This window comes from Galeopterus variegatus, unplaced genomic scaffold, assembly GCF_000696425.1.
Source record: "Galeopterus variegatus unplaced genomic scaffold, G_variegatus-3.0.2 Scaffold4342, whole genome shotgun sequence".
Taxonomy (NCBI): Eukaryota; Metazoa; Chordata; class Mammalia; order Dermoptera; family Cynocephalidae; genus Galeopterus; species Galeopterus variegatus.
In genome coordinates, this window is record NW_007730453.1 from 21,262 (window position 1) to 80,085 (window position 58,824).

At 35.6% G+C, this 58,824-nt stretch overlaps 1 protein-coding gene across 3 annotated transcripts; it reads right to left on the minus strand.

Annotated features, from left to right (window-relative positions):
• Positions 1 to 15,633: 15,633 nt before the first annotated feature.
• Positions 15,634 to 51,259, minus strand: MYBL1 (v-myb avian myeloblastosis viral oncogene homolog-like 1). Of its 3 annotated transcripts, XM_008587341.1 has the most exons (16): positions 50,859 to 51,259; positions 40,987 to 41,092; positions 40,585 to 40,656; positions 38,388 to 38,480; positions 36,431 to 36,651; positions 34,599 to 34,773; positions 32,253 to 32,327; positions 31,394 to 31,498; positions 27,919 to 28,152; positions 26,242 to 26,610; positions 24,076 to 24,218; positions 23,491 to 23,605; positions 20,335 to 20,451; positions 20,143 to 20,247; positions 19,521 to 19,700; positions 15,634 to 18,267 (listed from the first exon to the last, which is right to left on the minus strand). In XM_008587341.1, exons 1-16 carry the CDS (start codon positions 50,876 to 50,878, stop codon positions 18,139 to 18,141), a joined length of 2,259 nt encoding a protein of 752 aa, XP_008585563.1. In that variant the 5' UTR covers positions 50,879 to 51,259; the 3' UTR covers positions 15,634 to 18,138. The 3 variants fall into 3 exon arrangements, with proteins under 3 accessions (XP_008585563.1, XP_008585565.1, XP_008585564.1); XM_008587343.1 differs by lacking the exon at positions 19,521 to 19,700 and having other exon boundaries at positions 27,919 to 28,149; XM_008587342.1 differs by lacking the exon at positions 19,521 to 19,700.
• Positions 51,260 to 58,824: the final 7,565 nt, after the last annotated feature.

Sequence of the window (58,824 nt, forward strand, 5' to 3'; positions counted from 1 at the left end):
TGGGATGGAGTAAAAGTCAGAGATCTTTCTAAAACCCTCCGTCAAAAAGGTATAGAGATGGCATTTCTTAACCAAGAACCCCAGGAGTAGTTTCCAAACTTTTATATTTCATGGACCTGTAAGATTTCAAAGATATTGGGAGTTTAGAGAAGTGATAAGTTTGGGGTCTGGCATATTTTGCCAAGTAAGAAATATTTTTTGTTTCAAAAAGAAAGATTATTATTTAAACACCCCCAAAACAGGAAGAACATGTTCTCAGAATAAGTGACCATTCATTAAATTTTGTTTTACTTAAAAACTCATTAAGCCCACCCACTTTCCTCAAATAAGAGCATATCCTCATCCAAAATAGAATTGTCTTTCATATAGACAATGAGATTAGAAAAACATTTGTTTATATTCAGCTATAAATAAGAAGATACTGCCATTTGCCACAACATGGGTGGACCTGGAGGACATTATGCTGAGTGAAATATGCCAGACACAGAAGGACAAATAATGCATGATCTCACTTATATGTGGAATCTTTAAAAAAAAGTCAAATATACAGAGAGAGAATAACACAGTTAGTTGTTACCAGGGAAGAGGAAGGGAGAGAGGGAGAGAGGTAGGTCAAATGATACAAAATAGGAGATATGTAGGATGAACAAGTCTAGAGATCTAATGTACAACATGAGGACAAGTTGTATTGTGTTGGGGATTTATGTTAGGTAGATTTTAGCTGCTCTTGTCACAAAAAAAAATTAACTATGTGAGATGATGGATATGTTAATTGGTTCTCTATAGTAACCATTTTATTATTTATATGTATCCCATTACATCAGGTTGTAAATCTCAAAAACACACAATAAAATTTATTCTTTTTGTTTTTTGAGATGACCGGCAAGGGCATCTTAACCCTTGACTTGGTGTTGTCAGCACCACACTCTTCCAGGTGAGCCATAGGCCATCCCTATACAGGATCCGAACCCGCAGCCTTGGCACTCCCAGCACTGCACTCTCCCAAGTGAGCCATGGGGCCAGCCCTGAATAGCCCTTTAAACTAGGTTCTCCAGAATTGCTGATATTTTAGCTACATTTGTCTTATCCTCTTATCCTCTCCCTCTGTACGTCTACACACATACACACATACACACACACACACATTATTTTCCTTGAACTATCTAAGAGAGTTGCTCCTTTATTCCTGAATAGTTCAGTGAGTGTTTCCTAGGAACAAAGATAATTGCACTATGATTTTTAAGTGAATATCAAAATCATGAAATTTAACATTGATATAATACCATTATCTAATCTATGGAATCTATTCAAGTGCTGCTAATTGTATGGACATGAACATGTTTCTCCAAAATTCATATGTTGAATCCCAAACTACGAGCATGGCTGTATTTGGAGATGGGGCCTCTANCACTCTCCCAAGTGAGCCATGGGGCCAGCCCTGAATAGCCCTTTAAACTAGGTTCTCCAGAATTGCTGATATTTTAGCTACATTTGTCTTATCCTCTTATCCTCTCCCTCTGTACGTCTACACACATACACACATACACACACACACATTATTTTCTTTGAACTATCTAAGAGAGTTGCTCCTTTATTCCTGAATAGTTCAGTGAGTGTTTCCTAGGAACAAAGATAATTGCACTATGATTTTTAAGTGAATATCAAAATCATGAAATTTAACATTGATATAATACCATTATCTAATCTATGGAATCTATTCAAGTGCTGCTAATTGTATGGACATGAACATGTTTCTCCAAAATTCATATGTTGAATCCCAAACTACGAGCATGGCTGTATTTGGAGATGGGGCCTCTAGAAAAGTACAGTCATGCACTGCAGAATGATGTTTCAGTCAAAGACAGACCACACATACAGCAGTGATCCCACAGATAATGATGGAGCTGAAAATTTTCTATCATCTAATGATGTTGCAGCTATTTAAAAGTAAAAAAAAAATTTTTAATGTTTAAATAGAAAAAATCTTGTAGAATAAGAATAAAAAGAAAATATTTTTGTACAGATATGTGTTTGTGTTTTAAGCTGCATTACAAAAGAAGCAAAAAGTTTTTTAAAATTTAAAAGTTTTTAAAGCAAAAAAGTTACAGTAAGCTAAGGTTAATTTATTATTAAGGAAGGAAAGAAAAAAACTTTTAAAAAAAATTTAGTGTAGCCCAAGTGTACAGTGCTGATAAAAGTGTACAGTAACATGCCACACATGTTTGTAGCCTAATGGCAAAAGGCAGTACCATATAGCCTAGGTGTGTAGTAGGCTATACCATCTAGGTTTGTGTAAGTACACTCTGACATTTACACAACAATAAAATCACCTAATGACACATTTCTCAGAATATATCCGTGTTGTTAAGCAACACATGATTATAATTAAGGTCAAATGAGGTAATAATGGTGGGGCCTTGATCCAATGGGACTAGCATCCTTATGAGAAGAGAGACATCAGAGAGCTCTCTCCCCTCTATACACACTCACAGAAGAAAGGTCACGTGAGCACACAGCAAGAAGGCAGCTATTTACAAGCCAGGGAGAGAGCCCTCACCAAAAAACAAATTTGCCAGCACCTTGATCTTGGACTTCCCAGCCTCCAGAACTGTGAGAAATAAATAAATGTTTAAGCCACCCAGTCCATAGTATTTTGTTATGGCGGCCCAAGCAGTCTAATACACTAATGGTCCCAATAATGTTCTTTATAAAATTTTTTTTCTGGCCCAGCATACAATCTTCCTCAAACTCTTAAAGCATTCTGTCTGTATCCCTTCCTTGGTCCACAGGAGGAACTGCTATGTGTTTTTGGAAAATTTTTCACATTTGTATATGTCCGTCTCCCTGGGGAATCTTTAAGCAATGCAAACCTTTGCTTTTGGCTCGCACTTCTGTGATTGTTACATGTGGTCCACACAGGATCTTACACACAGGAAGTACCCAGTGAATATTTGTTAATTGATTGGGAATAAGTTTTAACCACTAGCTGCATTACAGCTTGCAGCCAGTGGTCACTAAATGAACCATTCCTGGGTGGCCTGTCTCACCTGCTGCCAAGACAAACTTTCCTGTTCTTCAGTTGGAATAATACATACTCACATCATATTCACACACATGCTCTAGCTTTTAAAAATAATTCTTTCATCACACTCAGAGACATATTAAGCTTCCAGATTCCTTTAGGATAAAAGTTCTACTTCTTACCAAGATTTTAAAGGCCCTTTAGAGTATGGATCCAATGTGCATTTTCACCATAGCAATTCTTTAAACCAAAGTGGACCACTTATCTTTCCCTAAGTATGTCTTTAATTTTCCATTCTCCAGGCTTTATTCTCTTCTCCCTGCCTAAAATGCAATTTCTCCACCTTCACTGATCAAAATTACCTCTAACATTGGAGCCCAATATTGGAGTAGGGCAAAAATTCAATTGTTCTTCCATAAATGCATGTATACATTTATTCCACAAATATTTATTGAGCACCTACTATATGCCAGGCACTGTGCTACATGTTTGAACTACAGTAGTAAGTGAGACAGATATGGTTTCTTGTCCTCTTAATCATCCTTGTCTCTGCCAATTGAATAGCCTGTTCTGCAAATTTGAGGCAGTGACTTGTTTTCAAAGCCTTTTTCCAATATTTACAGTGACTTGTTTTCCTGATGCAGTAGTGGATCATTTAGCCAATGAAAATGCCTCACCTTCGTAGACAAGTCCATAGTTGATAGGCACATACACATTTATTGTCTCATTTCATCCTAACTCAGAGGTTCGTAACAAAGATATGTGTGTTCCCATTTTATAAAAGGGGAGACAAATTCAGAGAGGTTGAGTTAACCAACTTAGGCTGGTATCAGATCTAGGATGAGGATCCTGGCCTTCTTTCTTCCATTTTTACTATCTCCTTTATATACGTACAAAACTAGATGTGGAAGTGGGATAAGTGATATTTAGCTCTACTTTATAGAAGAAAAAATTTATTTAAGCACAGTGGATGTCAAGGATTTGCTGCAAAATAAATGCATCCTAGTGGTATTTGGAAATAAATTCTATCTTACTTTTTTCACCAAGATGCTATAAGTTAGATATCAATTCCTTGAGAGAAAATAAACTATTTGCCAGAATTCATTTGTTGTTGGCAACTTGGCCTTGTTGTACAAACACTTAAAACTTGAAAACTATTATGATTTGTAAGCCAGTAAAATTTTTAAATGCATATAATTCTGTTTTCCAGTTTCATTTTACATTATTGAAGCAACTTAGCATTTCAGAAAATTTAGGAAAAAAAGAAGAAAAATCACAAATTTACAAATTATAACATACTTCTCTTAGCTTGAAAGTATTTCCTTTCAGTCTTTCATCAGATACAAAGTTTTCCATTATTGCAAAAATAAAAGCCATATCCTGCCTTTATTTTTTTTTTCACATGATATCCTATTTGTAGTTTTCTGTGTTTCTACAGACTGAAAATAGAATAGGCCTTGGAATCAGAAGACCCAAATTCAAAACCCCCATCTGTACAACTTGCCACCTATCTGCAAAGGGAGATAACAGATTTTAGGGGGCCCAAAGCTTTTACAGTTTGCTGGGGGCCTTCTTTAAGAATACAGAATTAGGAGCAGAATCAACTCTTTCTTTGGAATGAAAAAGGAAATCACAACATTTCTGGAGGTGTAGAGATTTCTATCTTTTCTTCTGAAATCTCTTTAGGTGATTTACCAGAAATGCTTATGCAGAAATGTTTTCTGATTACAATCTGCTTCCCCTCCTACATCACACACCATGTGACTCCCTGTGCTCACAGGGACCCATGCAAGTGGGGGACCTGGCTTTTAAGCTTCATTCCCTTTACTATAGATCTACCTCTGCCAGTATGATCTTGGGCAGCTTGAGTAACTTCTCTGCTCTTCAGTTTGCTTGTCTATAAAATAGAATCAGTACATCCACCTGTGGAGGTTACTGTGCAGGCAAATGAAACCGTGCAGAAACCAGTGCTGGAAAGCATAGGTCTTCAGTTTGCTTGTCTATAAAATAGAATCAGTACATCTACCTGTGGAGGTTACTGTGCAGGCAAATGAAACCGTGCAGAAACCAGTGCTGGAAAGCATAGAGCGTCCCTCAGGCCAGTTCTTCTTCTAAGGCCAGTGATCGGGAGGCGGAGGCTACTTAGGGAACACCCTGCAGTGTTCTGGCTGCTTATGGAGACCGGTTCCTTTCCATTATGTTATTGTCATTTTTCACCAATCTATGCCTTACTCTCTTGTGTCAATTTAATGGATTTTCAGACTAGTAGATTTTGCTCGTTTTCACAAATCCTTTTCTAGCGACTTATGGCTAACATAGGAATTAGGTAAAGCACACTTTATGTGGGTCCTCCTCTTGATTATTTCTTCCAAAAACAAAGCCTAATAAAATCTGATGTGTGTGTGTGTGTGCATTGAAGCAACTAGAAAAGAGGTTAAAGGACTCAAGAGATCCAACGGCTCTGGCCTGTAAGCAGACGGGCCATTCACAACATCATAGTTTCTAATTCAGAGCAGTCTCCGATGAATTTCCTGCCCAAGCTGTCTGCTCGTGGAACAAAAGCCTGGAGACGTATGTGTTTCACACCCCACTAGCTGGGCATACTGCTTGGGGCTGGCCTCTCTGGTGGCCTGCAGTCATCAGAGGGACTTGCTGCCCTCAGTGACTTGGCTTTTACAAATCACTACAGGGAAATCCAGCCTAGGCAACACATAAACACTTTCCTTCATACCAAGAGAGCACGACCACATTCTTTTATCTTAAGTAACCCACAAAGGTTTCTATTAACTACTTCCTGTTACTGTTTCCTCACCAAGAGAGGAACCTTTTCCTGCAATGACTTCCAAAATGCTATGAAAACCTTGAAAGTAACCACTGAAAGTTGCCCTAAGTTTATCCCACAGTTTACAACACAGATCTCTCCAAGGGCCATGTGCATGTGGCTTTTACCTGATATCCCACCTGCTCTGAAACATAACAAACACCCTTAGAAAACAGGCAAGGGGTGTCAAGTTGTCTCATTCCATCTGAAACAACCTCTTTTACTCCTGCCTTTGTGAAAGAAATGCTTCTGCAATCACAATTACTTCAGCCTCAGCCCAGAGTTATTCTACGTAATAATGGGGGAGAACCGTGAGGTGGGCCAGAGAGAGGAACCTGAAACAGAGTCTCGGCACATCTCATAAGCAGATCTGGGGCTACAGGACAAGAAAATAGGCCAATATACAATCTTGGAGTACTGGAGAGAGGAAGCAAGTTACCAATTAACTAATTTTAAAGAATGGGTGGTGAGAAGTAGCTATTACTTCCCAAGATTTCTCTGTTTAAATCTTTAGTTTTCTCTTTCCTATGTAAAAAAGAGTATATGTTTAAAATACGTGGAGATAGTTGGATACATATAAGCAAATTTCCTTAAATACTAAAAGCAAATGTCTAGAGCAAGGCATTATAACATCACAGTCAAGGGTTCGGATCCCCGTACAGGCCAGCCACCAAAGAAAAAAAGTAAATGTCTAGTAATTGTGAATTCTGTAAGAGATAGAATTAACTTCAAATTTTTAATTAAATTTTCAAAAGTAGAAAAATAATACCTGCTTTGATTTATCAACATTTGATTCAATGGCAAACTTCATGATTCACCTCTCAAGATAATTTGGCCTGCCTATTTATACATCAGTCCTAAGGCATGAGAAACACTAATCCCTTCTTCCCAAAGATTCAACCCCGGTTTCTCCTCCACATCTTGAATTTTGGTTTCCATATTCTTCAATATCAGACTGAACCAATTTTATTTATTTAGTTCTTTGGTATCATCAGTGTAGCCTTATGAATAATGATTTTTAATAAAGAGAGTGTGCCGGCCTAGTGCCTGCTTTTCACATACACACACGGAAGTATATTTATTGAATAAATAAACAAATGGTACAGAAACCCTCTTCCATGCTACAAAAAAGAAAAAAAAGAATAAAACTAAAATAATTTAATAGAAAAAAGGGCTTTTAAGATAAAAATCCACCTCATATGGAGCTATCTGAATAGCTCTTTTCATTGACTACAATTTCTGAGTATTATGTAATATTTTGTATTTACTCAACTATTCAAATTTTGTCCATGGACTATGTATCTGCCCGAAATGCAAACAATGTTAGCCTGATATGGGAGGCTAAATAATGATTCTGCCAAAGATGCTGGTGTCTGAATCCCTAGAACCTATGAATGTGTAACTTTTCCTGGTAAAAGAGACTCTGAAGTTGTGATTAAATTAAGGATCTTGAGATGGGGAGATTGTACTGGATTATCTGGGACCCTTTGATTTTAGCCCATTGAAACTGATTTCAAACTTCTGACTTTCAGACTGTAAGATAATAAATTTTTGTCATTTCAAGCCACTAAATTTGTGGTAATTTGTTATATCAGCAATAGGAAACGAACACAGCAGAATATAGCGTAATAATTCCTCATTTTACAGAAAGATATCTAAGATCTTCCTATTTCAAATTTCTGTGACCCAAGATAATTGAGCACAATGACTTAAATGAAATGAGTTGATATTCTTGAGCAGGAATGACAAATTTATGGGTCAGAGCCAGCCGGTGACAAGAAACCAGCCCACCTAGAAGTTAAAAGTATCTAAGGAAAATCTATAACATAATTCAATGTAGACTTTTTGTTACATTCTTTTTAAAGAAAGAATTTACCCAATAACTGCCATTATATGCTTTTCAAATCATTTCAAGTTTTAATTTTTTAAAAACACTATTTCAATAAAGTGTAGAGTCCTGTAGGACTTAATGATACAATATATTGACAATTATAATAATGGCCCTAATGTGTATACTGGATTTGATTTTTCTAGACTCAATACAGTTATAGTAACAGATTTCAGATGTTTGTAGAGGAAGGTTCTGCCAGAAGTATCTATAGTCGGTCACTGAGAACCAGGAGGTCAAAGAGCCTGTCATAAGAGCTGGCTTTCCTTCTTCTAACATGTCCCAGCCAAGTGCAATAGTTCTTGGGCTGTCTTGAAATGCTGAAAGATGCAGAGGTCATGTACATACACTAACCCATGCCTCCTGCAGCTGTGGCCTCTGATCTTAGAATGCATTGTTCTAGCAGAAGTGGTGAAGCCTGGAAGGCCTGTCCTGTTGACAGGTTACATAGACTGGAGGTGTGTTCAGTGTAAAGCCCGAGCAGCAAATGCCAACCAATAAATAATTGTAGCCTTGTTCTGTTCATATTCTTACATTTTCTCTCTCTCCCTCTCAACCCTTTCCCCAGTTGGGGATTCTGCTCAAGCACCATTTCCTTAGGGAAATCTTCCCTGCCTGACCTATCTAATGAGTCCGTTCATTATAGACATCCATAAACTCTGTCTTCCTTTTCCTCAGAATCTTTATCATGGTTTGTAGTTACATAGTCATTAAGGTGGCTATTTGTTTAGTGTGTGTCTCTCCCCATCAAACATTAAATCCTGTGATTGGGGTTGAAACCAGGTTATCCCTACTAGCTTATGGTAGGACATGATCAAGACTTCTTGAGAGAATGAATGAATGAGGAACCTAAGGTGTGGATCCAGGCTCCCTTCCTCCTCCCCTAATAAATACTTGGTTAAGCTATAAATAAAGTCAATGTAGGTCAGCCAAAATAAAACCAGCAGATAACATTTCAAAACATTTAGAAAATATTTACTGAGGGCCCAATAGGAGTTGGATCTCTTCGGAGAGCTATAGATCTAGAAGGGAGCTAAGGCATACATAAAAAGCTATAACAAGCAAACAAACAAACAAAAACCCAGAATTAATGACAAGCACAAGTGAAGGAGAGATGAAGCACAATGGGAATTCAGAAGAGGCAAGGTGACTTCCAGCTGAGGGTTATCCTGCCTTATTCCATGAACCACCATTCTTGGAAATATTCCACACTCCCTTGCCCCTCCATCCTTTGTCACATCCATTCGGCAAATAGATATGCTGTCTGCTTTCTCCGCTGCCGCACAAGGTCAACTTTGTCATGTTGGAGGATGCCAAAGGCAGGGCTTCATGCAGGGTCCCTGCCTTGGTCCCTGCCAGCTGAGGGGGCAGGTAGGGACTGAATTAGCACAAAAGTGCAATTATGGACCTAGTAGAGGGCCTGAACTCATGCTTGCCAACCTAAAATAAGTCCTCGGTGCTGCTTGGCAGTTTTACTGTTTCCCTGATCAAACTCCTTCCTCATTCATCTCAAGGACTATTTCCAATGTTCTTTATTCTCCTGCGATCTCTGACGTGCCTACCACACCAACCGTACCTCCTTTTCCTCTCAGCAGACGATTCTGCCTCTTATTCCACAAAGACACTAAAGCCAAGGAACTGCCTCTGCTGACAAGTGTTTTCACCCAAGGGCAGGCCCCCTTCCTGGAGCAGCCCACTCCAGTGATAGACCCAGGGCTTTATAGACCTGGTCTCCTCACCAGAGCTCCCTATAGAGTAGGCCGAGGCCTTCATTGAGACTGCGCTGCAGACCAGCTTCTCCCTCTGCCAATCCTGCTTCTTTCCTTCCTCAGGTGTTGATCACCAGAGCACTCCCCAATGCAGTTCCTGCGTGCTGATTCCCATCTCAGAGCCTGCTTCCTGGGAATACATGGCCTACCAGGCCTGGGCCCTCTGCTTCAGAAGCCTCCCCTGTGCCATCCCCCTCCTCCACCAATCTCTACTTCAGCCAACTTGGCCTTAGGGTCTTTGAATGTGGAATGCTGTCTCCCTGCATGGGGCCTTTATCTGCTGTTTCCCAACCCTCTTTACCAATTTAACACATGCCTATCCATCTGTAAGATCTCACTTCAAACAACTTTCTCCTGAGGAAAATAGGTCGGTTTCCTTTGTCATAACCTCTCATGGAACCATATTTCTTTCCTGCACAGCACTTAATTAACATCTACCTCCCCTCCCAGAATTTAAGCATGCTAGCAGGGCTGCTTGTTTCTGCTCACCATTGCATCCTTGGTGTATTGCATAGTTCCAGGTGGTATGCTAAATGCTGGACATGTAGTGGTGAGCAATACAAAGCTCCTGCCCTTGGGAAGCTTACAATCCATAGAGACAGTAAGGGGGTTAAAAATGTAGTAGATTTCTATTTTACTAATGAAGAAACTGGACATGGACAAGGTCCCATGGTCAGTAAGGAGAAGAACTGAGATTAAACTCTAACTCCAAAAGACTCAGGGGGAAAGAAGAATGGAAGTGAGGAAAGTAGGGAATGAGGGAGGGAAGGAATGAAGGAAGAAAGAGAAGGATTACTGCCGGAGACCAGCTCCAGTCGAGTTGGGGGTCCTTGAAAAAGGGATGAGGAAGCAGCGATAATAAAAAAACACAGGCAGAGACCTCGGTTCCTCTGAAGCATGTTCTCAGCCTGCGGGCTGTCAGCGCTGTTGCAGCCAGAGCAGCTAAAGCAGCTGAAGCAGCCTTTAGACTGGAAACAGCATTTTTATTTGTTACACAACACGGGGGGGTTAATGTAGGCATTTTAACTACATAAACCTTTAAAATTATTAAGCCAATAGTTAAACGGAAACTTTTCTTAAAATTACATCAGTTCTCATAAAATTAATAATCTATAAGGTTAAAATAAAACTCAGTCGTCAGCCAATTCTTTCTGGTGATTATATCTGTTGTGTGGTCAATTAGTCCGTGACTCGCTGTTTTTGAGGTTTTTCACCATTGTGTTTCTTTTTTTTCTTGTCCTCGTATTAACCTTAAACTTATTACTACCAGCAAGCATAAATTATATGTCTGACTCAAAATTGAGACAGCAGCGATTGTGGTTTCAAAGTGTTAAACAAACCTTATATATATTTTTAATTTTGATTTAATGATTCTCATATTTCTATAGGCATGAACCTATTGTTTATTTGGAAAAGGAATAAAAGATATTTGAACAGCTTTATCATGCATGTACTTAATATAGCAGCTGTGTGGCCCAATGTAAAGTGTCAAAGTGCACAGCACCATCCCTCACAAAACCAGGTGCATTCTAAATTCCATCTATAATCTTTATTTTTAGGAGGGAAAGTTGTGCATCATATGTTTTTGTCCCAATATCTTACTAAGATGTTTTTATTTAACTTAGGACACCAATGAGTAACAGGGTTTCTACGCATTCTTTCTCATAAACTTAATTCTTTTTATAGTATCTTTTTCCATTAATTCCAACCATTCTCTTACCATTAATATAATCCCCTGTAAATGACGTTTGCCAACTTAAGTCATATTTAGGACGTCCCCTAGGAGGGTACCAAATTTTTCCTTTTCCCATTTTATAATCTATATAACCATTTACCCAGATGGTGGGAAGAGGATGGGGATTTCTATTGTTTATTAATTTTTTCGGTAAAAACAATTGCTCATTGCTATTCATAAGGTGTTTTTAAAACATCCATTGGTGTAATAAATTGACTCAAAGGGTCAATTTGGAATTGTTCAATCTTCCCAGATCTTTTGTGGGATAATCTAACTTTATGACAACAACTGTTTGTGTGTCATTTTTTGGAAACTTAGGAAACTGCCACACTGACCAAAACATCAAAAGAGAAAGCGAAAGCCGCACCACTGTGCCAAGGCAGAGATCTTTATAATGAAAGCAAGTGCTGGTAGCTGTGGCCCTGCCAGCAGCTCTCCCTTCCGGGGCCTTGCCAACTCGGAAAGGGCAGCCCAAGCTATTCCTTTCAAGACCCCGAAATGGCATGGACCGTGCCAGATTACAATGTCTATAACCTTACTAAGTTGTTCATTTGTGGCCTGAAATAGGTAGTGTTTCTTCTGAATTATGAAACATTTCTGAGACTTCCCATTGATTTAGAACTGCACTGCCCCATATAGACAGTAACCACCTGCCGCACATGGCTATCGAGCCCTTTAAATGTGGCTGGTCTAAACTGAGATGGGCTATAAGTGCAAAATGCACATTGAATTTCAAAGACTTAGAACCCCCCCAAAAATGTAAAATACCTCATTAATGATGTTGTGTATTAATCACATGTTAAAATTATAATATTTTGCATATATTGGGGTAAATAAAACATTATTAAACTTAAAAATGTAGTAGAAGCCCTCTTATCTGACATTATTTGAACTCATGGTTAGCTGAGCAAAAGTGTTCAATGAACTGGAGAGAGGTCTGGCAGCCTACTATCTCTTGGTGAACAGGGATCTTGGGAATGAAGAATGTGGGTTAATTGGATTAGTAAATTGAGCATTGGTTAAGAGAACTTGCACTCTAAATAAACAAGATTACTAATAACACATTGTGTTAAAAAGAAATGTGGTTGATAAGGTACAAAGTAATTAGTGGAGCACATTAGATAAATATTTGGTGACAAGTGATTTGGTGAATATGGATATTTCGGTGGGAGTGAGAGTAATAGCATTAACTTTGAGGTGGAGGGAAAAGACTGAGCAAAGGCTCAGAAATGGTGATTGTGGAGCATTTATAGGGAACTGCAGCTATTTAGTTCGGCTTAAGTAAAGGTTTCATGCAGTGGAGCAGAGTAAGCTCTGACATATAAAAGTTGGGTATACGTAGCTCAAGGAAGTAATCATTTATTTCATGTACTTTAGCAGGAGGAATGGGCACAGCATATGCTGGAGAATAATGGCAAGAAGTTCTGAGTGCCAGCTTCATAGACTTTTACAAGTAAGCATATAAATGGAAGAGTACAAGGAGTAATTCATTACATGTTGCTCTGCCTGAGCATTTTTATTTTCCTGTTATACAATCTAGGCCTAATTTTTAAAAATTTGTTATTGAAGTATAAGGTACATACGGACACGTGCACATACCATTAATGGTAGAGCTTGAATCTTTTATCAACACATCTATGAAAGCAGCACCCAGAGCAAGAAATGGAGCACTGTAGCACCCCAGACACCCCTCATGCTCCTTCCAACAACCCTCCCAGCCAGGATGACCACTATCCTGATTTCTAATGGCATACATTAGCTTTGTCTGTTTTTGTACTTTTATGTAAATGGAATCATATACTATGTAGTCCTTTGTGCACTATGCTTAATTTTAAAGAATCAACTCAAACCTCAGATGACTGAATCCCAGCTCAGCATTTTATTGTGAATTTGGGCAAGCTTCTTAACCTAAGCCTGTTCCCATATCCATAAAAGTGGATCATAACAATGTTTACCTCATAGGGTTGTTGTGAGAATTAAATGAGGTAACATAGGTAGAGGGTTTAGCACAATGGCCGGCACATGGCTGCAGCTGCTACATCATACTCAAACTTTTAGTCTGTGAACTTGCCGTGGTACAAAACTCCAATGAACCAATTCAGCACACTACAGGGATGGGAAAATCCGTGCTATCTGGGCAGAGTCCAACCAATCCTTTATTCACAAATGAGCATCCACACATATAGTAGGGGATTTGGCTACTTGATCCATCTCACTTTTGGCCAAAAGAGAAGAGAGATTTCTGTTACATACCTACTCACTTCTAGAATATCAGCTTCCTTAAGGAAACGGTCATGTATAGAGGAGTTATAGTATCTCTGGTACCTACTATAGGGCATAGTAAGCACTCAGTTAAATCGAATAAATAAATATGTACTAACTATATTAGGGCTTAAGAAATTATGTCAGAATCTGCTTAAACCTTTGAGTTATGGTTGGCAAAATTACAGTAGTTCAATCAGAGTAGAGTGAACCTCCCTCCCTCTTTCCCGGTGCTGGCCAGGAAAATTCAATCAAACCCAGCACATTCTGTACTTGGAACTCAAATAAGCACACCAGGTCCAAACTTCAGAAATAAGGGCAGTACGCTATACTATTTTTAATACTAAATTTGCTCAAACTCAACAAACTCAATGTACTTCCACCAAGATACTAAAAGTTTTTAGAAACACTTTCTTCCTCATGTGCACATCAGTCACATAGTTTTTTTTTCCAAGTGCACTTTATCTTGGTTTTCTACAGATGTATTTCACATATTCTTGATCATATCCATACTCATTTAAAAAAAAAAAAAAGGACAAGGGAAAGCATAATGTTGCAGTGGAATTTCACTTGATTCAATTTGCCCTCTGCTAGTATTTAATTAAAGGTAATAAATTTTCACTTCTCACAGAGTAGGAATTACCTCTTTAACTACTATCATATGTTTTACATTACAAATTAAAGTCTGATTGGCTGGCAAGCCCTATCACTCTATAACTGGATAAATCAAGCGGGAAATTATATGGTTATAAAATGAGCTAGAAGATTTAAGAAAGTAATACAGTTTCTTGGTTATAAAGCAAAACTTGTTTCATGCAGATAACTAAGAAATCAAAGCTAATTATAATCCTTTGTGTAAAACAAGTTTGGTTAATATTCCCTGATAAAGTCATGACTAATTTTTAAAATTCTTTCAATTTACCACTTAGTGAGATTTTCTAAGCACCATGAAATGAAACAGAAGTTATAAATAGCAATCTCTACTGTTCAGAAAGTACACTCTAGTGGGAAAGTTTTATGGAAGCGCTAGGATAACCAGGAAATGATTCACAGGCCTTGAAGACTGACTTTAACAGGCTAGGGAGACAAAGAAAAGCAGTCATGCAGAGAGAATATTACAAACACAGGCATGGAGATGGGAGCATGCATATATATAAAATATAGTATTAAAGATAATATGAATCCCTCCATGAATTTTTTGAAGTACTCGTGTGTTCTTGCTAAACCCAAGTCACTATCATGACTGAAATAGGAAGTTTGGAAAGGTTGGCCAGTTCCAGATTAGGAAGTGAAGGAAAAAGAGAATTATTATTATTTAGGCAACAGAGAACTATGGAAGGTCTTTAAATAGAAAAGATGTGTTCAGATCTGTGTGTTTTTTATATTTTTTTCTATCTGCTTACATATAAGAAGAGAATGTACCTAGTCCTCTCAGTAGATTTATTTCACATTATAAGTTAATAGATTAGCATTCTGGTTTCATGTATCAGTCTTATAAAACCTGATATATAAGGCTTCTACTGAGAGGCTAACTCATTTTCAGTGGGTTAATTTCATCAGATTTCTGAGCCTACAAGACTAAAGGTAGAATCTGGATGGTGATGAATTCACCAAGGTAATATAACAGTGCAGAGACCTGACTGGGACTAGTTAACCTTTCCCAGATGACACCCAGATGCCACTATGCAGTTTCTTGATATTTCTATAGAATGGAGATCAGAGAGATTAGTGCAATAATCCAGGTAAGAGATGAAAGAACAGAATTAGAACAGTGGACTTATGTAGGCTGAGAATTCAATGTAGGGTTGGGGGAAGGGAGGAAGATTACTCTGTGGGTAAAGGAAGTGATGGCAAATTACTAAGAGATAGAACAAAGGAAGGGCAGGTCCAAGTCGGGGAAGAGAGGAAATCTGCTTTGGACTTGTTGCACTTAAGGTGTTGACAGAGAGTCATATGGAAGTTAACTAAGAGGCAGTTAAAAATACGGCTCTGAAGGAGGCTCAGTAAAGAGGCCAGATTGTGTTCTCTTTGTCAGTAAGAGTTCTCAGTGAGAAAAAAGGCCTAAGAACAGAACACTATTAAGTCCTTAAGGGTTTAATCAATTCCATAAACACAAAACCAAAGTGAAATGCCAAGTCAGCTTGTACACAGATTGTTTATTTTGGATGTTAAAATATGTCAACATTGTATGCAAGATTCTCTTAAAATAGAAGGTTTTCCCATACATCAAAAAACTCAATTTATTCAGGGTAATTGCTGTATTAATGTGAAAACCTTACAAAAAAATGCAGTATTATATATGTGTAGTCAGTTTCCATGAAAGTATGGCTGCTACATAAATGTATGGCATTTTTATTACATATTGAAAGAAATTCAAATGAACACAACAGTATAAAGGTGACTTAGGATGCCCAACATGTTTAAGATTAAAAATCTTGTAAAAAGCAACAAAGCAGTTAACTGGAGGATTCAACCAATACCAACCCAAATATGTACTATGTCCAATAAGAGATCGGGTTTATCTGCAATATATTACCATTTGGGATAATTTCATATTCAAGAAAAATTATGCTTTAAAAAAATATAGCTCTTACAAGATATTATATTTGGTGATTGGAAACTATGCAGCTAAGGGCTACATTTTAAAAAAACCTAAAAAACAAAAACCATTATATGCTATTAGTTCAAGATAACTGAAATGATCCAGTATGATTTTGCTACAATCATTGGTTTTACAAAGTGAAATTTCTGTGAGAAGTTCATTAATTAGAAAGCAATCAACATACTTAACAAACATGCTAAGAAGATTCAAATTGTTTTATCTACTTGTTATCAACAAGGCATAATCTTAGTACCATACATTTCCTTCACTTCTCACTACATATAATATGCAAAAACTGGCAAGTGAATTTAAATAGCTTAAAACCCTTTTAGGTCTATTGTTAAGAACTAGTCATTAAATTACTTAGTATATCCATTTCTATTAACATAAAAACTGATCAGAAAATCTTAAGCTGTTTTTGTTTTGTTTTTTAAGGCATAGCAGTATTTTGGTATTTGTAAAAATTTGCCTGGTAATGGTTGATTCCAATAAGTTAACTTGAGAACTTGCCATCATTTGCTTTTTATCTTTTCACACAGTGCAACTGGTAGTCGCTCTTTCCTTCTCTCATAGCAGCAAGCCGATTCTGCTATTTTCTATAGCAGCATACTTTAGGAGTGGAGAGGGAGAGAGTGTGTCAATTATAAATAATTCAAACTACAGTGTACAATTCTATTTACCTGTCAGTGTTTAAGTTGACAGCACACCATTATATGTCTCAAAAAAATTACATAAAATCTCTACCACAAAAGCAAATAAAGACATTCTTCAAGAAGAAATAAAATAAGTGCAAACACCTAAAACAGGCAACTGAAGCAACTGTTGTAACCTGTAGAGAAACATAAAACATTTATAAAAGGACAAAATATTTTTATAAATAAAAGATAATGTTCTCTACTCCTGAAACGTTGAGTAAATATAATAAACTTCTAAGGGCAGACTGTTTTTAGGGACCAAGGTACCATATTATTTTTTAAACAAAATGCAAAAATTTCAAACACATATACAAATCACCAGATTAATTTATATCACCCCCCCGATATAATTTAAAAAGAAAATATTAAATTATTTAGTACATTTTTAGAACTACTTTATAACCAACATGATTTAAAGGACATAGTGCAATATTTAGGTAGATGTGACACACAGTATACATATTGTATTCTTTGCAGCTATAACTTACTACTGTTTCATACTTAAAGGTCAAAATTGTTCTTTACTATGTTAACTGTAACAACAGGAAACAACATTGGCTTCTAGACACCCTGTATACATATAAATACCTACATTTAAGCTTTAAAAATGAAAATAAATTATAAAAACAGACTTCTTTCCAATTTACAAAGTTCTGTTCCTTCTACATACTGTACAATACATTCAACAAAACTCAGCTCTTCTGAGATTTATGAAGAGAATACTGACTCTTTACTAAGGAAAAAACTCTTTCAATGCATTTCATCTTTAGTACTACGTTCAAATAAATACATTTAACACTGTAATTAATTTTACTTTTTCTGAAAGATACCAAAAATTAGTAGTGCAACTTTCTATCCTTCCTTTAAATTCCCTTCCACTGTGTTTCTTTATAAATGGTAGCCTAAGTAAATCAGCACGTGAGCAAAAGTACTTCATAAAACCATGTGTGCTTTCCATACATAGGCTAATTTCAGAAATTATTCATACTCATACACCTATCTATAACAAAACTGCAGCATCAAGAGAGTAGCAAACTATATCTTGTGAAGAAAATATGTGAGAATTTACTTTTAGAATATTCATGAACATGCTATTGTTCTTCTATCTTGTTCTTTAAAAACAATTTTTTAAAAATTTCATCTCTTAAAAAATAAACTATGAAATTGCCTATCCTTTAACTTAAGTGGCTTATTAGCTTTTTGCCTGCTCAATGTGGAAAAAAGATGTAAATGGTTTTAGGGCTGTATTAAAACTTTAAAAACAATTGAGAAAAATTTCACTGCAACCTAATTGAGTAAAGAATACTGTAAGGGAGTGGGGCATTTCATCAGTTTTAATAGCAATTACAGTATTAGAGCTCTTGAAGTGTTGCTGGTAGCTGTGTAAGTACTCAGATATCTTCTTGCTTGTTCAGTCATGATAAGTTGGTCTTCTGTCTTCCCATAAACCACTGTTTCCCATTCACAATTTGACTAGGATGGAAATATTAATAGTGATGTAAAAACTACTAAAATAACTATCCATACTACTTCACAATTAGACTTCTAAAAGTCAATTATTTCAATTGACCGGGTATTTTATAAGGAATTATTGTAAAAATGTTTTGATGATGGCATTGTGTTTCTTTATAAATAATGATGTTATGTTTTAAAAATACATACTGAAATATTTATGATTTTTTTAAAATAAAATACCATTATTTTAGCTATCTATATTGCTCACAGGCCTATGGAGGCAGTTTAAAAGTTTTGTCCCCAATAACTGTCCCCAAATCAAATGCGTCTTAACATGGAAAGAAATGTTAGTCTTTATTACTTCAAAATTTTGCAAAATATTTCAAAAGAAGATGTAATGTCAAAAAATGAACCGAGAATGCTTTGTGCCTTACAAGTTAGGAAATATATTCATAACACATAGTCAAGTTTATGTTTGTTTGATTTGTTTTCTTTGCTTAGTATAAAGATTACTATATTATACGTACGATCTGCTATATAATAAATTTTCCCCAAAAGTTCTATATTAATTGAACACTGGGAACTCAAATCATTTTAAATGGTTTAAAAAATTGTGCTACACATCTCTTTGAAAGCAGCAGCTCAAGACAGATGTGGGGTGGCCGTATTTGACTGCCAAAGATGTTTATGTCAGTAATATTAGTGTAGCAGTCATTGTGACATAAAGAAGAAAGCTTCCTTCTCAATGAACTCTCAAATTCTCTGTGGCAAACTCTTAACATAATACAGTAAAAATTTTTCCAGCTTTTACTTGCAGCTACATACTGGCCACATAGCAACAGAAAAAAGAATTTTGTTTTACAACTTTTGAGCCAAAAAGTTCACTGGATACCATTATACCAATAAAATCATGGTGAAACTGCTTCCAACCACTTACCCTTTCAGGATAGCAATTAAGGTTATACATATTTGTTATAGGAGAAGAGGTGACAGGGTGTATTTAGGTATCTTTAGTTTAAAAAGGAAATAGTGATTAAGAAATCACCAGAAGAGTCTTTGGCTAGAACTCCAATTGTTTCGTTTATATGTGTGCTGATGAATGAGCCTCTCAATCCAAACTAATTTGAATGAAAAAATAATGGGTAATGTTTAGTTACTGTTACAGTCAACTTAGAATTTAAAAGAAAAAGCATAATTTGTGATCAGTAAGTCCAAAGTGATCATTGAATAAACAACAAGAAAAATCACTAAAGAAATTTATAAATCCATACCTGAAGGTTCTTTTCCAATTTGACAACTTTGGAACTGTTAGAGTTTGGTTTCTTTTTAGTAAGTGTATATGTTTTGTTGGTTGAATTTATATCTTGTTTTTCAGGAGTCAAGTTGCACCTATTGTCATGTACTTCCAATAATGGTATCATTAATAAAGATGTTGTAAGTATATTTTCTGACTAAGAGAAAAGAGAAAGAGGAAAATAAAATAACTATTTCAAGAATGAAGACAAATAGAGGGAACTACTGAGTAAGTGGTAGTGGAAGCTCTCTGTTCATTTCCCTCCAAGAAAGCCTTTGGCTCTGATGAAATATCTAGTAATGTAGCAATATTAAATATTTCAGAAATGAAACAAAGATAAATATTAAAGTTTTGAGAATTACCATTTTTTGGCATCATTCATAAGAGAACTAACTCCTCTCACAACAACTATGAATCACAAAAAAGTAAATAAAATATTCTCTACAGATAATACTTTCTCTCCGAGTTAGGGAGAATGATACTAAAGAAAACTCTCCTTGAATCTCTAATGAACTGGCCATACGATGGGTAAGAAACAAGAGCCACCCATCTAAAAAACTTATAGCAACCATCTAAAAAAACAATAATTCTTTACAAACCTGCATGTCTGAAAAGTCTTCAGTCAATAGTTGAGTGCCTGGTTCTTCTTTTTCCCAATTATCTAAGACTAGTGATTTTCTGACTTTCTTCACAGAAGTAGTACGCTAGAATAAATAATTTACACAGAAGCATTACAGGAAAATCGCTTGTACATGATAAGACTTTTATTAACAATAATACTAAAAGAATACCTCTTGTTTGCAGCTTTTGTAAGCAGGTTCATCTTCTTCTTTAAGGAATATGTCTGTTCCAGTTTCTTCTTTTAAAACTTCCCGAATATCTTCTTCTAAGAAGGCAAGTGGCTGGGACTAAATTGTTTTCAAAAGGGTTTTAAAAAGTTTACAGCAATTCCTTTTTCTCACTATGTATAGAAAATCCACTTTTATACTTTTCCATTGTTGGCATAATTTTGTCCTAATCCATATATATAAATTAATCGGTTTTATGGCAAAAATAATATTGCACATTTGCAAGCATTTAATGAAGTGTGGCACTTTATTTTAGGCTACTAAGTAAAAATCTTCTTTTTGGAGAAGCTATTGTAGCATCTGCTTCAATAAGGATCTTCAGATTTGGTTAAATAGAAGAGAGATTATTTCCCAAGTATCTTAATAAAAAAAACAGAAAAAATACAAAACATAGAACAAGTTGGGGATAACACTTGTTCTACTTATACTACTTTGATTGTAGTTATTACATAGTATGTAATTACTAGTTAACATGTTTTTCTTCCCAATAAGATTGTAAGCTACTTGAGAATAGTAATCATGCCTTTTTCATCTTTGTATACCTAACCTTAAGCACAGAGCTGAGACACAGTGTTCAAGAAGTGTGTGTGTATGTGTGTGTGTGTGTGTGTTGGAGTACAGGAGGGTATGTGTCTATGTGTGTACTGGAGTGTGGGAGGGCAGGTCACAGACAGAAACTTGAATGTGGGCTGGGTAATATTCATCATCTAGCTTTCTATCAAATAGGTAAGCACACCTTATACCTCAAAAAAATTTTTAATTATATCAAACTTATCCCTATCATAACCAAGAACTGTTTAAAAAGAAAAAAGGTAATCAAACCTCTACTAAATAAAAGAACTGGCAGCACTTAATGACCAGCAGCTTATGTTTCCAGCCAGCAAAGTTAGGAAGAATAGCATTCACATATAAATGAGATTTCCCAGTACTGACAAAAACTTTAAAAATCTGTTTTCTCCCCTTCAAGGATACAAATGTCCTAGAGTAGTGGCTAAGACACAGATGAATTCACTTACTACCAAGAATTATTCTCTTAATTGTCCTAACATGACAAAAGCAAAGAATTGCTGCGTTTAACTTTTGTTTGATGCTACCAAAATTAATGGAGATTTACAATTAAAGGATTTGCACAGAGTTTTTAGTCTTTCAAGTAATTTTCAGTAAACATTAGAAGAATCAAAGTTTATTAAAAAGGCAACAGATATTAAGATGTAGCTGATTAAAATTCCAAAGACAATCTCCAAGTGTATTTGACGCATAGTAAGATACATTAGAAAGCTAAGTGGTTAGCACCTAGTAAATGCTCAGTAATAACTGAAGGAGGAGCAGGAAATGAAAAGTAAGCTTACTGCAAAGAAATGTATCAACCTATAGATATTTTTTAATTTTTAATTTCTAAATCATTACTTTTTATTAAATTAAATCACTAATCCTTTTATCTTAAATTGCTAATGTAAATGATCTGTTTTGGCACTGGTCAAATTCTGACTAAAGAGTTGAGAGAGAGTACTGCTGAATATTAAAATATTAAATTATATTAAATTTAAAATGCCAGAAGGCTAGTAAACAAACTGACAGGAACTTTAGGTAGTTTGAAGCCTAATCTCCCCATGCTGTTATTAAAATGATATTGACTAACTACAGAATTTTTAAATGCCTTCAAATCATTGTTTACTTGTCTAACCCCCAATTAGTTTACACACACCTATGAAGGCAGGATCCCAAAAGCTTAGCACAGTGCTTGGCCCCTATGAGGCACTTAATCAATATAAGCTGAATTAATGATAAATTTCAAAAATAGCAGAATACTGAAAAAGATTAGTTCAATTAATTAGGTAATTCAATACAATGAAATATTATGCAAACATGAAAAATTATGGGATAAATATACATATTTATTTACTTGATTAAATTAAAAACTGTTACAAAACAGTACACAAAGTGTAATCTTACTTTTGTTAAGTTGCCTATGCATAAATAAAAAGTCAAGAAAGCTCTAAAGAGAATATGATTGTTCACAGATGTATATGGAGCTAAATGACAAAAGGACTTGATTAATCCTACCATGTACCCTCTAAAACAGTATTTAAAAAAAAAAAAAAAAAAAAAAAAAAAAAAAAAAAAAAAAAAGCAAAGACTACAAAGTTTGAGTGTGTGACATGCCTTTTTTTATTTTAACTTACACATTGTAATTGTACATACAATCTGATATTCTGATACATATATATGTTGTGCAATAATCAGGTGAGCATAGTTAATGTATCAATCAATGTGTGGCATGCCTTTTGACAGAAAACTGATTATTATATCAAGTAAACCAGAATTTTTTAGTGGATCTACTCCAAAAGTGACTAAAAATAGAACATAACTAAAGTACCCTAGAAGTTGCCAATGTTCTAAACATCAAATTTTTTACCTAATGAACCCATCTTGTTAAAAATCTATATCTGTCTAGAATGTCCATGGCTTTTCTAAGGTATTTTAGAAGTGACAATATGTATGAATGTACAGATTAACTAGAATACTTTCCAGTTCTATTCATTTGTGAACTACTATGGCTACCACTACTGTTAGCATAATAATAGTAGCAACTAAGCACACACTTCTTAAAACTCAGGACAAGCTCCTTTATTTCTGTTACCTCTTTAAGCTTCACAATAACAATCTGGTGTGTGTTTTACGATCTCTTTTGCATAGAAGAGGAAACTGAGCCTCAAAGAGGTATTCTAAGCAATCAGTTTCCTAAATATTATAAAGTACTTAGGTAAATCAAAATATTAAAATTATTTTATTCTACTGCAGGTAATCACGACTGAACCTACTAAAATGTGGGTTTTAATATTAAGAAAAGGGTTCCACTGACACCTGATTTGCTTTCTCTAGATGGCATAAAGAAAGAATTCAAATAAGCCAAGCAAAGGTTTACTTACAAGTCAAGGGAAAAGATTAATAAAAATTTAAACTTATAAATCAAGATATAAAATTTGTATCAGTCTCAGTGAACATCTTTTTTCAAGTGATAAAACTCAAAGTGATAAAAATCACAATTTGTGTTTTATTAAAATGAGGAAAATTCTTAAAAATAAAGAGTATACATACCACAATTTTAAGAGGTCCATATTTTTTCTCCTGAGCAGCAAGCGCATTCTTAAAAGGAGTAGGAGTTCTTGGTGTGGTACCCGATAAAGATCTTCTTATAGTAGGTGTTCTAAACCTATTCAATCATTTAGATATTGTATTATAATCACAATACAATTTCATACAAGTTAAGGAAGGCAAAGCCATGATAAAAGCACACACTAAATTTTTCTTGCATATACACATGCTGTATTTAAACATTCTAGGGCTATTTTAAAGTATGCCTACCTAAAGTAATTCTTATTCCAATCAATCATCTTAAAATAGGAAAAAAGGACAAATGTAGAAAAAAAGTACTAAAAATGTTGTTTTGCTTGAAATCAAAGTTTTACACTACATTTAGCTGGTTTTCAGTGTCCTAGAGACAAAACTTTTAGGTTATAATTGTTTTTTTAATGCTAAGTCCTATATACATAGCAAGTATAGTATATCCCCAAGTATAGTATACCCCTATAGTATATCATTTATTTGAACAAAAAGCTAATCTAATCTACTCTTTACACTGTGCTTCCATTTTCTCTAACACATTATTTAATACCTACTTACCCTACATTTTCCTTTTGATCTTTAGGAGTTGTTTCCTTATGAAGAGGAGTTGTGATGAGAACTTTTTGCCCACAAATAGGGGTTGATGTAAATGAAGGATTTTCTATATTAAGTTGTTCATTTCCAGGACATGTGTTGAAAAACTAAAAATGGAAGAGTTTAAAGACAATTTCTAGAACATCAAGATCCCTACACAAATATTAAATTGATAAGATTTTCAAATTATTTCCTCATTACTCTTTGGAAAAGATTCTTGGAAATTAATTCAAGGAAATTACGCTCCATGAGGGCAGGAATTTTTGTTTATTTTGTTGATTGCTGCCTCCCCAGCTCTTGGAACAGTGTTTAGCACATAATAGGAATTAATGAAATAGTCATTTAACCTATACTCAAAAGTTACAAAAATCAGTACAAAAATTTTAAAACAGTATACAAAGTATTATCAAACAGGGATCTACAGAACTCATAAATAGCTGCTGTGTTAAATGTAACAGATTTGTACAATAGTATAACTGAAAAAAATAAGTTTTAGCTTTGTTACTAATAAATGATCTTAAGTGACCTTTTCTATGAGAGTACTTTGAATTCAGAACATAATAATAATGCTTTGCTGGTAAAAAAATATAGCCGTCTGGCAAATTTGCCTATCTGGAATATAGCACAAAACCTTTGAGGAGCCAAAATTGATAGCAGAGTCCATTTTTTAAATAACACAATTTACTCACTGGATCTTAACTTACGTACAATTGTGAAACACTAATTTATTTTTGTAGCCAACAGATCAGAAGCAGGGATATGAAGTAGAAATTGCTTCAAGGTTACATATAACAGGAATGAATTCTGGGTCTATCATTTCTGGCTACTAATATTTGAATTTACTTTACCCTAAGATTAGCAACCAACCCTCTTTTACAGAATAAAAGCTCTTTGCCGTGGGATATAAGCACCTGTCAGCCACTTTCCACCTTAGAATTTACACTTCAACAAAAATTGCTGGCATGCAAAACTCTAGAAATAGAAAACTGCTAGTGTGTCCAAGCTTGTTTTACCTTCCCCGGGATGCTTTTTAACTCAGACAGCTGGCGTGGGGGTGAAGGGACACACTATACACATTGTAGTCTGTGTAAATGGTATTCCCTGAAGCATGGAGGGCACAATTCTCAGGGATCACAGTAGTTGTGTACTGCCAGATCCTACTCATCTTCCCAGCCTCAAAACATAACTCCAATAATATCCCAGCATTCTCCATGTTTATTTGACAATTAAACTCCTTTCTTCCCCTGCAAAACTTAATCTCTGTCAAAACACTTTCAGCAAACACTAGATCCATCTCTTTTTAACTGTGACCCTGGACAAGCTGCTCAACTTTGGAATTTCATTCCACCTAACTCCTAAGTTTTTTGAGTGAGGATTAACTGAGATGCTGTAAGAAAAAGTGTTTGGCATACAGCTTAGAATATAACAAGTGCTCCTAAGAATCTAAATCTGCTATCCAGCGACATAACTACAGCAGAAAGCAGGTAGTTCCGGACATCCGTAGAAAACTTCTGACACATGAAATTGTTACACTAAGCAGTTGTCTAAGTTTCTTCCAAAGAACATTAATAAGGAAAATTCAATAGATAAAGTAAAATCTAAAATTACTCTAAATAGGCAATCTAAAATTACTCTAAATAACTTATCAGGTATATGTGTTAAACAGTCAGTCAGGAAACTGGATCTCAGTCTCAGCTCTGCATTAGATAACTTTGGGCAAATCATTTACCCTTCTGAGCCTGTCTCCTAATGAGCCCTATAACGACGTAGGACTACATGATAAAGAAAACATCCCTATTAACTCTAAATATTGTAGGATACTATAATGCAGCTACTATACTATGTGAGATACCTTCTGATCTACCAGAGCTAATGAGCCCTATAACGACGTAGGACTACATGATAAAGAAAACATCCCTATTAACTCTAAAAATTGTAGGATACTATAATGCAGCTACTATACTATGTGAGATACCTTCTGATCTACCAGAGTTTAGTACTCCCATGTATACATTTAAACACATTATCCATTTTTATGTGCTATCAAAGCAACCAACTGCTAATAAGGATATTAAAGATCTAATTTAATATAGCTGATCAACATTTGGAAACAAACAAAAACATTATTACCTGTGATGGAGAAAATGGTAGTGTTTTCACCGGTGTGTGTTTAAGTGCTATATTACTGCCATCACTGAATGAGCCATCACCAAGTTCACTGCCTGGTGACTGACCCACTCGCATTCTTCTCTTCTTTCTGAGTATGGTTGGTGGAGTGCTAAACTTGGCCACATGTGGGGATGTTAAAGGAACAGCCTCACTCTCTCCACCATTACAACTATTTTTTTTCTCTTCAAGTACAAGACTGACATTAAATTGACATTCCATGGCTCCTTCATTGTGTTGAATTCGCATTAGTTTAACTGGAGTGGACTTGACTGGAGAAGCAGCAGCATCAGAAAGATCAAAACTGGTCACATCATTCCATGCTACAGGATCCTGCAATAAATTAAATTCTTAACTAAAGTTAAAGCTATAATTTAGTTAAATCTGATCCTGAACACAAAATGAAGATTCATTTTAACTACTCATTTTTATCAGTAGCCACAGGCTTTTCTTGGACATTTTTTTTTAAGTAGGACCACTTGAGAAGAACAGATTATGGTTGTTTTCCTACAACACCAGTTAGAACATTCCAAAATAAATCATTTAATTCAGTAACTGAAGCTTACTGTCAAAGCATTTTAAATAAAAGAAATAAATTATTTTAAGTTACAACCAAAAAGTACAACTCATCATAAAACTTCACATTCTACTCCACATCAGGAAAATAGTTAAGTTTTACATAATCATTGGGTAATGTGTATGGAACATGTTAAAAATGGCATTACACTTTGTTCCAGAAATTCAATTAAACCTAAGGACATAATCATGATTTTGCACAAGGCTTTATATAAATACGTTCTGTTATTTGTAACACTGAAAAACTAAACACCACCTAACAGTCCAATAATAATAGTACATTGGGTAAATAAATTTTACATTCATATGATAGAATACTATAAAGCCTTTAAAATCCAAGTTTAAAAAACAGTTAAGAAGGGCCGGCCCGGTGGCGCACTGCTACAGTGCGCCGCTTGGGAGCGCGGTGGCGCTCCTGCCAAGGGTTCGGATCCCACATACAGACCGGTTCCCGCTCACTGGCTGAGCGAGGTGCGGCCGCAACACCAAGGGTTGCGATCCCGTTGCCGGTCCCGGTCCGGTACGGGCGCGACACTGAGGGTTGCGATCCGTTGCTGGACACAAAAAAAAAAAAAAAGGAAAAAAAAATAAATAAATAAAAAACAGTTAAGAAAACAGAGACATGCCCATGATATAAGTAGAAGACAAAAAAAAAAAATCCACAAACATAACACATTAGTTTTAATACGTATTTTATATGTATAGAACACAGACTGAAAGAAACACATCAAATTATTAACTATAGGTTTATGGGAAATTTTAATTTCCTTCTTTACAGTTTTCCATAGTTTCTAATTGTCTCTATTGCACTTGCATGACTTGTATAATAAAAAAGGAACTGTTAAGTTTTAAATTTTTAAATATTCTATACAAGGCACATAGTTAAGAAAGACTCAAACTTTTTTTTTTTTGCCAGAAGCCACTGCAAAATATCAGAACAAAATTAAGCATGGCACACAAAGTAATGCTTACGTAAAACTAGTCATTGTTCCTAAACTGAGTTTCTGAACATGAAACCAAGTAACTAAAATTGAGCTTTTGATAATCTCACAATTTTAAACTTACAGATTCAATAAGTTCTAGAGTCTCTGCAAATTCTGGGATGGTCTGTAAAGAGGACAGCACAGCATTTGCCTCTATAGCCAGGAACTTTGTGGGTGAATTCTGCTGAGCAGACACAGTCTGATTTTCATCCATATTGTAAAACTCACTAGTGTGCTCCTCAAGGCTATTTTGAGTATTAGACATGTTCTCATCCATGAGGAAACTACCAGACCAGCTAGAAAAGCTTCCAGGCTGCTAAAAGTACAAAAAAAAATTTGAATATTATTTGTCATTCTCAATGCAGGCATAAATTCAGATTTCAAGTGAAAGTTTTTTCTAGAACAATGTACTTCATATCATTTCAGCTACAAATATAGTAGCAAATACAGTTTCAGATTTCAGATTTTTTCAGATTTTGGACTATTTGAATATACATAATGAGATATCTTGGGGATAGGACCCAAGTCTAAACATGAAATTCATTTATGTTTCGTAGACACCTTACACACACACAGCCTGAAGGTAATTTTATACAATATGCTTAATAATTCTGTGAATAAAATATGAGGTCAGATGTGAAATTTTCCACTTGTGGCATTATATTGGCAATCAAAAAGATTTGGATTTTGGAGCATTTTGGGTTTTCGGATTAGGGATGATCAACATGAAGTGTCTTTCCTCAAAACTGGTATGAAAGTTTTTTTAAATTAAACCTCATACTTTGACTATATGTTTTTCTAATTAAATTTTTTATGTATAAAATCATGGTGAGATAAAATAAGCATTTATGTACATAAAGACCAAACTGCTAGAATCTGGCCTCTCCTTTCCTTTCAAACTTCATCACCCAACACTTCTACTCACAAGCCTTCCTCCCAGGAAATACACAGCTACAGCACTTGCAATTCCCTGATGAATTATATACTCTTTCACCCTAGAGTGTCTTTGCACACACTACTGCTCCCTTTGTCTAGAATGCTCCCTAACCTACTGCCCAGGGAAACTCATATTCCTCATTTAAGACACAGTTCCAAATATTGGAAAGTATTCCATCTTTTATCTGTTTCGTTTATAACAACATACTAATCTGCCTTGCTAATATATAATCATTGCCTGTCTCTCAAGACTGAGCTCAAATAGGACTTCTTTCAGGAACCCTTTCCTGACAACCTGAATATAAATTAGGCACCTCTCTTCTGTGCTCTTATAAAACTTTGTGATTTATTTTACCATACTATATCCTGTTTCTTGTCTATGTCCCCATTGCAGAGTAAATCCTGTAAAGTCAGAGACTGTGTCATTTTTCTTTATCTTTTTTGATGTGTACACTGGGCAATTTAGTTACCTTGTAAGCCCTAGCTTCCTAGTGTCTTACAATAAAGAAAAAAGACCTTGAAGAGTCATAAATGAGAAACAACATGTAAAGTGTGTAGCACTATCTGACAGAACTTTCTGAGATGATAAAAATGTTCTGTATTGGTAGCTGCTCAGTATGGGAGCCATTAGTCATACGAGCAACCAAAATGTGGCTAGTGCAACTGAGGAACTGAATTTTAAATAAAATTTAAAATTAAATGTGGCTAGCAGCTACCACATTGTAGAGAGCACAGTACTAATAAATGGTGCCTATTAAAAATAAAAATTGCTAGAATGTGCTAGAGAATCAGAGTAACAAAACGTTGTTTCAAGCTAAATAAGGTGAAAAAATATTGTTGCAAAGCAAGTTCCACCTGTTTTAAAGTTTCCTATAAATAAAAGAAATTAAAGCAATCTTATTTCATTAGCATAGCCACCTACTGAATTAACAATCACTTTCAGGAGACAGCTTCCAAATCTTTCAATTGAGTTTGCAGGTAGAAGAAAGATCCAAAAGATAAAAAGAGAGGTCTCTGGGTCCAGTGGAAAACCACAGGGTTGCAATCACCCAGACCTAAATCTGAATCCCTAATGACATTCCACCTACTCCACAGAGTTAATATGAGGATTACCAAGAATACATATAAAACATCCAGAGGAGTAAGACACAATGGATACTTTGTAAAATGGTGGTTATTATCATCTAATTGTTTAAAAAAATAAATATATGTGTACAAAGTCTATTCTATTGGCTGCAGCAACTTCCCTCTAGAATTCAGAACATCCTTACTCAACCAGATCTTTATGAGAGTGGATTTTAGATAGCAAGTTCTAAAAAGAAATTAGTAATTTTCTCCCTTTTTAACACAAAATGCTAATTCTTTTAGCTAGTTATATTTTTCTTGTTAAATTAAAAAATGATAAGACTACTATCAAAAAGATCCAAAATGGCTTAACATGACATAACCATCTGTAAATGTTGACTCTCTAACCAAACTATCTATTTGTAGCTTTTTAACAAAACCAAAATTAACTTTAAGCTAAGTACACTTCAGGTCTTCCTATTTGTTCATGGTTTTTGCAGTTTCAGAACAAAAACTGCTTTTCCTATGGTATATATCTTGCCTATTACAATTAACAAATGTCATTTTTATTAAATAGTATAAAGACATCACCAGTTGCCTCCGCATAATACTATTTCAAGATCTCAGGTCATTCTATTTTAGTAATTTTCTCTGAGTTCCCAGGAAGTCTCAGTGTATTGTCCCTTCATTCAGCCCCAAACCAAGAAACTCCCTCCTTTGGCGGGGGAGGCGGCAGACTGGTATGGGGATCCGAACCCTTGACTTTGGTTGTTATCAGCACCGCATTCTACTGGGTAAGCTAACCTGCCAGCCCCGAAAAACCCTTCTCTAAATGTAAAAAGGCTCAAAATATCTTAAACTTGTAAAATTGTCATTTAAGCATAATTTTTTTTTCTTTTAATCCATCTAGCATGATCTGTTTCATTCTGCCAGAATGTTATTCTCATCAACCAAATCTCAGAAAATAGTTTTCATACCAGGTAAACAAAACTGAACATCCATATAAAATTTCTTCTTTTGAAAGTTCTTTAGAGAGCATATAATCTAAATGTTCTCTTTACACATATTTTTAACACTATTACTTTTTCTAATTTATTGAACTCACATTCTAAATATAGTAAATAGGAAAATATTTTCAAAGAGAATAAAATTAATTTTGGGAGCCCATAAATCTCTCTACAGCTATTAAATTCTTTATTTTTCAAGCTTTCTTTTTTTATATTAAAGCCATCATTACACAGAATGTCTAAAATAAAACCAAAGCCTACTCTAAACCACACACAATTTTCACAAATATACATATCAAAGATTTTACCTTAAATCTGCTTGGCATTTATGACTCAAAAAGCATTCTAATACAGAACACTGTAAAATATTCTCAAAGAGATGCATATCAAAATCAGGCAACCTCAAAGTTGCAAATTAAAAAAACTATTTTTACTCCATATTAAAATCTGAAGTCACACTGAATATGAACGCTAGCTGATAAAAACAATAAAAGTACACATATAAACAATTCTAACAATAAAATCTAAACACTTAAGCTTATTTCTTACTGGTGGAACTCGCTTTCTTCTAACTTCATTCTCAGCTGACATAAGAAGCAACTCAAGTTCCTTTATTTTCTTTTCCTTATCAGGATCTTCATCAACAAAGCGTTGCTAAAATAAGTTAGATAAAAGAGAAAAACAGGCTACTTACATAATTGCATTATTATTAGCGTTCTAATTTTTATTTTCTTCTATACAACATAAAACATTACAGCTACTAAATCCTAAATAATCAATATCACAATCCCTCTGGTATACAAAGAGGTGCTGGTAAATATTTTCAATTTAGCAGAAAAGATTTGGGAAAATTTAAATGCATTAAAAAACATACTATATCATCTCTATTAGTTGAAATATTTATCTCTGGAAAACTTAAGTTTATTTAATCTTAATATATACATTTTATCCAATTTGGCAAAAATATGTCCATTTACAACTTGAATGCTTTACGTTGGAAGAATGAAAGGACCACCAAACTGTTACTGTCAATCACCTTACATTTGTACAGTTTATATTTTTCAAACCCATTTACACACTTTCTCCTTTAATGTTATAATGCTCAAAGTAAATAGGAAAGATAGTATTGTTTTTATTTTAGTTTAACAGATAAAAAAACAGGACGTTGGAAGAATGAAAGGACCACCAAACTGTTACTGTCAATCACCTTACATTTGTACAGTTTATATTTTTCAAACCCATTTACACACTTTCTCCTTTAATGTTATAATGCTCAAAGTAAATAGGAAAGATAGTATTGTTTTTATTTTAGTTTAACAGATAAAAAAACAGGCACTATTAGACTTTTAGAAATATACTTGAAAGTTTTTTTTTTTTTTTTTTTTTTTTTGTGATAAATAAAAGTTACCTGAATAAAGGCAGATGAAGTTTGAACATGTTCTACACAATTGCCTTCAGGTGACACATACTGATAGCCAGGGATCTAAAAAGTAATTAAGCATTACTATTAGACGTATAACACTACACAGATTTTTAAAATCTGAGGCAAATGACAAAAACTTTTGACAAAATATAAACATGAAAAACTTAGAATCTCTATTAATTTTGAAAATTCACACCTACAATAGTTTCTTATCTAATAACTACATCTCTGTTCCTAGAATCTGCTGATTAAAAGTCGTAACACTTAGGAAAGATCTTCAACTTCTCCTAGATGAAATACGAGAATTATTTAGCCTAGATTTATCAGGCAATCAGTTTATTTATTATCTACATTGTCCACCAAATATTTTTTTAAATTCTTCTATTAGAATGGTTGCTCTTTCTCCTGGAGAAGACAAAATAATTGTGCTCCCATCTGTCAGAGGAAGAAACTAATCCATAGGAAGCACTCACAAGGACGGAGATTAAAGCAAGTTTTCCAGTGTTGTTCTTTCCTATTCCTACCATCGCCCCACACCCATCTCTGGGTAGAAAAATATGAAAACAGAGGCCTCTCCTATTACTTGTCATAGAAAAACAATCAGAATCACTCATGTACCTTTAATAGATACTCTCATGATAGACTAAGTATCATTCTACTTCTTTTCTAAAACATCTGTGATAAGAATTTTGAAGTTGCATGTGAATTTAGTAAGCAGTGGTGGAAAGAAATATGAAAAAATTTATTTTTAAAAACCTTAAAATTGAATAAATATAAATATGAAACTGTCTACTTTCCATAATGGCCTACCTAAATCACTATCTAATGCAGAATCACTAACATAACTTCTAACACAGAACTTAACTTTTACAAAACTTGATTAGTATCACTTATTTAACTCCAGTCAATTAGAAACTTATCTTTCTCAAACTTTACATGAAAATCCGATAGTATTTCAAACCAATTCATTTTTTTCTTCAAGTCACACTTTATAATAAAATTAGAATTATCTTAGTTTAAATTAATTAAACTATGAATACATTAATCTTTCTAAAAGTATTAAAAGGGAAACAACTCTTAAAGTACAAGAAATATGCTTATCTTTCCAACATATTTTGATTGAGACTGTTAAACACTTCCTTGACCTCAAGTCATTTTTAAAATTATCTTTCTATGAGTTAAAAATAAATTTAAATGATAACTTTTCTAAGATAGAAGCAGAATTTTTCAGTTTATGCTGCTGAAATCTAGGACTCTAAAGAAAAATGTAAAGAAACAGAAAATAAAAACCTTAAGGTATTGAAAATCAGCAGATAACTATACTGTCTTCACATGTTTTCTTATTTGTAAATTAAAATGCCATTACTTCAAGTGGTTCTTTTAAAATTATGCCTAAAAACTTAATGATGTCCATAAAAATGTCAAATAAAAATCAAATCTGAGGCACAGTAAGCATAGATTTTTAACACGTTGCCCAATTTTTTATCTTTTGATACATACTATTAAATCCTGACTTAATCTTTACATTTTATGTGACAAGAACCAAGAACTGCTCATCAAGAAAAATGTCATTAATAGACAGGTAGACAGGGAAATGTAAAACAAACCTTATGAAGTCTTCTAAACTAATTTTACTGCAAGTAGGAAAATGCACTGTAAAGGACAACATAGAGCTTACCCCATGTTGATCTTGGGTAATCTCTATGTTAATGAATCTGTCTAATCAAAGACTGAAATCACCTAAGTGATTAGTTATTAGGGGAAAAAGCAAAGTTGAAAGCCATCAAAGACCAATTATTTAGCACATCCCCAAATGATGTCTTCAATGATTTTTGACTATTTTCTCTTTAAGCCATTTTACACATACCTACTTCTTAGAGATAAACAATACTACAAGTATACAAATTCTTTTTTAGATGGAAACTACAATAGATGTTAAGGAAGAGATGACCATTAGCTTTGAATAATAAATGAAGATTCAAAGAATTAGATTATCAGGAAATAGACATACTAAGATTAATGTAAAAATAGGTGGCCAGTTAGTTAAGTTGGATAGAGCATGGTGTTATCACACCAAGGTCCAGGATTCAGATCCCAGTTACCAGCCATCCATCAAACAACAACAAAAAAAATTATATATAAAAGGAAACATTTTAATGAGTTTGTTCCCAAAATATTTATCAAAGTTATCGCATATTTTTTCATCTTACAAATTTAAATTTCTATTCCCCCATTCAAATATATTGTACTTGTTCTATTAAGAAATCAAACACCTTTCCACATAGCGACTAAAGAAATTTTTTAAATAATAAAGATATTAAAAATATGTGCCTGAACAGGTATGTAAAACTGATTCTGGCTTTGCAAATGGTCCATAGTCGCACAAGGTTTGTGTTGAAGTTTAGATGAAGATCGTTCTGATTTTATCCCATCTTGTAAGTAGCCCTCTTGTTCCACTTTTCTTCGCATAGTAGAATTCCAATGATTTTTGATAGAATTATCAGTCCTAGGAAATGAAAGTGTATAATTTAAAAAGAAAAAAAGGATTCTACCAATTTAACATTGTATAACTTGAACAAAGTGCTTAGACTAAATTTTTGCAACTGGTGAAATCAGATTTTTTTTAAATTCAAAATATAAACTGTATGTCTATATGTCAGGCACAGCTCTAAACACTGAAGATATTACAGTGAATAAGACAAAGGGAATCTCTGCTCTCATGGAGCTTATATTCTCATTGGAAGTATGGCAATAGGAAAGGAAGGAAGAACAGAAAAGCAAAGAAATAAATAAGAAAAATATCAGTGCAATGCAGATAAAGCAGGATAAGAAAAGTGGGTATCTTGGGTAATTTTTTTTAGGTAGTCCAGGAAGGTCTCTGGGATGTGACAGATCTGAATGACAAGAATGAGCCAGCCAAGAACAGAAAAAAAGAGCATTCCAGATAAAGAGTATAGCAAGGGCAAAGGCCTTATGTCAGGAATAAATATAGTCATGAAAAGCAAACCACAATTACAAAATACCAGTATCCAGCCAAGAACAGAAAAAAAGAGCATTCCAGATAAAGAGTATAGCAAGGGCAAAGGCCTTACGTCAGGAATAAATATAGTCATGAAAAGCAAACCACAATTACAAAATACCAGTAATCTGTTCCACTTCTTAAAGCAAAATATTTATGGAAAGAATTCATTGGCTCCCTTTTTACCTTTTATAAAGGTTCCCTTTATAAAAACGTAAATCTTCAGCCTATAGCTACTTGTAGTGTAAATTCCATCCTTCATAAAATACACAAACATTTCCTGAAAACATACTTCAGGTTAAGGCACTAAGCTAGGTTCTATGGAAAGTGAAAATATTTATAAGAAATTGAAAACACCAGAAATTCCTAGAACAGTTTTAGTAACTTGAATAAAAAAATTTAACACTATGCCTAATTTCCCTATCTATAAAAACAAAGACAGCAATGTTTCCTCTGCATATTTCCCAAATACACAAAGATTAACTTAAAATATATGTAAAGGCACTTTATTATAAACTATGAAGTACTATACCAATGGAGATTACAGCAATAAAAAACAAATGCATATCTTCTGACTGAGGTACAATTTTCCCAAGGTTGTTGGTCTGCTGTATTAAAGACTACTAGGAAACATCTGAACTGGTGCAATGTAGAGTGTACTTAGCACATCACTGCCTCTGAGGGAAATGCTGTATTTTAGCCACATGAATATATACACTATTCCCATGGTTGAATCATACCATAATCAATTGAGAACTGAATTTTCTCTAACACACTTCCATAGCAATTTATTTCAGCCAGTGTATTTATTATTCTCTGGTCTTAAGCATGGAATCCAATAGGAAAGAAATCTCTTAGATTTAGATTACATTCCAACAGAGTTTGTACAAAGAGTTTGCTGAGTGGCACTGATATGTGAACATGATTTTGGGGTTTATTGCACAAATTATTACAGTAAAACATTTCATTAAAAAAGTAATCATATCCCTTACCACAGAATGTATTACAAATGCTTATATTATGCAATCTATATTTTAATTATTAATAAAATAAAAGTCATGGGGTACTTGCAAATATATTTAATAGTAAGGTAATAAAGGTCATGTTTAAGTACAGAAAAACATATACATATTTACATAAGCACCTTCCAGGAAGTAGTTTGGCAATTTCTGCCCAACGATTTCCCAGCCGCTTATGTGCTTCATAGATGATCCTGTCCTCTTCTTCTGTCCAGGAAGATTTCTTTACCTCAGGATTCAGATGATTATGCCATCTTTCTCTACATTGCTTGCCTATTCTTCCCTTTAAATGTTTTGCAATTAAAGACCATCTTTTTGGTCCATATTTCTGAACTAATTCAATAACCTACGAAACAGAAAAATAAAGTTTAAAAAAGCATTACCATGAAAGAATTTTAAAACGTAACTCAAGAATACCACTTCAGGGCCGGCCCGGTGGCGCACTGGAGAGTGTGCCACTTGGGAGCGCGGCAGCGCTCCCGCCAAGGGTTTGGATCCCATGTGGAGACCGGTTCCCGCTCACTGGCTGAGCGTGGTGCGGGGCCGGCCCGGTGGTGCACTGGAGAGTGCGCTGCTTGGGAGTGCGGCCGCACTCCCGCCGAGGGTTTGGATCCCATGTGGAGACCGGTTCCCGCTCACTGGCTGAGCGTGGTGCGGACGCAACACCGAGGGTTGCCATCCCGTTGCTGGTCCCGGTGCAGGCGTGACACCGAGGGTTGCGATCCCGTTACCGGTCAGTAAAAAAGACAAAAAAAAAAAAAAAAAAGAATACCACTTCAAATAAATGCATTAAATCCGAGCCACAACTACAATTTACAAGAAAGCAATTTTACTAATAAATACTCTTTCAGCATTTACCAAGTTCAAAAATTGATTCCAAACTTATCTAAAATCCAAAGGGCTAATTAAAGTGACTTGTTAAGTTAAATTGCTAGCATACAAAATTAATTTGAAATAGTAAAAATGCTGAGACTTTGATATTTTCTACTCTTACATCTTTAAAGAAAGAAAAAAAGCTTCAGCAGAAAGCCAAATATATCAATTTGGAATCAGAAAGGATCTACAGAGTTACTGGTTTTTCATTTCTTCCTTTCTCAAACTGTAAAGGATACAGATCACATATTTAATTTTTTTCCACATTTTAAGTTTGTTTTTATTTTACCTAAAATTACAAAAATAGTTATTCTCAGTCCACTTTACCTCATTGCCCTATGTCAAATATCACCTCATAAATATTTTATATTGATGGAATATTTAAATGTAATATATATTGATATTTTCAGCCTATGCATCTATGCACTATCTTTAAAAAATAAAATTTCGGGCTTTATTAAATGTACTTTTAAACAAGATCACACATTTTAAAACTTACCTTTGGCCATCAAGTAAATCAGATCAGTACTAAACCTAGTGAAATAACTTTTTTATTTGCTCTGAGCAGTAGTACAGATGGTCTAATTCCCCAACTACATTATCAACTTTTATGCCTTAAAGGGCATGATCTAAAGAGCAATTCCTAGTGGAGGGCAAAGACTCTTCTATTCTTATCCAGCTTTCATAGTACAAAGAATGACCTTGATTTTTAAATCACAAACCCTTTGAAAACATAATACTCTGATATCTAATTCTGGGGCTCATCATACGTCAAGAGGAAAAGTTGAGAATGACTTCCTCCCCATACTGACCAGCCATCAAAAAAAATAACAATGACTTCCTTATATGTCAAGTTATCAAATGTAAAAATAAAATGTTTTTAAAATGTTAATTCAATTTTTGACAGGAAACTACACCCTAAATGCTGCTAAACTAAGCTCTAAACAAGGTGACTAAGCTTACGACAGGTATTTTTCCTTCTACAAACCAAACTCTCAGAAAGGGTTATACATATATTATACCCAGTTTGACTCGATTCAGGAAAAAAATGACATTCAAGACACTGAACATTCAATCCTTATATAAGCTTCCTCCAGAGAACAAAATCAAAGTGATTTAAACTTATACGTTATGTGTCAAAACAACATATTAGGAAGAAAAAAATCTAGTCCACCTACACAGTGAACATAAAGAATATGAACATGTTACCCTCTGATCTTCTTCTTTGGTCCAAGGACCCTTTATCAATTCTGGATTTAAAACTTTCTGCCATCGATGCTGGCACTGAAAATCAGAACGATTCTGAAAGAATTTAGATGATTTTGTTATTGAACAACCATATTTCAGAAAGCAAGTCAGCTCAAACTTATGTCTCACACCTTTAAGAACAGAATTTTCAAGAACAGTGTATTCAAAAGCATTACTTAAACATGCAACATTTTACATTGCTCTATCCCAATTCTGTTCGCTTGCACGTTCTTTATAAAGTAGTTGGTAGGTCTTAGATTCAAATAAAAACAATATATTTGAAAATAAAGTATGTACCTCTATACTATGCCTTATAACACAGCAAGCAGCAAAACCATAACACAGGTATTGCCATAAAAAAAATGGATATAGGATTGAGGAATAAAAGGCAGTAGACAGAAACTATAGAAAGCAAACATAACTCAAACAGCACAGCAGTGTGAGTTCATATAGTATAGCAGTACATAACTCTACATAGTTTTAAGAAAAACCTAAAGGAACTACAAAACTACAGCATGGTATTAAAAAAATGTTGACAAATACCCCCAAGTTATTAAGAAAATGTTAAATATATCTGTATAGAAGATGTGTATTACATTTCAATTAAATTGGTTAAGTGTTAACGCTTAAAAAGAAAATGAATTTACCAGAGTAAAAAAACCCAAAGTGTTAGGTAGAAACATCTCAAACCCAAAAATGATTAATAAATGAAGCTTTAGTCAGTTCTTGACCTGGTAACTCCTATGTATAGATGGATAATAACAATACCTAACATTTCATTAGTGATTCACAATTTTCAAAGTTATTAGTTCATACACAAGATTACTGATAATTTAGAAGTATATAAATGTTTTTTCTACTGATGTCTTTGTGCCCAACGGACTTCAAACTATTTTTATTCAAACTGACTTCTTCATTTATGGCTTCTGTACCATTTTAAGGCTACTATTTTGTTCAAAATAATCAAGTTGTTCTTGTATGTCCTTGTAGCATTTCTCAGTTAAAGCTAACGTAAATAACTTCTCTAAATTAGGACAATTTATTTACTGAACACCTGCTAAATGTCAGGAACTATGACAAACTTCCTAAATGTTATTTCTAATTCTCACAAAAATATCACAACAATACTACAGAAACAAATACTATTATCTATGTTATAGATAAGGAAGCTGAAGGTCAAAGAGGTTAAATAATTTTTCTAAACTAGTAGAGCTAACATTTGAACACAATTCAGATTGACTCCAAAATGTATGCTCTTTCCATTATTTGGTCTCAATTTTCGGATTATGTTGAGAGGCATTATGACAATATAGAAAGAACAAACGTAACATGGTTTCTGAAACCCAGAGCAGTCAATATTGAAATTCAAATGTAAATATTTTGTCTAACTAGCCATGGTATATTAAGGAACAAATAGGAGCATATGTAAAAATACTTTGTAAATTAGAAAATTACATACTAATAGACAGTATGTGAATAGCAGTATGGTGAACAGTAAGCATAATTATTTCAAAAATCAATAACACTTTAAAATGTAAACATTAGGGCCGGCCCGGTGGCGCACTGGATAAGTGCGCCGCTTGGGAAGCGCGGCGGCGCTCCCGCCCGAGGGTTCGGATCCCACATACAGACCGGTTCCCGCTCACCGGCTGAGCGAGGCGCGGGAGCAACACCGAGGGTTGAAATCCCGTTGCCGGTCCCCGGTCCGGTACGGGGGCAACACTGAGGGTTGCGATCCGTTGCCGGACACGGAAAAAGACAAAAGACAAAAAAAAAAAAAAATGTAAACATTAGATGACACTCTTTTCAATAGAGCTTTTTCTGATTTTATTACTTAGCAATAAAAATATCTCAATATATTTAGTTTATCTCAAAATGTTTTAATATATATCAGCAAATATTTGTAAAGTCCTATCCAAACCTAATATCATTTTTGTTTTAGATTAGTAATCTTTTTAGGCCCCTGTATATATGCATTACTAGAAAATCAGACTTTCTAAGCCATTAGCAACTAACTACAGGAAGACCAGAAAAATAGGGACATTTTTAGGAAGGAAACCTAAATCTAAAACATGGAGAAACATTTTTGAAAAATAGCAAATTTAACCCAAAGGCCTAAATTAGCCATGTTAGAAATATAACTTAATGTTTCACTTACTTGAAGATGACTAGCAATTAGAGTCCAATCATCAGTTCCATGTTGTTCCACCAACTTCTTTAACTTATCATCCTATTAAAACAGGTAGGAGAGTTAGAAAGCTTTCCCCATCCTTTTCCTCTACTCTTGAATACAGATAACTCTCCAATTCTGTCAAGTCATATCTGGTGATCATTTTTAGAGGACTAAAGCCACTATAATACAAGTTCCTCCATTTACCATGCTGTTTCTGTCACTCCTAGCATCAACCCATTATTTATGTCTCTGGCTGAAGAAAAAGAATGTGCAAGTTAGTTGATGGATAACTTTTCTCACATTTTGTTTTTAAATATCTTTCATAACTACATTAGTATTAACCAATAAATGCAAGTATGAAATTAGTAAACACTGTCTGATAATTACCTCATCTCTTGTCCATTTTACTCTGTTCCAGAGTTTCTTCAATCCTTTTTGTTGTGGTACTTCATAATCATTATCGGCATACTGCAGGTCATCATCCTCATCCTCACTACAAAAAAACACAATTTGTGAAATCAGGAATTTTATTTAAATTTTTGAATTCAACCATTAAATTTGTGTGTGCAAGAATGACTGAAGAAGCCACTCAGACTAAAAGACATACCCAATGAGATTGATTATTCAAAGTATATAAAATTAAGAGCCATATAATGGGGAGCAGCTATAGTTCTTAATGATATCAGAGAGATGAAGCTGGATATGCCACCAGGGACCAAATCATAGCCTTATATGTCATGCTAAGGAGTTTGACCTTTATTCTTTACTTGCCCTCTATTCTAAAGAATTAGAGGACTTTAAGTAAGAGAGCAAAAGACAAATATCTATTGTTTTAGAAAAATTTATGGTAGGAGTGTGGCAAAATGGAAGAAGAAAAACAAATTAGTAATCTTCACAATAACCCAAGCAAGAATTTATTAGAACCTAACAAACCACAGCCAGTGAAAAGATGCAATGGAAGAAGTGATCCATTAACAATACGAACAACAAAAAAGTTTAGAATATTTAGAAATAATTTTAATGAACAAGATCAAGGTATAGTAAATGATAAAACACTATTGTGAGACACAGAAGACTTGAACAAATGGAAGAATATTCAGACCAATTATTGGATAAGAAAATATTATAAAGATACCATTCTCCCAAAATTAATTCATAAATTTAAATTAAATAAATAGAAATACCCAAAGATTTTGGGACGGAATTAGACAAGCTAATTCTACAATTCATATGAAAAAAATAAAAAAGAATAGCCAGAAAAGTTCTAAAAAATATTAATGGGAGAATTAGCACCACCCAACATCAGAATATACTATAGAGAAACAATTAATAAAATGGAATGGTACTGGCACACAAAGATACAAACAGATAAATGGAACAAAATAAAACATTCAGAAAAAAAAAAAAAAAAAACCCAGATGGTATTTGGTAAATTACAACAGTGACATTTCCAATCAATAGGGTAAAGATAGATCTTTCAATAACTGGTGTTAAGATACTGGGTGTCCATTTTTAAAAATTAAGCTGCATTCCTACTGTAAATAAAATAAATTCAAAAGAAGCAAATATTTAAGTTTTTTAAAACCATGATAGTACTCTAAGAAAATAGAAAGAATTCTACTTTTTATGTCTTTGAGTAGAAGAGAGGTAAATGGGATAAAAATCCAGAAACCGTACTGTAAATAAAATAAATTCAAAAGAAGCAAATATTTAAGTTTTTTAAAACCATGATAGTAGTCTAAGAAAATAGAAAGAATTCTACTTTTTATGTCTTTGAGTAGAAGAGAGGTAAATGGGATAAAAATCCAGAAACCAACCAAAGTAATGATAGCGGGAATGAAAATAAGTACATGAAACTGAGAGATATTTAAAAAGTAGGGGGAAAAAAGGATTTTGCAACTGATGGATATGAGAGACATAGAAGGAGGAGGAGTCAAGGATGACTCTAAAATTTCTGGCTTAGGGAGCATAAGTTGAGCTATTCACTAAGGAAAGGAATAGAAGAAAGAGAGACAGAACTTTAGGACGGAGAAGGAAATGGGGAGTGTGAGTACAGTTTTAGTCTAGCTGTTTTAAAGGTACTTGAGAAATATACAGGTGGATATGTCTAGAATAGCACTGTCCAATAGTGTCCAATACAATACAATGCTTATATGTAATTTTTAGTAGCCACATTTAGAAAAAAAGTTAAAATTTTAATATTTTTTTTTCCTTTTTGTCTTTTTTACTGACCGGTAACGGGATCGCAACCCTCGGTGTTGCGCCCGCACCACGCTCAGCCAGTGAGCGGGAACCGGTCTCCACATGGGATCCGAACCCTCGGCGGGAGCGCCACCATACTCCCAGGCAGCGCACTCTCCAGTGCGCCACCAGGCCGGCCCATAATTTTAATATTATTTAACCTATATGTAAAAAAGTAATCATTTCAACCTGTGACCAGTATAAAAAATTATAAATGAAATATTATATTTCACTCTTTTTTACATTCTTTTTTTCTTACTAAACTCTTCAAAATCTGGTGTGTATTGTGTAGTTACAGTATACAGCAATTCAGACTAGCCACATTTCAAGAGCTCAATAGCCACATGTGGCTAGTGATTACCCCATTGGGTGGAATAGATCTGGAAAGCAACTAGGCACATGGATCTTCTGCTCAGACACAAGGTCTAGGGTAGAGACAGTTCTGGCAATCGCCAGCATACAAAGAATAGTTAAGGCCATGAGATGACCCAAGGAAAATTAATAAAGTGAGGGGTAGGGGGAGAAAAGGAGTCCGAACCTGAGCTTTGATGGGGTAAAAAAAGAGAACACAATTTTAAAGAACGAAGCCCCAGAAAAGAGGGCAGGCCTTTATGAGAAACTGAATTAGAGGATTTTGAGTGGCCAGAGGACTGAATAAATAGGCATCTGAAAATAACACAAACTAAAGTTGATTTAAAACTTTCTAAGTACCAGGCATTGTTGTCATCAAAGAAATTTCTGTCTTAAAACCTCACAACAACCAGGAAAGGGGACTGTTATTATTATTCCCATTTCATAGAATGGGAAACTTTGACTTAGAAAAGCAATTTCCTGCCCACAGTGACACCAAATATGGCATGGCTGACCTCTAAAGTCCACTACTTAACCACTATCCTACAACATACTGGAAAAATAGAGAAAGGGTCCCAGGAAGCTGGAAGGTACCAAATAAAAACTTCAACTGCATTTTAAATCAGAATGAGGTTGGCCGGCCCGGTGGCGCACTGGATAGTACGCCACTTGGGAAGCGCGGCGGCGCTCCCTCCCGAGGGTTCGGATCCCACATACAGACCGGTTCCCGCTCACTGGCTGAGCGAGGCGCGGGAGCCAACACCGAGGGTTGCGATCCCGTTGCCAGTCCCCGGTCTGGTACGGGGGCAACATTGAGGGTTGCAATCCGTTGCCGGACACGGAAAAAGACAAAAGACCAAAAAATAAAAAATAAAAAATAAAAAATAAAAATAAATAAATCAGAATGAGGTTCTAGTCCTAACTTAAATACCCGCTTTGTAACCTTGAACATATTAACTTCTCAGGGCTTTACTTTACTTGTCTGTGAAATGAGGATAATACCACCTACCTGATAGTGCTGCTTTAAGGATAAAGTTAAATGAGAAAACATATATAACACCTCATACAGCAAGATCTTGGCACAGAAAGGTGGCTCAATGTTAGTATTATGTGCATAGGCTAATTCAAAATTATTCATACATTATTCAAAATTATTCTGATTTCCAACAGCAAAAATTTGAAGATTTGTTATATTTTGCTATAATACAGTTAAGCAAGGGAGTCGTTTCTAATATCTATGTATATTATATAATTTCAGTCTTACAAAACTAAAAAATGAAGGTCTAGATTTAATATATACTGTCTACAGATCCTCTGCAGGAATCTCTAACTTGCCCTAACTTGTCAAGTCCAAAGGACCAAAATTCTTCGTATCTGACCAAGCAAAACTTCAAGTTCCCCTATTCCCCTACCTATGATGTTTATCTGCTTCTTTAGTTCAATGCACTTCAATATTCCAACGCTCTCCCTTCCTGAAGCCAATGTCTATCTGACATCTAATGACAACCTGCCAGGCCTACTTCCACAGATGCTTTGTTAAACTATGCCAAAATCAAAAGTACAGGTTTAAAGAAAATACCTGAAGCTATCTTAAGCTATCATAAATATCACCTATTAGTCAAGACTAAATTGTTAAATTGGAGATGCTTCAGGATCCAATGACCTCATAAATTTCTAAGAAAGCTACTAAATCAGATAAAGTACCATACTGTAGCTTTCTGTCCAATTTGTATGTACTCAGAGCATCTATCCTTCTTTCTTCTTAGTATTTATCACATTTGCCAACCTTCCCAACGAAAAAGTGAGCTCATGACTACAGAGACCATGTCTATCATGCTCACCTCTCAGGACCAAGCACAGCACCTGCCACTCAAATATTTGTAAAATTAATGAACAATCTTCCTTCCTCCCCCAACTGCTCTGTATTCCAAAATTACCTCACTCCCTTCCAATCCAATCAAAACTTCTACCTTCCTTCAGGTAATCGTAAAGTAAATATGAGAAAGAAAACTTTTTTTTTTAAATAAATGAAAAGACCTCTAGGAAGTGAAAGGCATTCCCATTTGTTAAAAAGGACTTTTAAAATCCAAATGCACCTCCAAGTGGTAGAATTTTTAGGAGAACCTGCTGAAACAAACATAAAAAATATTCGGTACAGAAGGGGTTCTTTGAGTGTATGTTACACTGCCTAACCTTTCCTAGAAATGACCCTAGCAACATTACCACTCCCTGACACCCCAAATAGCCCTCAGACAAGCTTTTCACAGATTCTCCTTTTCCTCCCTCCACTAAGATCCCAACATCTTCCACAACAGCATATTTGAGACTGCTTTAAAAAAAAAAAAAAAAACCAGGTTATTTTTAAGCCAAAACAATTTTTAACTTGGGAATTTACCCATATAAACCTTGAGTATTCACAAAAATATCTACATCACACCTAGTCTGATAACCTTAAGGTTATCAAAATATTTTAAGTTAAGGATATGAGTCCAAACATGTTACTTTGGTCAAAAAGACTAGTTTCCAAGGAGTAATTTTCCTGAAAACTTGTTCATTTTACCTTTAAAATTCTGCCCCCTATTTTTTTAACCACATACTTTATTTGTGAGAAATTTCTATTTCTACGTGAGATTTCACTCTGTTTTGCATTCAGCATGGTCATCAGTTTCAGACACTGAGTTATGCAGCCTATTCAGGAAACTGGGTTTTTTGAGTGGGTGAGTGTGAAGGAGCATTAAAGTAGAATTCTTAGAATCATCTTTCTAGCACTGGGACTTTCCTAGAGTTACCTAGAGTTACTTACCTAGAGTTTTGGCATCAAGTTTTTTCTATATATATTTAAGTGATTGTTGAAAGGGTGATATAACTTTCAAATAAGTATGACAGAAAAAGATCGTAGAAACGTATCAGTATCACTAGCTACAACAGGAAGGTGCCTGAGAATGCCTATAATTTGCCAAGAAAAAAGGGAAGGGATATAACTCCACAAGTAACCTCATCAATATTCCACTTTTACCACTTAATTTAAAAGTTTCATTGCTCAATAATGGTTAGACACCATCTATTTTTCTACTTTTATATCATCTTTTGGATATTTCTGTATTGTAGCAATTAATGCTGGTAATATATAATGATTCAATGAATATATAGTTAAATAAATATATAGTGAATAAATATTTACTACATAGATAAATAAATAAACCATTTCTGTCCTACTGTGATTAATCTAGTAGACAGCAAAAGAAGGTGAAATTACTTCACCAGTCACCAAACAAAAATAGAAGAGGAATTTGGTCTTTGACTCTCCAATCCAGGACTTGGTTTCCAGAATTATTCTACCAGTTTCATTACTTTTTTTTTTTTTTTTAAGAGTCCATGAAAGAATGGTTAGTGAGATAAGAGGGATTCAGGGGAAGACAGTATCCTGGAAGCCTAGAGTAGAAAGAAATTTAAGATACCAGTTTCATTTCTTAAGTCTAAGAAAATATTTATTCTATAAATGTCTAATACATAACCAAACTACTATATTCAAAAAATGGATACAGTTTTGCACATTATGAATCAACAAAGTGATTAGAGTGATTATGAAACAGCAAACACACAAAAAAAACTCTGTAACTTATTAGGTCAGAAAAATAGCTAAGAGTAACTTTACATTGGGGTGTAAGCTAACAGGATGTGATAGTCGTGAATCTGCCTGTGAAATAATACACAAACTATCCACATTTGATGATATTAAGATAAAACATTCAGAAGAAGTTCAAGTTTAAAGGACAATTACATGACCCAAAAACAATAAAACGAGGTAGCCAAAGGAAGAATTTGAAAATTCTTTAAATTTATTTTTATTTGAAAAGGAACCAATGGTTTGAAGTTACAGAAATATCAGTATTTCTTCAAAATTAATTCACTCTAGTAAAATTGCTTCTTCTTGATCAGGTGTGTGTGTGTGTGTGTGTGTGTGTGTGTGTGTGTGTGTTTCTTTTTTTGGCAGCTGGCCGTTGATCATATTTTTAATCACAGACTGCCTCAAGTCTGAAAACTTTATCATAATCAAAAAATATTTATTATACTGTCTTGAGAGCAGGGTAATTGCATTTAACTTTTTTTAAATTGAATCCCAAAGTATGAAAATTTACCAGGTTGATTTAATAAAGTGAAATCAGGCCACCCAGTGGTTAAAATGATGTACTGCATACATGAATATTTTATTTCCAAATCTGGACTGTGCAACCAGCATGATAACAGTAAAACAAACTAGACTTCACATAATCTTTGACAATTATTAACAGCAATACTGAAATAAAAACTGAAGGGAACTCTACCCAGCTATCCATAAACAAAAACAATGTGAGGACATTTCTATTTATTTTCATTAATGTGTAAAATATTTTTTTTTTTTTTTTGTCTTTTATCTTTTTCCGTGTCTGGCAACGGGTCGCAACCCTCAGTGTTGCCCCCGTACCGGACCGGGGACCGGCAACGGGACTGCAACCCTCAGTGCTGCTCCCGCGCCTCGCTCAGCCAGTGAGCGGGAACCGGTCTGTAAGTGGGATCCGAACCCTCGGGCAGGAGCGCCGCCGTGCTTCCCAAGCGGCGCACTTATCCAGTGCGCCACCGGGCCGGCCCGTAAAATATTTTTAAATGAGAAAAGATGATCACAAAAGGTCTTCGAAGTAGGATATATATTAAACCTAGAAGCTATCTTACAGACCATAAAATCCAAACCCCTTATATTAACAGATGAAAGACTGGGGCAGACTTTATCTGCTTTTCTAAAACAGTATGGCCAGTTAATGACAAAGCTTATTAAAAAATCAGTTCTCATATTTCAGTATACTTTCATCCCCACCCATTTTGCTGGAAACAATATAGCAAAATTTCTTCCTACATATACACACATACCACTGAAAAAATATCTTCCAATTCAAGAGCTGGCTTTTATCTTTTCTGTTTTGTGCAGTCACAGGTCATCTCAAGTGTAAATACCTTAATCTGTTACTAGCAAATAGGCTTTCTAGTGTCTAAATGACATTTTTTAAAGTTTATTTTTAAGGATAGAACTGGCTTCTAAAAACTAAAGTAATTATACATAAATATGTTTAAAAATCAAATACATGTTAATAACAGATATACCAGTTTTAGTATTGCCTGTAAATTATGTCATTAAAACCCCACTGGGATCTAAAACTATTTAAAGTCACAATACTAAATGAGCCTTTTCCTTTATGTAAATCCAGCTATCTTAAGCAAAGATCAAAAGAGCCAACATCCTTCAGTTGTTTCACACTTGAGGTAACAGTTTTCTACTCTTAGGTGTTTTTTTCAGATCACACAGAAAAAGTGTATTACAGGATTTATGCCTATACTCTTATGCAAAACTTTTTATACAGCAAAGTATAATTTTCACTTAAATACTTAAATTGCTGTAGACTGGAAATCTCAAAGTACAACTTGAAGTGACTGAATTATTTCCTTTCTCTTTCAACTATAAATTGTGTTCATATATATTAAGATACTTAGCCAAACGCAAAGAGTGGACTTTGCCCAATGACATTATCTCCCCTTCCAAACATTTCACATTCTATCATATTCAATGTCATATTTACATATACAAGCAATATAATTTAGAGCATGAGACACATTCAAGTATGAAAACCCTAAGAAATACACCACTGAGAGATAATAATTTCACACAATATCCTCTACCTGTACACTTCCAAAGGGACTGTAGCTTCACCCCACCACATTTAATTACTCTGGACTTAGGACTTTTTAAATCATTCTGTAATAATATGATTTAATTAACTTAGCAGCTGACAAGGTATAAAATTCAACAGTACAATTAATGTTTAGATCTCAAGTTCACAGTATTGTCCATAAAAGAAAATTACATACAGGCAAACTAAAATAATTAAATCACTTCTCCTTTCTTAGTCTATTACTACGAAACATACACAATTATGAAATGGACAGAAAACAAATTGGGGAGGAGAGTGTTCTGACATTCAAACATCCATGTCTAACCATAACTTTAACTAAATGCTGATGACAGAATTAGCCAAGAAACTGCTCCAAATAAGACTAACATCAATATCTTTAAATAACGCCACACATTAAATATAAACAAACTTCTATAATTGAGTTGACATACTCACTTGTCATCTTGCTTAAAGTTATTTTTTAATTTTTTTTATATTTAAAAATTCAAGAGAAAGACCTAACTCAATACTTCAGCAGTCATAACTATAGAAACTTTTAATATCTATCTTTTCTGAAGATTGAGAGATTAATTGGGTGCTTGAAGTTCTAAACCAGTGGTTCTCACCTAAGTGATTTTGCCTCCCAAAATACATTTGACAATGTCTGGAGACATTTTTGATTGTCATGACTAGGGAAGTATCTACTTGGTTGACATCCCACCACTACAAAGAATTATCTGATCCAAAATGTCAATAGTGCCAAGGCTGAAAACCCTGTTCTAGAGGGGGTGTGTGTGTGTAGGTGTACATTTGCTCCATCTCAAGGGTATGTCCTATATCGTAATTGCTACAAAATAATAAGCTAACGGGAGGGACTTAATTATATTTTATGCTGACTTAAGCAGAAGCATATAACACACAGCAGATGTTTAATAAATGAACAAAGCAAAGAATATAATGTGTAGTTATTGCCATTTTTTAACAGAAATGTGCAATGAATAACTCTCAGTACTAAATTTCAACTTAGGAAATACAACTCTAGTTCAAACTTTGAGACTGTGGATCTAGATAAATAAAAATATTTGGAAATTCTGCTAAACATCCTTTCAGGTTTATTTAATTATACTGAAAATTAAAAGACATCCTAGATTTTTGTCAACTAATGATTATTATACACAATTTAGGAGTAGCTACTGTAGCGAATATAAATAAAAATTAGACACATAAATGTGCTCTACCTCTGTGCAACACTTAGGAACAGTCAGAGCCAAACATGGACACTCAAACTATCAAGTGAATCAAACACATTGTTTTATTTTAAGATTAAGCTACCGGTAGCAATAGTGTGACATCTTCCCAGTAGAAGATATTAAAAATATATACATAAAGCTGACGACTTGGGTAATTACTGAAAACATCAAATAGATCCTCTCACCTACTCTTTAGAGGATTTTCCATAACCTTTCAAGATAGCGAAGTTGGCAGTGCGGTGCCCGCCCAGGATTTGTCACGGAGTTCCTATTTTGACCGGTACTACGGTAATTCAGAAAAGAGAGCCCCCCCCCCCCGCCGCCCCCGAACACCAATTTCAAGTCATCCAGGCAGGACACAACCACTTCAATCTGCGCAGTAAGCCCCTGAAGGCGCACAGACTTACCTGTCAAGAAACCTCCCTCCAAGAGTGTCTGTGAGACGTTGGGGGTCTGGACGTGCGCTGTGAGGAGAATCGACTCAAAGGAGCAACCTAAGCATTTGTTACTTTCTGCGTCTTAAACACACTAGTCCCCAGCCCTCCACACGTCGCGGCTGCGCTCCGGCCAACGGGGCCGAAGCGGCTCTGGGGCAGCGAAGAGGAAAACCTCTGCCTCAGCTGGGGAGGGTCTCGGGGAGGGGAGCCAAAGGGAAAGGAAAGAGGATCTGAGCCGAGACGGTGCCGACAGGCCTTGACGAAAGGATGTCACCCACCTGCGCGACCTCTTCGCCATCCTTTTAGTACCACATAGGCGCGGGCTGGGCGGGGACGCAGGTCAGCCTCCTCCAGCCTCAGGCGAATGCTCCTTCTACCCGACCCTCCCGCCGCTTCCCCCGCTCCCTCCCCGAGGCGGCCGAGTGAGGAACGCACGGCCCCGGCAGGGAAGGACGGAGAGACGAAGGGGCGGACCGCGACCCGACCCCGGCCCGCAGCGCAACTCCTAGCCCCGGCCCGGCCCAATCAGGGATGCCCCCAACATTTCAGGAGGCGCGCTCCCGACCTCCGCCGGCCCCTCCCGCCGCCTCTCAGGATCCTCGCCGCGGGCGCGGACCCCCGCCCTCTCCCCACTGCGAGCAAGTCTGCAGGGCTCGCAGCCTTCAGCAGGGTTTTGTCCGCACCGCCGAATCTCGCGCCCAGCCTCCCTCAAGAGCCGCCGTTTGAATCTGCGCACGCGGCCCTGAGCCTCATTGGCTGTGGCGGCCGCACGCGGGGGAGCGAGGGCGGGGCGGGGAGAGCGCGCGCGACTGTGGGCGGGGCCGGGGAGCTGGAAGCCGGGACTGGAACTCGCGGGAGTCGGGGAAGGAGCAGGGAGCCAGGGGGTGTGGCCGTAGGCGGGGCTCGCGGGCCGAGTTATGACAGGACCCAGAACGCGCCGAGAGCCGCACCGCGGGGAGGCGGGGCGCCGGGGTCCGCGCCGTGCCTGCTGGGAAAGCGAGTTCCTGCGGTCACTGAGGGGCGGGTCCGGAATCGGCCACGGGGCCGGTCCCACAGCTCCAAACTTCCCGGGGTGAGCGGACGGTGACCCTAAGGGGTGGGAGGTCCCGCGGCCCAGCCGGGGGACGTCTTTGCAGCCTTCTCTTGGCCACAGGTCTTCGCTCCTTGGGCGTATCCCGACTCACTAGTTACGAGGCGCCGTCTTCCGACTTGAGACTAATCTAACCATAAGATTTGCGCGACCGTTATTTTTTAAGCAAAAATGGAAGCTATTTTTACCCAGACATCATAGCCACGACAGTGGCGAAGACTCTTTGGCAGGAAGCCGAATATCACCTGTTTTCCTCAAGAATGAACAAGAGAGTGACAAGTGAAAAAAGTTTTTAGACGGAGACGTCCTTGGAACGGGAAAGGGAAATAATCCATATCCGCGGCTGGTCCTCCAGGTGCGTTAGTGTCGTACCCGGCTCTACGGGAAATAACTGAAAAAACTGATGTGCGCGGTGGAGGAGCCCTGGTCTTGGAGAACTGCAGGACAGAAGTGGACTGGGAATTTCGTCCTGATGAATGAATACTCTAGTCAACAGAAGAAAGTGACCTTCCTCCCGCCAGAGAGACGAGGGAGAGGGAAAACTGCGCCGGAGGAGTTTCTAGAGATTCCGGGTCTAATAAGTACGAACTGCCCTGTTCAAATAGTAACGATTAGACACAGTTAAGGATCCAAATTTGCAAGGTAACATGCTCTACTGCATAGAGAACTGAACCACATTTTAATATTGTAACAAACTGACAGTGTGCTATTTTGAAATCTTACGCATTATCTTTTGCAAATCAGAGATGCAGGTGCAAATATGAATTAAGAGGAGCTTGCATGTGCTACTGTCAAAACTGTCAAAACACACCTGCCTTTCTATAGTTCCTTTTTCTCAAGGTATAGATTCTGGAAAGGTAAAGCAGCTTTTCTTTCAAATCATTCGTTACTGGGTTGCTGGTTCACTTAAAAAAAAAAAAAAACATTTAGAAGTCAGTTTCCAAATTTCTTTAGATTCCAAATGTCATTTGGGAATCCATGTTTTCTTATTTACTCCTGTGTCATACATTACTCCACAGAACTTCTGCTATATATTAGGCTATAGTCAATTTTATACAAAATACCTTTTTAGAGCTTAAGGCAGGTGTTTTAGATTTTGACAGGAAAATAAATCCTCATGTATAGAGAGAAACAATTCAGAAAGATAACATTGTGAAATCATTTACATCAGATATAAAACTCAAGACAAAGTGTGGAATTAAAGTGGTTCACAGTCACAATGTGTATTTGAATATACACTCAAATATATCATAAACTAAGACTTGGTTTTGTTTTCTTTTTTAAGCAAAACATACATAGAGGTTTTATTCAGAATATACAAAGAACTCTCAAAACTCAATAATGAGAAAAAAGAAGTAATAAAAAATAGGCAAAAGATTTGAACAGATAACTTCACCTAACGATATACAAATGACAAGCACAAGAAAAGATGTGTCACTTCATTAACCATTAGAGTATGCAAATTAAAACCACTATGAGATACCACCACACATCTATTAGAATGAAGAAAAAAAAAACTGTACAAGTGCTGGTAAAGATGAAAACGCTGAGCAAATACAACTTCTACACATTGCTAGTAGGAATGCAAATGATTCAGCCACTTTGGAAGATGTTTATTGTGGCTTTATTTGTAATCACCAAATACTGAAAACATATAAAGGGACATTCTTCCTCACATTTATGCTTTATCTACCCAAGAGGTGGTTCCATCGAAATTACCCTCAAGATATTGGGGACTGAACACCAAGAGGAAACGGGTGTTGGGGGCAAGTGCTGGAAATTTATTTGGAAACCATTTTATCTTTAAAAACTCATGTAAAGTTTTCTTTCTACTCCATGATAAATGTATTCACATTTTATTATGAAAATAATAAAGAATGCTCTACTAATTCACTTTCTTACTCTAACTGTTTAAGTAAATTTCTTCCCTCGGAAGATGCACCATTCATATGGCTGCACCTACTTCTTCCCATCCTCCCACAATGAATGGCCAAATACTGTACTCTTAACATTTGTTTATGCTAGTTTGAAAAGCCCTTGCTCACATAGTAGCTAAGAGACTATACTTTTAATAGAGCTGTGTACACAACCATTTGCATAAGGGGATTTTTGGTTTTTTATTTTCCACTAGATCCCCAATCGCTAGAATAGTGACATACTCAGATGCTCAATAAATACAATATCTGTAGAATAAATGAAAAGAGGCAAATAATAAGCAAGACAAATAAATATGCTCACAAAGATAAAAAAAAGTACAAATTAAAATAGATTTGAAATACCATTTTATGACAATTGAGGTAGCATAATTTTTCTAAATCCTGCCATCAAAGTTTGAATAATTCCTTGAGAATGGTATTGAAAACTGGCATAATCCTATTGGAAAGCAATATTGAGCAAAAGCCATAAATACGAGCAGAGCCTTTGACAGAGATTTTCTCTTAAGAAACTAATTCAATAGAAGCAAAAAAGATGTGCTTGAGTGCTTATTCCAGGATGCATTTCATTAGAACCCCAACTGGAAGCATTCACATTTTGAGACTAGTTTAAATGGTTCATCAGCATGAAAGAATAAATATGTCCAGTAAAATATTATAAAATTGAGGAGATGCATTAAGTAGCTATTACACAGCTAGGGTCTTCTAGGTGCTTCTCATGAATTTGTCTTAAGTAATATTCACAACTTGTGCAATCATAACAATCCTATAAGGTAAATACTATTACTTTCATTCACTTTATAAATCAGGAAAATTGGGCACCAAAAGGTTAACTTATCCAAGGGTATGCAGTAGCAGAACCAAGACTGGAATTAGAACCCAAGCTCACAAAGCTCTCAATCACTCTACTACCTTAATATCTATGGGCACTCAACTATAGTGTATTGTATAAGAAAATCATACTACAGTATAAGGTTCAATACTATCTGAAGTTCCAGGTATCCACTGGGGGCATTGGAACATATCCCCCAAGGATAAGGAGTGGGAAGGCAACAACTGTACATGTAGTGCAGAGATAATATGGTGTAATGCAATGCTATAGTAACACCACTGTATGATTTGTATGATGCCATTTATGTAAATAAAAATTCAGTGTATGTGGGTGTCTTATTCTAGAAAATGGTCTATGGAATATGCAAACTGTTAACATTGTTTTACTATGGACAAAGGAATGGGATGGGGGTAGTGCAGGCCTGAACTTTTTATCCTATGTAATTTTGTATTATTTGATTTTTTTTAAAGCATGAATTCATATGTTAATTTTTTTAATTTTAAAAAATGAGTTGATGCTAAATTCCAAAAGTAGTTGAAAATCCTAGAAGGAAATAGCACTGGTGTAATATGTAAAGCTTGCCCCAACATTAATACTGCTAAAAAGAAAAAAGTGCTTTAGTAGAAGTGATGAAGCCATGTTTTATGTATTCAGTCTGAAAACAAATCTCAGGCTTATGACTATATTTTGGATACAGAAATGTTTGCTCCAACCTCTCTCTCCCCATCGTTAATATTTTTGCTAATCTCCACTCTACATTTAGGGTGCTATTTTAAACTTGTTGGAAATTGTGAATAGAAATCACACTGTCTAAAATAAGCAGATACAGAATTCTTAGTTTGACTTTTAAATTTAAAAGTAAGAGCAGTTAAAATGCAAGTAGAAAAAAACTGTAAGAGGATGAAATGTTTTAAAGTGTCCTTATTTCAACCTAGTACTCCTTGCTCTACTCTTTTGTGGTAGATAGAATAATCGCTCTCCAAAAATGTTCGTGTCATAATTCCCAGAATCTGTGAATATGTCACCTTACATGGCAAAAGGGACTTTGTGATTAAATTAAGGATCTTGATGTGGAGAGATTAACTTGGATTATCCAGATGTGCCCAATGTGATCACAAGACTACTTAAGAGTACAAAAGAATCAAAAAGAGATTTGAAGATGCTACCCCACTGGCTTTGAAAATAGAGGAAGGGGCTGTGAGCAGGCATCCTCTAAGAGCCAGAATAAGGACAAGAACAGATTCTCTAGAACCTCCAGAACAAAACACAGCGGCCCAATGTGATCACAAGACTACTTTAGAGTACAAAAGAATCAAAAAGAGATTTGAAGATGCTACCCCACTGGCTTTGAAAATAGAGGAAGGGGCTGTGAGCAGGCAACCTCTAAGAGCCAGAATAAGGACAAGAACAGATTCTCTAGAACCTCCAGAACAAAACACAGCCCTGCTAACACTTTGATTTTGACCCAGTGAGATCTTTTCTGCACTTTTGGCCTCCAGAACCTTAGGATAATAAGTCTACATTGTTTTAAGCCACTAAATTTGCGGTAATTTGTACAGCCACAATGCAAAATTAATATTCCTTCTCTGAAATTCTTAACATTTTTGGCCTATAATAATAAAAACAGTGTTTTCTTTTCAAAAAGTGATCTTTCATAGAGCTTAAGGTTTAGACCTTATTTACAAGAAGTGAGTCTACTTACTGAGGGTTCAAAAGGAAGGATAGAAATCCCAAGTCAGGATAGAGGGTACTCAGGGCATTAAAAAGAGAAATAATTTACCAGCATACCACAAAATCCTTAAAGCAGGGTTATCACTCATTGGTGAAAAACATGACATCCACCAAGACATGAATATGTGTGCTTCTCCTCTTAAATTCTAAGCTTTCTACTTCTAATGTAAATGTTATCCCCTTCCATTTTACCAGGGGCAATAATCTATCATGTCTTTTTTCAGCCTCTCCTTCTCTACTGGCCTGGCATGTCCAGGCATTTCCAAAGGGAAGAGTAAATTTTGGACATTTTAGGGGAAGCCGTGGTTATTGAAGGTTATTACTGGCATTTAGTGTGCTGGGTCTAGGAACACATGACTCTTGCACTGACTGAGACAGTCCAGCAGAAGGAAGAAGTATCCTGCCTTCCATTTAACTTTCAATCAGATAGTCACTTAAGTGAAAAACCTGATTATAATTATTTAAGCCTACAACCAAACTCCTTTTTTTTTTTTTCCTTTTTGTCTTTTTTCATGACCGGCAACGGGATCGCAACCCTCGGTGTTGCTCCCTGCACCTCGCTCAGCCAGTGAGCGGGAACCGGTCTGTATGTGGGATCCGAACCCTCGGCGGGAGCACTGCCGCGCTTCCCAAGCGGCGCACTGTAGCAGTGCGCCACCGGGCCGGCCCCCAAACTCCTTTTTACACATAAACACAAGTGGTTTTTTTGCACTGTTTTAAAATACATTGAATATTTTCAGAAATGCAACTACCATGTAAGCCAGAGAAACACTTTATTTTATTTTATTCAGACTGAACCAAGACTTGGTTCCCCATTTTAGAAAATCGTATCACTGAAGGCCACACAGATCAAGGTTTTAAGACACTAATACAGTCCACCAATGTCTATTCATATTTGTAGCTACTGTGTTCATGGTAATTCTACATATATATCAGCTGGATTTGTTGTGCCTGAGAGATTTTACTATAAATTTCTTCTGTTCCTCCTCTATATTATAGGAAGAGCAGTAAATCAATTTTTTTTAAAAATCGTGTATAAGTTATCTATGTATTTCATTTTAGTATGGTATAGGGAATAGAAAATGTTGTTATAAAAAGGGTACATTGACTCCAATAGGGTTGAAATCATTGCTTATAATATATTCATCCATCCGTACATTCATCCCTCTCTCCTATAACCCTGTATCTGCTGTCTTCCCTTCTTCCCTTCCAGTCAAACTTCTTCAAAGAGTCTCTTGACTTCACTACCCCGTCAGTCTTCAGTCCTCTTGCAATCTGACTTTCACCACCACCATGCCTTTGAAATTGTAGCCACGAAAAGTCACCAAACCCTGTTAAATCCAATGGACACTTGTAGTAAGAAATCAATCCTCATTTTACCTGAACTTTCTACAGCATTTAACTTCATTTCTCCCTTTTATTTGAAACTTTCATCCCTTGATTTCTGTGATATCACTTCCATGATTTCCATCTCTCAGACTCCTTTGCAAGGCTCTGTTCTTCTGCCTGCCCCTGAAATGTTGGCACTCCCTGTCTACACTCTCTGTCTACACTCTCTTCGTAGGCAATCTCATCTACTCCAATGACTTCAGTTATATCCTAAAGATTCACAGGTCTTTACTTTCAATCCCAACCCCACTCCTGAAATCCATCTCTCTCCATCTGAAACTCCATTTCTCTCCATCTGTTGATTTGGGGAACAACCAAAATTCAACATGTCCCAGAATGTAACACACTTCCTACCCACCAAACTATCATTACTTCTGTATCCTGTTCCAGATTAGTTGCAACACCAGCCAGCCAGCCTCCCTCTCAAATAAGAACGTAAGAGTTTGGATTCACACTTTTATTCTCCCTCCACTACCCCCTCGTCTCCATCCCCACTGCCAGTGCATTGGTTCAAGGTCTCATCTCTCTCCCAGTTACAGCAAGTCTTTTAACTAATCTCCCAGCTTCTAGTCACGTTCAGTCCAATATATCTTCCACAGGTCACCTGGGAGATATTTTAAAACAGGTCTGTTTATCTCTGCATGCTTTAAAAAGCAAATGAAGAGACAGAAAGTGGAGCAGTTGTTGTCTAGGGCTGGGGCCCTTGGGAGGAAATGGGGAATGATTTCAAATGGGTACAGATTTCTTTTTGTGGTGATGAAATGGTCTAAAATTGATTGTGGTGGTGGTTCTACAACTCTGTGAACATACTAAAAATCATCAAATTGTACACTTTCAATGGGTGGATCATAGCATATGAGAGAGTGAGTAATAGGAGTTGAGATAGCTAATAGATCTGAATTCAAGATGATTGGGAAGAGAGAAGATTTATAGATTTACGTAATAGAGGAAAACATTATTCATTTTAATATTAAGAATAAAGTTACCTAGCTATAGCTAATCTACAACATAATACTTTACCAGTATTATTAAATTAATTATATAAGTATGTACTTTACATAATTTTTAAGTACATTTTCATATATTAAAAAATTTTTTAAGTTGATTCTGGCTCTCTATTTAGAGATCTAGGCTCAATTCTTTTTTTTTTTTTTTTTCTTTTTGTCTTTTTTTGTGTCCGGCAACGGATCACAACCCTCAGTGTCGCGCCCGTACCAGACCGGGACTGGTAATGGGATCGCGACCCTCAGTGTTGTGCCCGCACCCCC

Coding starts and splice junctions, on each gene's coding strand:
- MYBL1 (XM_008587341.1), bottom strand. CDS start 50,878: ATGGCGAAGAGGTCGCGCAG. Junction 38,481..40,584: donor TAATTGCTAGTCATCTTCAA/GTAAGTGAAACA, acceptor AAATTCTTTCAG/AATCGTTCTGATTTTCAGTG. Junction 32,328..34,598: donor AGTTTTACATACCTGTTCAG/GCACATATTTTT, acceptor ATTACTTTTTAG/ATCCCTGGCTATCAGTATGT.